At 38.8% G+C, this 70,343-nt stretch overlaps 1 protein-coding gene and 2 long non-coding RNA genes across 9 annotated transcripts; 2 read left to right on the top strand and 1 right to left on the bottom strand.

Annotated features, from left to right (window-relative positions):
• Positions 1 to 12,208: 12,208 nt before the first annotated feature.
• LOC137197996 (uncharacterized) lies at positions 12,209 to 15,465 on the top strand. The gene is made up of 4 exons (XR_010931554.1): positions 12,209 to 12,758; positions 12,863 to 13,071; positions 13,185 to 13,487; positions 13,590 to 15,465. It is a non-coding gene; the product is annotated as an uncharacterized lncRNA (long non-coding RNA).
• Positions 15,466 to 33,715: 18,250 nt separating this feature from the next.
• On the bottom strand, positions 33,716 to 57,207 carry oprd1a (opioid receptor, delta 1a). Of its 4 annotated transcripts, XM_067611559.1 has the most exons (6): positions 56,957 to 57,207; positions 53,686 to 53,702; positions 43,045 to 43,077; positions 39,887 to 39,899; positions 36,886 to 37,241; positions 33,716 to 35,793 (listed from the first exon to the last, which is right to left on the bottom strand). In XM_067611559.1, the coding sequence occupies exons 1-6, from the start codon at positions 57,205 to 57,207 to the stop codon at positions 35,264 to 35,266; spliced, it is 1,200 nt and encodes a 399-aa protein (XP_067467660.1). In that variant the 3' UTR covers positions 33,716 to 35,263. The 4 variants fall into 4 exon arrangements, with proteins under 4 accessions (XP_067467660.1, XP_067467662.1, XP_067467661.1 ...); XM_067611561.1 differs by lacking the exons at positions 39,887 to 39,899; positions 43,045 to 43,077; positions 53,686 to 53,702 and adding an exon at positions 38,292 to 38,299 and having other exon boundaries at positions 56,962 to 57,207; XM_067611560.1 differs by lacking the exons at positions 39,887 to 39,899; positions 43,045 to 43,077; positions 53,686 to 53,702.
• LOC137197995 (uncharacterized) lies at positions 38,838 to 54,692 on the top strand. Of its 4 annotated transcripts, none has more exons than XR_010931552.1 (5): positions 38,838 to 38,954; positions 39,033 to 39,093; positions 39,924 to 40,072; positions 49,851 to 51,567; positions 54,306 to 54,692. It is a non-coding gene; the product is annotated as an uncharacterized lncRNA (long non-coding RNA). The 4 variants fall into 4 exon arrangements; XR_010931553.1 differs by lacking the exon at positions 54,306 to 54,692 and adding an exon at positions 52,660 to 53,035 and having other exon boundaries at positions 49,851 to 51,534; XR_010931551.1 differs by lacking the exon at positions 54,306 to 54,692 and adding an exon at positions 52,660 to 53,035.
• Positions 57,208 to 70,343: the final 13,136 nt, after the last annotated feature.

Here is a 70,343-nt window from a genome sequence, read left to right as displayed (position 1 = left end):
GAAAAGATAATGTTCAGCCATTGCTCTTGAGTCCAGCATTTGAAGGACTTTATGTATATTGCACCCTATAGGATTTGTTGATGTGATGTTCCTCCATTCAGCGTCCACTCACCACAACTACTGGGGTAACTAGATGATAAGGGCTTAAAAGCTTACTATGTATAACTCACTCCTACAATGTGTGAAGTACTCTTCTGACTCCTGGTTACTCTGAGTGGGAGCTATATGTAGCCACTATAATATACTGTAGATATACATTTGGTCACATTATATCTCAGCTTTCCAAAGTCACTGTTTAATGTTTTGTTGTCAGTATGAACTCAAAAATGTACAATAATTCATACATTTATCAAAATATGTAATTCAATTATTTGAGAAAAGTATATACTGTAGCAGCATGTGTAGCTGTTCCTCTGTAGGCAGAGGAGGTTGCTCCTCCTCTATTTTTTGAGAGGCAAGAGGGAGATCAAAATACAAAAAATAATATTTGGTTAAAATAAACCATTACCTAATCTCAGTATTATTTATGAAATATTTTTCTCTCTTTGGAAAAAATCCATTATTGAAATTCTGGTTAAAATGCTTCAACAGCGACACCTGTGGGGCAGGAGGAGAAAGGGAAATGTGTCTGAAGTGATGGTGGGGGCATGAATGTATAAAGCATGGATGGTATAAAGAGAACTGGATACAGCATCAGAGGCAGGGCCCTGTTCATTCCTATGAACGTTGCTCAGTGGCGCATGAAGCCAAAAAAGTTCAACAACTTCCGCATGGCTTCCGCACCTGTGTGGCCCATAGCGCGAGCGCAGTAGTGACTTTCGCCGGCCGAGTCGGCTACTTCCGGTTAAGCCCTCCGGCTAACTTGAATGGGGATGAAACAATTCAATCATGCGGCTCTTCGAGGCTTTTGAAATGTGATCAGAACAAATGGATCAAATTCTGATAGTGAGACAAGTCATTTCGCGGGGGGTGTGACGCTCAAAAAAATGTATCCGCTGATTTACAGACGTCTTTTTCACAATGTAAGTCTATGGGAAACTTTTTGGGCCAGTGTGCATCACGTGACGTTGTAATTACACGGTTTGGCCGCTATGTCAAATTTGCTTCAAAGTCTGAATAACCAGCAGCCCTAAAGTTCTGTTAACCAACAAATAAAATGACCAACAGCCACAAATGGACATTATGGATACTTCATCTCCATGAAAGAAAGAAGACGTCAGATAACGTGAGTCAGATACAGCTTCTCTCTCTCTGTCTCTTTGGTCGTTAATTTCATCTCTGATGGTTAAATGTCTCTGTGGCTGTTGTGTGAATTTATCTCCTTAACAAGAATGCAACAGAGATCATATAATGTGCTGTAGGTAGTTTGCTTGTTGAAGTTACAGTGAACTGTCTGAAGTCACTCATGCATTTGAAATTAATCCCGTTTTTAATTGAGTGGTTGTTCAGTCAGCTGTTGATGTTGTGTGATTAGTGAATGAGTGTGGAGGAGGTCTGGCTGCTTGTTGTGACATTTTCTTCAGTTTGTTTTTAAAGCTGAGTCGTATATTGAGTAATAAGCTTAGTAACCAGAATAACAAGTGTTAACATGTCAGCTTTGTAGACTATATTTAGTATGTCGTGCATATAGATAAGAGTGTGTAAGTCATGTATGTGATACATGCATTAATACTTTCTGATGTGAACTGACACTTTTACATCTGTGAATGTTTTTAGTGTTCAATCTTTCTAGTATTCAGCACTGATTTGAACCTCAGAGTATCAAATTACAACCTTTGTGGTACTTTATATATTTCTGTATACTAAGAAAATACATAGGAAACACGTGTAAATCATGTGATATGTTGTCTGTTTTTGATGAGAACATAAATCTGTTGTTACAATAGAACAATAGTATAATTTTGAATTTCACTTTGTTGGTAAAATGACACATTCTGAACCACTGCACAGCTAAAATGAGCACTTCTTTGTTTAGAAACAATACGTTTATGCAGCCTTTTCACCACTCAGGGGTTTTTGTTTTTGAAAACAAATTGTTTTATAAAATTGCCCCCCACCCCTACAATTTCCTTAGGTGGGGGACAATGATATATTAAGATGTGGTTTGTTGTAAGATTCCATGTTGTTTTTCCTCCTGTCCTCCCCAATTTTTTGAGTCACCAGCTGCCATTGCTGTATATTTTCTGAATGGTAATTTACACATATTTCTATAAAAGTCAAATCAAGACTAGGTCTACACCCATGCTAACAGCTCAGTGAGGCTGAACTTAACATGGGTGAAAGAAGTATTCAAATCTTTTACTTAAGTAAACGTATCAATTCCACAATGTAAAATAGTCCATTACAAGAGATAATCAGCATTTTGCTTGAGTAAAAGTACAGAGGTGTTCAGCAAAAATATTCTTAAAATTTCAAAAAAGTAATACTAGTCAGATGGCTCCAGTCAGTGTTTTTGTACCTCGTCAAGGTGGAGTTAATTTGAGCTACTTTATGTGTTATATTTTATAAACTTACCATTGGATTTCTGGGTAAAATCTTGATCTGCAAAGTAACTATTAACTACAGCTGTGAAACAGTGTTGTGAAAATTAGAATGTTTCCCTCTGAAATATGTATTCTTAACTCAAGTAAAGTACAAGTAACTCAAAATTGAAATTCTGAGCTGATGGTGGTGGCAGTTGAACATGCAGAGTAGCCTATCAACCAAGTAATCTACAATGAATCCCTTGGGGAACAAAGTCTGGACAACATTTCATGGCAGTCTGTCCTCAAAACTTAGGGGATCATCAAAGTCAATACGATACATCCTCTAGGAGGCATGAGTGAAAATTATATGGTTATCCTTTCAATATTTGTCAAGATAATGTATTCTAGACCACAGTGGTGACTGACAGACATTATCTGAGAGCCTCACTGCTTTTATTATGACTAAGAATTCAGATCTGCATTTTGCACCACATTCATGCATAAGGTCCTTTATAATATGTAGATATCATTTGACTGACTTGTGGTGAAACAGAGTGAGTCACATGTGTCATGAATAATGGCGCATTAATATTGACGTTTTCCCCCTGTGATGTCATATTTCTATCTCACTCTTTGATTGTGGTTCATTCTCTTTTTAATTCTGCTCACAGTTAAGTTTTACCATCACATTAAACTCAAAATAATTGTGGGGATTAAGCCAATCATTAAAAATATCCTCTCATTTTAATAAAAGAAGAAGCTACTCAAGGCTCAAAATCAGACCTGTCAATGCTGGAAGTTTTGATATTTTCTATGCAACCAATCTGAAACCATATCTTTTATCACACATGGTGCTCTGTGTCTCCATTTAGAGGTTTCCATTTGCCTCAGCTTTCATCTGCCTGCTGGAAACTTGCATCCATCCTGCATCAGGCTGAATCAGAGCCCTTTGCACTAAGAGCCCTTGTGAAAAATGATTGTGTCACAAAAGGAATGGGAGCTGCACACAGAAAGAGGGAAGCAATGGGGGTCAGAAAGAGAGAATATAGCATAGGAAAGCTAGAAATGAAGTAGTGAAAAGGAGGCTGAGGCATCGACAACTTGAGTGTTTATATAGACCCTCTCTCCATAAGAGCTGGGCTACTTCCAAACTAAATGGATCTCCAATGACAACCAATCAGCTCAGAACACTTTGTTGCCCCGCAGCACAAACTGAATACATTTCACAGAAGTGCAAAAAGTGATTCATTTCATCTGCTTCATTCCAGCCAAGCTTTCCACAACCCAGCCCCAGATTTTATGCTCATATTTTTTGGATTACGTTTCTTTTCAAAAATCTTTACCCATGAGCCCTTTTGTGTGCTAACCGCCTGCTTTTTAGCATCGTTGATGGGCCCCCCTTGTCCCCGCTTTAAGACATCAGGGGAGCTCAAGGGAGGAGCTGAGCTCTGCTCCAACAGGCGTGATGATAACTGTGGTGTAATTAGAGGAATGCCACTGCATGCCTGGAAATCTAGACTAATTAGCAAAGCTTTGCTGAGTTCTCAATTCGCAAGGGCCCCACATGAAGCAAACAAAAAATATGCTAAACTCACTGAGCGGTAAACAGATGTATAAATATTGTTGATTCATTTGTATCTGTAAACAGATACTGCAACATTATTCTACATCAAAGTGCCACAGCAGCTGGGAATGCAATATAACAAAGTAATGTGATGTGGTCTAATTTAAAGTGCTGTAATGTCAAAACATAAGCAGTTACAGTAACTACTGTAACTTGCTGTATTGCTGGTTGCTAAGCTACTATGATATAGGGCCTATGCTGCTTTAACACAATGACAAAAGAATGGGAAGGACAAGAAAACCTCCTGTTATTGCGACTTGGGAATGTCCATGCATTATTTCAAAATGGTGACAGCTAGTCACACCATTAAGCCTAAATCAGCTAATTTTACCCTCTGACATTCGCTGTGTTAAGAACTTGTTGCGGTTATTAACAAGTGAACCATGATACAAACTGTGTATAGTTAACTCCATTTAAATTAGCTGAATCAATGGCATTAGTGTTGGTTGTTATTGGATTTTATTCAGATTTAACTGTTGGATGGTGGTTTGTTGATGCTAATGCTAATCGCTTTCCTTTAAGGTCTGTTTTTGTCACCACAAACTCCTGAGAGAAACATCTTTAGCAGCTAAATGCTCAACTATGTTCACTAGCTAGTCGCTAACTTTGTCTGTCAGCTGTATGGTGCTGAGTAGGTAGTGTACAGTGTAGCGTACAGTGGAGCTTTTTCTTGAAAACAGGGAATTTGGAAATGACAAAGATGAGAGCTGTGAGAGTGAACCAAAACAGTAAAGCTGTGGGTCGTAAAACCAAAAGAGCGAGCTGAAAGATGCTAAAACGCTCTGTAAAACTGCAGAGTTGAGCGATAATTCTCTTTGGGCTCATCACTATGAACAACATATTTCACATATACAAGTAGTCATTTGATCCGTTGTGAATATAAAATATTCATTACAGCTGCTTTAATCATATCGCTCACTGTTGGTTTCATCTGATATTAAGATCTTTTGTGCCTTAAAAGACACTACTGTTTGCCCTGCTGGCTGTCTTGCTGGGCTTTGTTGGTTGAAGCTTATAGCAAATTTAAAAAGCTTTTGATCTACATTGTTTGTATTGTATCATCAGTTTCTTTGATAAGTGGTGTGTATGCTCAGCTACCAGCTCCATCAGAGTGAGCTACACCCTGATGCGAACATGATCACCTGGTCAGAACTCATTTGGCTTTAATGACCAGTTTGCTGTGTGATTTGGCCTTTTTAGCTTTGTTATCAGTGAGGTGCCCAGACACAGGTTTCCAAACTGTCATATTAGAGAAAATACATAAAAATGATAAATAGAAGTTATTGTGTATTTCTAAAGATGAAACAGGACAATTTCCTCAGGCAAAAAGATGCTGGCATGGCTTTTAAAACAGTGTCTCACAATGGCCAGATTACAAACAGCCACTATTCTTCTTTTCACAACTTGATCCCTGCTGGTCACGCTCTAATGGGGTGCATTGTGAATTTTATAGTCTGTGATCATGTCCTGACACTTTGAGTGGCCTTCAACAAAGATCTAAGCAGCAGCCATGATAAGAGCTGCTGATATGCTTTAAGTGCAAGGGAAAGAAGCTTTGGTGCTTCCTTTCTAGGACACATAAAGTATAACCCTTTCATGAGAAGAAAGGAGATATTCCCATTTCATAATTCCTTCTTACAGCATTAAACCGACAATACATGGACCAACTGATGTTGCATGATAACATAGTCTAGTGAAGTCATATTCTCTTGGTAGTGTTGGGTCAGCCTTACTAGCAGTCTGGTTGTACAGAAGGAAATTAATGCTAGTGTATGTCCAATGTCAGTATGTTGGTCCACCACTTTGGTTCAGACTGAAGTACCTCAACAATCAGGATTGCCTTGTTTTTACTTGTTTTTCTTACCAAATACTGCATAACCTTTCCATTGGCCTCAGCTGTGCTTTGTGTTTTGTGCTAATTAGCAAATGTTACCATGCTAGCACACCAAGCTAATATGGTTAACATGATGAACATGATATCCACCGAACATCAGCATGTTAGCACTGATTTTATTAGCACAGTGACATTTGCATTTAACTAGTAAAGCCTTGTAGTCTTGTTTTCCAAACATCCAATGAATTCTGCCTCGCATCTTTCTTTCACTCATTGCTGTTTTCTAATGAGGTCAAAGAAAAGTGTTAAGAAAGGATATAATTTTCAATTAATTAAAAGAAAAAAATCCTTCAGCAGCCTCATACACTTCACCTGGAATTGCTAAAAGGTTTTAGCCTTATTGTTAGCACAGGGTAAAGTGGAAGTAGAGCTTCAGTTACTGCCAACACTCTTTGTATAAGTGAGAGATGTAATCTAAAAAATTCCTAGCATTGGAAGAATGCTTCTTTTACCTTGGATGGAAACATAAGTGTTTTTTTTTCTTGGTTTCTTGAAAATGAACATTACTATCTTGCACAGTTCATTTTCACAGTGTATTCCATGGTACACCTGTAATTGAACCAAAGAAGTCAGAAATGCAAGATCACCGCATTTATCTTTCAAAATGGGAAATGTCACTCTACCAACTAGTTATTTTAAAAGTGGATTTCTTATCATTTTCTTCTGCATCTCCCTGCATTTATAAGAAATTGACGATAGTCTGGAAATTTAAAATGAAATACCTTTGTAATTAGCCCAAAATCTCTCAGTTTCTTATGTAATTTCTTTATGACTGCATTGTATATTTCTGCCAGGAAAATGTATGAAACATTATGCATGACTGGAATGAATATATCTAATGGCAAGTCAGAAGTAGGAGATAAACGGTAAGTCAGAATGATGAGATAGAAAAATCTAAATTATGAGATGGTAAATCAAAAGTTTGACTTAATAAGTCAAACATATGATATATTATTATGAGAAAATTATTTTGTAATGTAATCGAATTGACTCACTATGTCAAAAGTTTGACAAAGTATCTCATAACTTTGACTTAGTAGCTCACTGTTTTGGTTTAGCATCTAATAATTTTGATTCAGTGGCTTATCATTTTAATTTAGTATCTTATAATTATGACCTACAGTAATATGTCATTATTCTGATTTAGCGTCTTATAATTTTGATTAACTATCTCATAATTTTACTTAGTATCCCACAAATTTGAATTAGTGCATCAAAATTTTACTGCCAAGAAAAGGGCTTCTATGTGTTATGATAGTTTAAGTATTTCCTCAAAATTAGATTTAGAGTTTTCTGAAACTGATGTAAGATTAACATATTCTTCAAATGGATTTCATAATTGTTAACAGAAATCTTTAACATTTAATTGACTAATGAGAGGACCTGCTTGTTTCTGGGAAATTATGCAGCAATTGACAAGCAAAATTTAGTGATTACTTTTAATGGGCGAAAGGGGAATAATTTTCAGTAACGAGATGATGAAGGTAATAACACAGAAATTTCACTGGTATGACTTCCTGAAGGCATAAAAACTCACTTCCACATTACTGGATAATATTTGAGTCAGAGGCTAAACAATGAACAATGATGAGAAGTATAGAAACCATGTAGAAAACACATGTCAAGTGTAACCAATGTGATGTTTATGATAGCTGATCCACATTTGACATTAATTTGCCATATAAGCATATTGTTTGAATTATACAGTATGTGAAAATACGTACCAAAGCTTAAGGTTAGAGGCTACAATGTTTGCTACATTGCATTTATAAAGAATTTAACTGAAATCATCTGCTGGATATGTCTTCATTGGCTGCATCCTGAGAGTGTTCTTTGCTCTATCTTCTCCATTAGTTCTCAGCTAAAATGAGAACACTGAGTGTTTTACATAAAATTGCAGCAAGAAAAAAATCAGCATTTAGGAGCACTCAGGCATTGAGAAGAAGAGGCATGCAGAGTTACCAATTACCTTTTAGAAAATTAACTTCCAAGAAAAACGCCCATGCCTTGCTACACAGTGATTAATGTAATTTTACTCAACTCCTAAATATGAAAGCCTACAAAGCACCTCATTTATGTTAGTTTGTGTAACTCTGTGCAGAGGCTTAGAAGCTGCTTCTTTAATGCTTTTAGTTCGAGTCTATTTTCTTTATTTTTACTCAGCATGTAATGAGATAAATTCACAGCTGGTGTCTCTTAAGTACTGTGTGCGTGATCACGTAAGTAAAACTAAAGACCAGTGTGCAGAGTGTTTGGTTATTTGAAGGAGTGGGTTTTCTATTATTTTAGTATCTACAGTTTACAGCACTGTCATATAAACTAATTTAAACTCACTGAATTATTGTGTAAAGACCTCCAGCCATGTAAATGTTATATACAGAGTTGGATAAGCCTTAAAGCCTCCTAAATCTGCGTTTCATTAAACATGTTTAAAAAATGTTCAATGAAATGGACTTAAAGTAATTTTCAAAAGTGGTCTGGGGCTGTTTGCATTGGTTTTGGTGAGGCCCCTTGGTTCCAATGAACAGGACTCTTAATGCTACAGCATACAAGTATGATTCCAACATTATGGCGACAGTTTAGAGTTTATCCCTTTACTGTTTCAACATGATAGCACCAATCCATCTCTGGTTTTCTAAGTACTTGACTGACTGAACTCCAACACTGACTGCGAGCCAGACCTTATCGCCCAACCTCACTGATGCTCTTGTAGCTAAACGGGAGCGAATCCCTGCAGCCAGAAGCAGACTGAACATGAAGAGTGGAGGCTGTAATACGTACAGATTATTAGTTAAAAACCATAAAATTAGACATTTTTAACAGAAATTTTATCATGTTCACCCTGAATCAAAATTTCAGGGCAATGAAAAATTAAATACAATTTGAAATAATGAAAAAAAGGTAGAACTAGAAAGATGTAGAAATTAAGACTCACAAATGAAGACTCACAACATAAAAAACATCCATTGACTTGATAAATAATTGTATAATTACACAAACTTTTCAAATAAGAAATAAAATGACTAAAAGTCTACGTAATAATTTACTTAAAAGTCCAGAGAGAAGGAGAGGGTTTTAAAGTTCAAGAAAAAAAACAAAAAAACTCAACAGAAAATAACGCAAATAATAATTAGACTAAATACTAACTTCTGCCATGCGACACAGACACAATTGAGTTTTAAAGGAGATTAAAATAAATAAAACTAAACAAAGGCATGTCTAAGCAGATTGCATTGTAGAATCTTCAACTACTGTTTAAAGATGTCCACAGATCTGTTTAGGAGCCACAACCTTAGTTTTAGGTCTGGACTTTAATTCTTGGATGGTAAAAAATACAACCTTTCCGTCATGAGACAGCATGCAGTGCGTGCAGTGTGCAAGAGCTTTTCACCTTTTCATATTTTCCTGCTGGTTCTTTTTTATGTACCTGTCAGCCAAGACTACATGTGGTGCAAAAAGGGCTTTTGTTCTGAAATGTTCTTGTGCAGTGTAGTGCTGCCAAAGTTTTCAGTTATGTACTGTATGTTCCTATTTCGATCAGGAGAAACTCATTTAAAAGGGAGTTTAGACAGTTATTAATAAAACGTGAACATATTTAATACAGGGTTTCAATATCGGAGGAGCTGTTGAGTAATATGAAATCATGATTAGACCTCACTGTGAAATAATTATTCTTCATAGTGTAGTCACAGCATGAATATCCCCCCTGATGGGGTTTAGACACAGCTTCTGAACATCTGAAGATCACGAGGCTTCAGCTGAAGATGTGAATGGGATGTGAGCTTATTGGACACAGGGCAAGATTACTGGGCAAGGTGGGCAACAGCAATGGGGTCCCAAAAGCCTCACATTTATTGGTTTGTGGTCATTTGTTGGTGCAAACTGGTTTGAGATTTTGCATCACTTAAGTATAATATCAACTGAAATGATAAGGGCCTGAAGGTGCTTTCAGACAGTGAGAGGCTGCTGCCGTGGCTGCAGGCTACCGCCGATCCTACACCAGTACGGTATACCACAGGCTCATCACATAGTTGTAGTGGGCTGCAGCTTAAAATAGAGGAAATGGATACCAATCCTAAACATTGTTTATCAGCCCAGAGTGGATAATCATTTTGAAGATGTTGCTACAATACTGTTTCTCTTCATTAAAGGACACGTTCACAATTTTTCAAGTCTGTCCTAGAACAGTCAGGTGCACAAATGAACATTGAAACATGTTTTTCTTGCCATAATCATCCCTCCTGTTCATACTGACCTTTAGAAGATCCCTTCATAATGCTCTTACAATTTAAGTGATGGTTGGCAAAATCCACAGTCCTCCTTCTATGCAAAAATGTATTTAAGAATGTATCAAGTAGATATCTTTCAACATTACAGTCTTTTTAGAGCTAAAGTCCCTCTTTTTGTTACTATACTTCCACCACAGCTCAACAGAGAAACACTGTGTGAGGAAACACAAAGAGGGAATTTGATGCTAAAAAGACTGTAAACCTTGCTATGACTAATGGATATCTGCCACAAAATGCATTTAAAGGCATTTTTGCATTAAATGACACTGTGGACACACTGTGGATTTTGCCCACAGTACATTTGAAGGGGATCTTTTAATAGCCAGTATGAACAGGAGGAATGATAACAGCGAAGAAAACCTCTTTCACTGTTCATTTGGACACCTGACTGTTGTTTTAAAACAGACTTGAAAAATTGTGAACGTATCCTTCAATGTTGAAGTCGAACCATCATCAACTCAGACATGACAGCTGCCCTCGCTGTCTTTGCCACTGCACTGCTGCTGACCTCTGCGGCAAAGCTGCTGCAACTCTGATGCAATAATTCTTACCTAATGCTGTTGGCCTGTCTTGTAAAGGGGCACTTTGCCAAAATAGGCTTTTAAAACCTTTTTCAGTTGATATTGAGCTCACATGGTACACTTTCTTAAATACATTTTGTCACAAAATAATTTGATTCAGGTCAGACCTGGATAAGCCAATTAGTCTTCCAGCTAGGAGTACTGCTTGGGAAAATAATGTGAGTCTGGTGTACACAGTACATGATGGGCATTTGAAGGTATACAGTAAGAGTTCCATACCTTATTTAAGTCCCTAGTGGATTAATCCAGCCATGATTGGACAGACCTGAAGCAGCCACACTCTGGGCCTGACTTTGATGAAAACTGGAGGTGGAGAGATGCAGGTGAGTAGTGTCAATCAGACTCTGAAATGACAGCTGACAGCAGTAGAAAAGGCAATAGTATTACATTCTGATAGCAAAAAGATGATAGCATAACAGGTTGTAGCTAAACCAGATTGCCTGAAGTAAAAAATGATAGAAGATAAAAAGACCTATGTCAGAATGTTTTTCATTGACTATAACTCTGCATTTAATACTATTGTACCATCTAAACTGGTGTTAAAGCTTAGAGACCTTGGTCTTTGTAATTCCATATGTAAGTGGTTATAGAGTATGACTCTCTGATAGGCAGACTTCAGATAGTGAGAATAGATATCTACCATAGTTCTCAACACAGAAGCACTGCAGGGTTGTTGCCATAGTCCCTTACTCTACAGTCTGTTCACACATAACTGTGTTGCTAACGATCATAATAACAGCATTGTGAAATTCGCAGATGACACCAGAATGATTGGACTGATAAATGACAACAATGAGGATGCCTATGGGAAAGAAGTGAGGGACCTATCCATATGGTGTGAAGACACCAGCCATCATTCTCCATAAATGAGTCGATCTATTACGGCTTATAAAAATATATTTAGCTACTTTTTTGACAGGTCTATCATATATCAATTTGTTCATTGAAATGTGAAAAACAATGTTGGACCACTGAACCTTTTGCCACCTCAGATGGTACCAATATATTTGGTCTGGCCCTTGGACTCTTTGTGTGATCCAACTATAACATCAGCTAACCTCAAAAAAAATGTTTTTCCTATGATTTATTTTCAGAATGAGTGATTTGTGAGAAAATGATAGATTGTTGGTGAAGTAGGTGGATGCAGGCATTAAGTGCAGCTGGAGCTGGTCATGGCTGAAAATGGTACTCAAAATTGAGGTTAAAGGACAAGAGCAAATGTTCCCTTTATTGGATGTTTTCAGGAAAATAAAAAAGATCATGCAAGGTGCATTCTCTGCCGCAAAGAAATAAACTATGTAAACAAGGGCAGCTATGCTATGCTGGTACATTGCAAAACCGGCAACCGGTATTTACAGGCAATGTAAGGAAATACATAATTTCATAGTCTCTCTTTTTGTCAGGTGCCAGATTCTGAATATCCCTGCCTCCAGTCTTCAGAGGGCTTTGTGCACATTGGTGGCTGGCTGTCAGCATATGATGCCAGCATGGCAATATACACGATGCTGCCAGCATACAAGATCCTCTATTTTGGCTATTTAAGCACAGAATACCAGCTTTATAGAGAGCCTCTGGGAATCATGTATACACAGTACAATGTTATTCAGATGACAAGAGCCAGAATCAGGTCCATACTTGAGGACCTAAACCGAAAAGGTGAAGATGATCACTAGTTATACAGAACTGAGTCATGTACATCATGGTTACCAATGATGAGCAATATTTGCCTTATTGATACGTACTTATATTACTGATTCTCTTTTCACAGGCATGACACAGCAAGGCAAAGACAGGAAGAAAAGGGTCTGTTGAAAGATGTGGCATGAGGGGACTATAACGCTACTACAGCTCAACATTTACATGGGTGTATTGGCTATCCTGAAGCAATATGTCATGGTTTTCCAAGTGGGTGTTTTCGGGTATTTTAGGCATTAACTGCAACTGTTGACTGCACTTATGTATCCAATGGTGTTTCTTCCATTTAAAAACAGTTTGTTTTACATACACAGGGTAGCCAGATGTTGGTGCAACTCCAAGACAAGCAGCTTGAGCTGTTCCTGGCTTTCCTGGCTTGCTTCCTAAAAGGGGATCATATCACTCAGTGTCACCCAGGGCTCTGAGAGAGATGGTCCTGGAGGATGACATGCTGCTGCCTGCCAGGGAGATGTGTGTGGGACTGGAAGCAGACACATTCAGGGTCAGGGATCCCAATCACACTGTTAGTACCCTGCAATTTAATAACATTTGATACTTGACCTTTTTTTCTCATTGTTTTGAGAAAACATGAAATAAATGTCAATTCTGTGGTGTTCTATATTTATGCTGCTGAAGCCATTCATGGAAAAGATGAGAAAAGCCTACATCCACCACTACTGCTTGCTATATGCAGAGGAAGCTCCCCTTGGCCAGCCAGACACTGAGGGCCCTTTCTGCTCTGGACCCACTTCTGAGAGGTCACTGACAGGCAACCATCCAGCTGAAGACATTGAGTGGAATGCTGGGCCACCTCTTACCAGCTGGCAATGACATCCACCAAGGGATCATATGGTACAATGTTGATCTGTGCCTGGCCAGGTTCAAGGACGTAGAGAGCATGGTGGAGTGGTGGGGCCATGTCTTTGAGACATGAGAGAGGTAAGTACCCAGTCCTCGAGTCATCTTTCAGCCTGATGAATGAGATCATCCACCCCAGGTGTGGAAACATGCACATCTCACCATTCAATGTCATCCAAATAGTCAAATACACCCTCCAGTCCAGTGAGAAAACGGCTGTCCAGCTCTTCAAAAGGGAGGATGTCAGGTACAGGGAGGAGGACCGCACCTCTCCATACCTGACAAGAACATCCAGTCAGCAGAAACCACTGACGGCAAGCAACGGCAGCAGAACAAGTATGGCTGCCAATCATCTGGTTGTGCTCAGGAGAGCAAAACGCAGACAGCTGAAGAGGAAAAGAGGGCAAGGCTGAGGCATATGGCAAAACAGCAAAAGTGGGCCCTTGAGACACTGGTCCAGGCCAAGAAGAAAAAACTACACACAGACCCCTCTAGCCCTGTCTCCCCCACCAGTCCTAAAGCATAGGAAACTCTTTCATATTCACATGTGTGTGTTTAAGTAATCATTTTGAAAATAATTGTAATTAGTTGTGTACCTCTTGGGGCTGCCCTTTGTTAATTTTCTTTGTAAATGTGAGCATATTATACATAGAGGTACATTTGCACTTACTAAAAGAATACTCTGTACTATATTTTGCTCAATCTTGTAATTCTGTTAGCTTGTGACCAACACCAGAGTAATGCTAAAAGTCATCAAAAATGAGCATTTAGGAGCTTATTTTTCAAAGAAAAATCTCTGCAGGAGCATACCCCTGGATTAGTTCAATTAGTACCTGCAGGTATGCAACCTCCAACCAGCTGTGGCTTAATCATGTCTGCTGGCAAGTGACTTCCTCTGTTCTTTGTCTCACAGGATTATCCATCACCGCTCTTCAGTATGCTTTGGGAATATGTATGTATGTTTTAGCCGTGGCTCGTGGAGCTGTATTGATTTGGCAGGGTTGTTAATTTGTCATTTACATCCTGCAGTTCCTCAAATTCAGCATATGCAGGGGATTCTGATTTGATCCTTGGAACGAATACATTTCCTGTCATGGTAATATGAGTCGGTAGGCTAATTCCTTTATAAGCCTAACAGCTGTGGTTAATGAAAACACAAAACAGATATTTCAGTGCCTTAGAGGAAACAAAGGAAATGTGCTTTATTTTAAAATGAGACAACTACCAGCTGACAAAATGATTACTGGCCTTGAAATTAGACTATTGCTTATTATAGTTTTTACATGTATATAATATTCTCACCATTCTATTCTTTCAACTTTACTGTAAGGGCTGCCCTGCATTGATTTTTTGATCATGAATAAGTCAAGGAGCAGGTCATTATCCTTAAGCTGCCACAATGATAATGCATGGCAACTCAGATGAATTTGAACAGTCACAGGCTGATTTATACACATATGAGCAAAATTATTCAGCCAAATGTCTTTATTACGAAACTTAATTAAAGGATTAGTTTGACATTTGGGAAGAACAGTAATTTGCTCTCTTGCCGAGAGTTAGATACCACTCTCATATCTGTTCATAAATATGAAGCCAACAGCTAGCTCTGTCCAAAGATTTAAAAATCCATCTACCAGTATCTCTAAGCTCACTAATTGACGTTATATCTTAAACCAAAGTGTAAAAGAGATGCCTGGGACACACTGGATGCGTGAGCAGCATGTGTGTGTCACGGAACCTCTTGCTTTTCATTTCGACGCCCATGTTAACAGGTTAGAGCAGCCACACTGCTGCGTCAAGTCATCTAGAGATTCGAGGTCTTGTCTATTTTCTCTGCGTGATGCGCACGGTTATTAGCAGAAATAGACAGGGAAAGCGATAGAAAGATAGGGCTGCCAGTGGCAGAAGTGCCGCAGCAGACACGCTTCCTGTGTGGACACTGCAAGCGTGAGAGACGCAGCAGTTCAGTGACGCACACGCACTGCTGAGGTTTACGCATCTAGTGTGTCCCAGGCGAGAATATTCCGTTTTTCAGCAGATTAAACAGAGCTTTAGACGTGCTGGTAAATGGTTTTTGTCACCTGTAGACTGCCAAGCAAAGTAGCTAGCTGTTTCCTCTGCATTATTATGGATCCCACTGACCCTAACCCTAACCCTAACCAATCTCACACCTCATACCTAAACCTAACAAACCCAACCAACAAGTACCAGCCAGTTAGAGGGAGAGTAGGTCAGGTCTTGCCAAGAAAAGCAGTGGGATCCATAATAACGCATTTCCCCCTGTTTACAATCGCTATGCTACACTAAGCTACACAGGTGCTGTCTGTAGTTTCATATTTAACAGACAGATATGAGAGTGGAAGAGATCTTATCTAACTCACAGCAAGAAAGCAAAGAAGTGCGTTTCCCAAAATGTAAAACAATTGCTTTAATTGGTGAGCTTTAAAGGTATTTTTGTTATTTTTACACATACCCTGGCTAGCTGTTTCCCCTTGCTTTCAGTCTTTCTGCTAAGCTAAGCTAACTGTCTCCTGGCTCTAGCTTCATATTTAATGGATAGACATGAAAGTGGTGTTGATCTTCTCATCTAACACCCCAAAATGTGAAACTATTTTCAGTAATACTATATTTCAAAATAACCAGTGATAAGAGACTTCATTCTCTTGTGTCCAACTCTTTTTAATTTATTTTTTGTGTTTGTATCATTTTCATACTACCATACTAGTTTGAATGAGTGATATGCTTTGATGTTCTGTGTGGCTGCTGTACTGAATAACTTTCTTTCTCCCGTGAGAGTCCACATAAGGTAAGCCCACCAGGAGTGAAATCGACTTGATGTTGTAACACAGTATTATTGATTGCTGAGGGGGAAAAAAAAGTTGAAAAAAGAATAAACCAGATTTTTATCTAGACATGCTGTTCTACTGCATTTGTGTATAAGGAGTTACACCAACAAGACCCTCACAGGATGCTGTCACACAGTATTTCAGGAAGTTTAATGTTATTTAATTATGATATTTGCCCTGTTAGCACAATTAACTGAAGTAGCTAACATTAGCCCAAGTGTGCTGTGCGCCTTATTATTTTTTCCCACCCCCATTCTGCAAAGACCCACCCTACTCTGCCTCTGACTGGCTAGTGCTCGTTGGTTAGATTGGTTAGGTTCAGGCATGAGGAATGAGATGGCTAGGGTTAGGGTAAAAATGTCAGGGTCAGAGCCAATCAGAGGCAAAGTGGGGGCGGGTCTTAACTCGGGCCTGAGGTAGCAAAGTGTGTTTCCAGAGTGTGAAACGCAACACCCCACATTCCTTATTTGGAAGGTCCTGGCATCAAATGAAAAAGATATTGCTGACCATAAACTGCAACTCTGGGCTTCAAACCGACTCCAATGCAAACCATTGGGTTTCCTTTCCTTTTGACATTATTTGTGTGCAAATATATATATATATAAGTTGATGTTGAATTGTTACTGCTATTTTGTTTCAGTGACAGAGCATGTAGCATCATTGCAGTTATGTATTTAATCATTTATGACCCTGTTACTATCCTGCAGGATTGCTGTGTTAAAGTACATTTAATAGTACTGACAGTATTGACTGACTGATCTACTGTACCACCATTTTTTCCCATGCTGCTTTAACCCTCTTCAAGCTCTCTGGCTACACCTGACAGATGAACTTGAATTATGCTGTCAGTTTTAGACATGTTAATGGGTGAATATGCATGGCAGTAATGAATTACATTAGATACCTTGCCAGGCATCAATGTGCACAGGTACAGTATGGATGGGACAATGTGTGCAGGCAAATAAATCCATACATACTGATTGATGTCCTATTCATATTAGCAGCTCTAATGAGACCCTCTGTCATTTCTATAGGGGGTCATGATAAACCACAAGAACTCATTGCTCACCTCTGCTTACATATATTATATGTCTTTACTAATATTGCAGGCATCTGCATCTACTGCTAACAGCGACGCGCCTTTTCATTAGTGACTATAGTCTGTTCATTTGGGCTGCTGTCACATACATAATGTTTATGGCAACATTAGATCTTGCTTTGCTTTTGCAGGCTGCTCTTAAAAACATTGCATCTCCTTACACCTATTGGCTTTTATTAATGTATTCTGAACTGAAAATGCCTATAATTATCTTGGCTGCACAAATAGTTCTTTGCCGCTGTGGGTCATAAATTCAGCACAGAAGTAGAGACAGTTGACTGTGCCAGGAATCAGAGAGTGTGTGATGCTTTATATCAAGAGTGAGGTTCCCCTGATAACCACTGGTGTAGCTGCAAATGTGACAATCATCTGGGTGACTTGTATATATTGATTAAAAACTGTGTCATGCTCTTACTTATAGTGTTACTTTCTGCTATTTTACTTGAGTGTCTAAATTCTTAATGTGAATTCTACGCACTTTAAAGTGCATTATATTTTGCTAAAAATCTTGTAATGTAAAAATTGCAATAAAGCAACATTACACCTGTTAGAGATGACCATGGTTGGCCCCTATATACAACCCTATTCCTCCCCTGGTTGGTTTGCTGGAATATTACATGTCCCTCGAGTTTTTCTGTGTGGTAATCTGCTTAGAGGTTTAGAGATGTTGGTAGGTGAATTTTTGAACATGGACAGTGCCAGGCTAGCTGTTTTCCCCTGCTTCCAGTCTTTATGCTATCCTAATCACGTCATGGTTATTCTTTAGTGCACAGTGGTTTTGACCTTCTTATCCAACTCCCAGAATGTGTTTTGCTTATAATTCACTTCAGGTAGATGTTTGAGCGTCACTGTGCTGAATTATGTTTTTGTATGTTTACACAATTCATCTGCTGAAGAGGGAAAGTTTTTCACCGTGCTCACCTTGACTCTCAGTTTAAGGGGCAGGCTTACCAGCATAATTTGTGACATCACAAGTTTGGAGCCAACTGTGATACAATATGCAAGTTACTCAAGTGTGTGTGACATTGTGTGTCCAGCAGTTTAACTTTGGAAAAGTATTGTTTGGATATTCATAGATTCTGGCTTTTATAATGAATTTTTATATGCAGATCTTTAAACATGGTGTGGAGGTGTTCATTCAAGGGATTTCATGTCCGTTGATATTGTAGGGCATTATCCCAAACAAAGAATTACAGTTAATTAAGACACCACACACCAATTGCCACTCAGTAAACCTGGGTCTGTTGGGGACAGTTGCTTGCTTGTCATGTTGGCAATCCATTCTCAGTGATTACGCAAAATGATCATGATTTATTGAGTTTATATGTGAGAGATATAAAAGGTCTCCTGGGGGATTTTTGACCACTAGTAGCAGTGTAGACCCATGTTATTGTGAGTGGGTACCTGTAAAGTTTGTACCTACTTTCTTTTCATTCTTACTCCTCTCCTTTGTAAGCATTTAGTTCTAACATCTTCTTTTCAACCTGCATGAATAAACATGAGCTAAGCAGACTTCAGATTTCCAAAAGGAGCTTTTAAAAACAAAGGTAAAATATAAAAGAAGTCCTCCACATTGGCAATCAATGTAAAACAGCTCAAACATTGTGAGTTGATTTATTCATTCTGCAAGATCCTATAGCTGCTGCAGTCTGAACAAGATTGAGGAGATTTGTTACAAGAAAGGCTATGGTAATCCAGATGAGATCATTAAAAAGAATGAATAACTTCATCCAAATCCTCAGATGACAAAACCCCCTTTTGACACAGGTGACCATGCTTTGAGTATGGTTACAAGGAATAAGTTAATGATGAAAATTCTTATTATTCTTTAATAATGATCACATTGATTATCCATCTGCTGTAAAAGTGTCTCACCCCCCATTTACAGTTTTTGCTCTCACACATTTTCTGGCCGCACAGCATTTTCACAAGTCCAAAAAGTTTAACCTAGAAAATCTCTCACAAAAGCAATCACTCAATTCATAATAATGTTACCTCTTCTCAAAATTAAATATTATCTTGAAATGAGACAGATAGCATGAAATGAATACACTAGATGAGTGAGAGTATGATTGTCCAACCTTAGCTTAGCAACTGTAACTACGCATGCCAAGTCTGTCAAGCTTTTGAGTGCTCACTATGTTGAAGTGTTGTGCATGGGGCACCGCTAAGTGCAATATTTGATATTCAAAGAGAGGATGGTGGTGTAATTTTTTTCATCTTTCCATAACCAAAAATAAAAGAACAAATATGTAGCCTGAGAATGGGTAATGATCTATGTGTTGAACCTAAAACCTTAAACAGAGGCAGACTGTGCATTTGTGGTTGTGCTCGTAAAGTCTGCTCTCAGCTCACCCTGGTTGAGGGGCCAACTTTGAATGGTGTGTTAACAAACACCAACTGACAAATTCTGCATAGTATACCTTTAACAACTGCATTGGAAACTATCTGGTTTGATAAAAAACTTTGAGGGAGAAGTTAAGCACGACTCCCTTATGCATTTTGGCAAGAAACATCCAATCACTGAGCTTTAAATTCTATTGCTGTATATGTGCCACCAATGGCAGGTTGAAGCTTAAGATTCAGTGTTTAGAAAATTGACAATACAATCTGCAGCTTAAATCATTAAACTTTTTAAGAGTGGGTCAATTATGGACAAATTCAATGACTATGGCACAAACATTTTGAATTCACTACCATTCTGATTTGCACCTCTGACTGGCTTTGTCTCCATGGCAACAGTGGTTGAGGTTCCTAGGTAATGTAGTATTTAGACCTGTATTGCCAGGCCAAAATGACAACCAAACATGATTTCTAGAAACAAAATTGAAAACATTGACAGACATGATCGTTCCATTATCTGTGAGAGTCCCGCGTTACTATGTAGTAAGTAACATTTAGGATATCATTCAAAGAAAAATTTGAAATGTGATAAAAACCCTCCCGCAAATCAGCAGCTCCTCCTACTTCACACCTCTATACTAGACGCAGATCATAACATGTTGACATTGCTTGAATTGTTTGTATATAGTATAGCCAGGTATCATCGGCAGCTTTGAATTCAGTTTAGGGATTATGTTGCTGAGAAGGAGCATGTACTCCCTAACCAAGCCATTGTATAGTGCTTCCTAAAACAGCTCCAGATCAGGTACAATGGCAGGAAGACTCAGAAAAAATGCCCCTCAAAACTCCACACAGAAAGGCCCCAGTCAGATGTAAATTCAGGTCTGTCCTGCGATGAGGTGACTGAGCCAGCTCTTATAATCCTTCATAATTACAGCAATTTAGAGGTGACTTTATAATAATTGAGGACGTAAAGCTGTAAAGGTTAGAGCAGTGAAAGTTTTATAATTTATAAAATACTGGCAATTTAGATAAATGTGATGGGAATATCTAAAGGACAGGTACTTTATATGGCTGCCTTTTAAAATTATGATAAAATAGTAATTTAGAATATATAGTTAATAGTATAATAGTAAAAATAGTTTATAATAGTTATATTTTTCAATTATTCCAGGGGTCTCTGGCATGTGGGGAGATGAAGTCTGATGCTCTCTTTTTCTTGGAGAATTAATAGCAGCAAAGGATAAATCCCACTTGTAGATAAATGTGAAATGGAAAAAGCAGTCTCCCTGGGCATGTGCAGACATAATTGGCAGTAGCAGAAGCACTGACACATGTGCCATCAACTGGCCTATAATGGTTACTAATAGGGATGCACCAATCTGGTTGAGGCTGGATCTGAATGCTGATTTTTTTTAATCAGTCACGCAATCAATCTATCCACCAACTGAAATTATACATCCTACCTCTCCGCTATTTACAGTACATCATGTGGAAGTGCACAGCAAGCTTAGATGGTAAAATTCAAATGTACTGTAGCACTAAAATATTGCTGCATATTATAGCTGCCCTATGTGTAAATGAACAGGAACTGTACATGACTGTGGTGTTTTCTCACCTTTTGTCATTGGAAGTGTGTCAACAGAGTGTCTGTATCATCAGAGAGAAGCTGTCAGTGCCAAATGAAATGCTGCTATCTAACATGTCGTGTTGACTACTGTAAATTGGTCCGTGTTTTTTTATAGTGTGTGTTTGTGTGGGTGAGTGTGTGTCTTGCTTTTGTGAGACAGATTAACTGGCTTAATAATTCAACGTACGTTACAGTTTGGTCTCAAAACAGCCAGCATGTAACCAGCAGTGAAGTGGTGTGGTGGTACTGTGCCTTCTAACTAAAACTACCCAAATGTAGCAAAAAAAAAAAATTCAAATTAGGTCGGCTTTGACCAGCTACAGAAGTAAAATGCTACTTAATGCATCTGTAATAATAATACAATAAAATGTTGCAGTTGCACTTTTATTTGCACTTTACTTGCAATATCTGATTTTTTGCTTATGTGGGGGCAGTGGAAACAAGTTGTAAACACAACATTGACATATCACCTTTTTAAGTTGATATGATGAACTTTTTAGCCAACACTTCCTTCTGTGCACATCCAGCAGTTATGGTGCAAAATTATTCATCATTTTGAGTTTTGTTTCTGGCCACCTGGCGAACACAAGTCCAATATTCACTCTCTTTTAGCTCTGTTTTTCATTTCTATCAAGTCCTGAGGGAAATATCTGGCTCTTTAGTTTCTAACTGTGCCACAGTGTTTGCCAGCTAGTTGCTAACTGTGTCTGTTTGCCCAGAAAGCTGCTTGTGATTTAATTATATTTAATTTAATTTAATTTAATTGAACACATTACTGCTGGGGTATTGCTACATTTCTTGACATATTACCACCGCCAACTATTGATCAGTGTAATAGGCGATACCATTGCAAGTACAAGTGTATGAATAAAAACAAACAAACAAAAATAACAGGGTCTCACTTTTAAAAGGCATTGCTCCACAGAACTACTAGTGGTCAAAAACTCCAAAGGGTACCATTAAACACTAAATTATATGAAATGTTGTATCACAAGTGTAAACTGTAGTTGGATTATAAAAAGTCTGTTAAAATTTTAGCTAAATTTCAATGTTTCTTATTAACCAGGTAAATTATACTGTATAAGTAAGGCTATTTACTGAACTAGGAGCACCAACAAGAGTACTCTGTTATTCAAGGTTAATGAATCAAACTTCTAATTGTGCACAAAATCAAGTTAAGTGGATGACAATGAACAGGATCATTTTAGTTCATGAACATTATGTTGTCCTGGATTAGCCAAGACACATTTGCAGAGCACATTTGAAGAACGGCTCCCTGCTGTTTTGTCCATTTTATTAATACATTTTTAACATCATGGGGCCATTGCACAGTTGTTACTAATGTAACATCTTTATCAGTTTTGGTCATCAAAAGTGCAAACATTTCAAAATGTCAAGCACATTAAAAAAAACAAGATGACACAGTTGTCTAGACATAATGACTAAAGTTCAGCAGAAAGTAGCTAACAGATAGCATGAATGTAACCTCAAATTCATAAAAATCTTGAAGGACAATCTATCTGAGAGATCAAATGGAGGAATGTGCGCAATCAACCGATTAAAGGTTTACTCTCTTTTTCCTGAGCTGGTCAACCCTGCAGTGTGTATATTCAACATAATATCCAGCTTCCTCTCATTAGCTACATGACCAAGCACCATGACTTAATGAGGGGGGAGGTTAATGGAGCCTTTTTTTAATGGACCAGGTGGTCATTAATAAGATTATGAGATGTAAATGTCACTGAGAGAGACACCACTTCCTCCTTTTCAGTGTGTCTTCCATTTTTAACCTTCTTCAGCACCTTTTCTGATGGAAATGCAGTGGCAGAAATGGACAATGGCATTTGAGACAAAATGCTGCTCGCCATTTGACATTCCTTTTCATTTTGCTTCTAATGATTTAATTTGTGATATGAATGTTGAGCCGGTGCCAGCTACTCTGACTCATTAGCAAGAGTGTCCCAATCATCAGGGTGAATCTTTGAACTGTGAGATGAGTGGAGTCAGGGCTCAACAATGGGTTAGTTATTTCATGTTCTCTGGTCTCTGTGGGAAGCTGCAGACACGCTAAATGGCGTAATTTCAAAACTGTCCCTCAGCTGATGGGTGTCAATTACAAATCAGGGGTGCAAACTGGTCACTTTTCTGCGAAATTTGCCATTTTGAATCCAAAATAGGTCATTTGTGTGATTCATGTAGATCCAATGAGTTTTTTTGGGGGGGAGGAGGGATTTTAATAGCATGCCTACGTGTCACAGACTAGCACAGAATATCTAAACACAGGGCATCACTCAACATTAGCTCATAGTTCCGAGTGACAGATCAAGCATCAGAATTTCACATGACGGAATAACAACGGTAAGATTTATATTATTGTTGTTGAATGTTCAATCAGTGAAAACAAGTTAACATAAAAAAGTAAGAGGCTCCATCCTGATGGTACAACCGCGTACTACAGCAAATCTACAGAAACATTTCTGACAGTTACATATGTCCCTCGTCTTCTGCATTATCAGTTAATATATTTTTCATTGGTTAAATTATTAACTGCAATTAACCAATAATCGATGAATCATTGACATCCTTACTTTATATCATCTGTTTTCTATTCTATTTTTTGTACTAGTAAGCCCAGTTTGCAACATAGCCAAGCCTATGTGAAATTTCTTAACCTAAACATGGGTGGGTGTTCTTCTATTAGAACAGAACCTATTAATACCGACAATATATTTCTGTATTATAACCCTTATTTTTTTTATCATGAAATTATGCAAATCAGGCAAACTCATAAAATAAGCGTGCGTTGTCTTCCCTTAATCTTATGTGTATAATAATGATTAATTAATAAGAAAACTAAAAACAATGTAATGAAAACTTATGTAGATGGTTTATTATTTGAAAGAGTAAAAACTGAGACAAGCTTTGCAAAAAAGAAAAAGTATCAGATTGAAAATGGCATTGAAATGACAAAAAAAGGAAACTGACAATAGAAAAGCTGTTCAAAAGCATCTTCTTCCATTAAAACACTATTAGTCGAGTATTTAAACTTGATGACTTCATTAGAGGACATGGTTATTTGTGGTGCTGATATCTCATAATTTTACATATTGTGTTAATTGTGTTCTTTATTTAGCAGGCGTCAAGTAATGTAACCTTTAATGTGTTTTACAAATTGAAGATGGGGAATATGACTTGGCTGCAGCTTGAAAAAAATTTCAGTCAAAAGAATTTTATTGCTTTAAATCCTCTCTCTCTCACTCTCTCTATCTACCAAAATATTACATAAGCCGTTTGATTTGTCAGTTGCTGTGCATGTTGTGTTTTTATTTTGTTTGATGAACTTTATTGTATAGTGGAGGCAATGCACTTTAATACAACTTTGGGCCTGGCTCTGAACTCGCTTGACTGTGTGACCTGAACTGATATCCCCCTAACATTAGTTTTGTAGCAGTAAGATTACATTAATTCTAGGGTGAGTTTTTCCATATATCGGCATGATAAAATCGACTGTAAATCCACATTTTAAAGCTGATATTTAAAGAAAATTTCTTCCTGGGGGGACATCCCCCTAGACTCCCTAGGGGGTTTGCACCTTTGTCACCTTTTCATCCCTAATAAGTTTGCACTCCTGACAAATGTATGAATAAGAGGTTTATGTTTCTGATAGTGAGGCGCAATGTTCAAGGCTTTAGAGGCATCCAGTGTTGTAGAACATTTACATACTGAACTGTTGAACATGCATTTTATCTTTTACTGAAAAGAGCTGCTGTATTTCTGCATTTTTCTCTATATGAGATATATATATATATATTGTAAGTATTGTAGAGTGTTTTTACATTTTTTTTGCATGTATGTATTCAAATGTAAAATTGCTACTGGAGGTATAAGTGGAACTTGTAGAGCAGTGGTAAGTAAATGGCGGCTCATATGTGTAATCTGGTCCTCCAGCAAAAATATTTTTGGCTGCTGGATGAAAGCCGAAGTTTTTTCTTTCATAATGTACATCAAAACTTTTACAAACATTTTCAAAATACAAGGTTCATGTAAATCCCAATGAATGTAACCTTGTTACATCTAGTACTGCTCCAGCACTAGGAGAAATATTACAGTGCATGCTGCTGAAATTGTGAATTATTGCATATCATAGCTGTCCAGTGGTAACCATGCATCTTCATATTTTGTGAATTTAATGTTTTCAGGTAACTGAAGGATTAAATGCTCAGCAAAAGGGTTCTGAAAATTCTCATATGTCTTAAAGCACCTGTAATGCCTTGTTGCATTTGTGACATTGAGGTAATTATAATCTATTGCAATGCAAACTAATACTTGCACACAGTACAGATCACCCTCAATTCAAAAATGTTTGTTTTTGTATAGTAATTTTGTTACAAGTGAATTATAATTGAAGCTTTGTCTATGTGCTGCGATAGAAAATAGATGGTAATCATATAAACCGTTGCCACATTCGTCTATACAGAGATAGGCTACATGTAATGGTTAGCTCACAGCCAGAATTAGTCATTTGAATCAATGATCCCTGAAAATGGCTGTCTCTGCCACTGACTCAGTTGAGTTGAGCTACCTCAAGTGTGAAGAGACGAAAACACACATTGCTGCAATCAGCGTGCTGAGGTTTTGTCCCTTCTAATGGAGAGGCGGATAGGCAGTGGTTGGCCAACTGGCAGGCAGGGCAGTGGTGAGCCTCTCTTTTGTCTCATCATCCATAGGGCTACTCATGCGGTCCATGAAAGCTGCCTCTATCAGCACTGACAGCCACACACAGGCCAGAGTAAAACCCTGTATGAGTCTGATAAGGTGGGCAGCTAAATGTAAGCTGTTGGGTAAGCCCCGTCATTATGTCCACATGCAGTCTACTGTAAATGATGAGGCCTATCTGCTTTTGATTTCAATCCCTCACAGAGGTTAGCTCCATGGATTAAAGCAATCTTCAATCCCGCAGTCACGTTCTGCTGGCAGAGGCCAGTGCTGGCTGTGGACTATAGCGGGGCTTTCTGTAGTCATGACAACTTCAGTTGAGCCTATGACAAGGCTGAAACATGGATAATGATGTGCAGCAATTTTAAAGTTTAGATACGGTTTATAGCAGTACTTGACAGCATTTTTCTGAAGCACCCTATACTGGTACCTATATTGGATATGAATCCAGCATAGGTTTACACTGGGACATCTTTCTGCTGTTGAGTTGTAGCCCCTTTTCCATAATCCAAATGTGTGTTTGTCCATCTGAAATTGAGTTGTATGGGTTTTAACTATAGCATTCATATCTGCTATGTAAATTGCATGCCCTGTGTTCTCTTTTTAGAAATGAATCAGTACACAAAAGAGACAAATTTGTATTTCATATTCTTTGGTTTCATGACGGTGCACCATGCCTGCCAGAGTGCAGTTATTTCTAAGTCTGCCTAGACAGAGATGGCCAAATCATTTTATTATTTGCTGTACAGGGAGCCGAAGTGAAACCAGAACATTCAAACCTCACTTAAAACAATATTGTATACATATTGTTTCTGTTTTCAACAGCCTTTGACAAACAACATTTCCCAGACCATTGTCATCATCATCGACCATGGTCCTAGACCATCAAGGGGTAAATATCACCAGCTTGAAAAAAAGGCAGGCAGGTTAAGCAGCTGCGGCTAGTTCAGACATGGTTGTAATAATAGCAGGACAGCGAAGGCTGAATGGTGTAGAGGTTTTAGACAACTGTGCTTATAAAAAAAGATTGGAAAATGACGTGCAAAAGTGGTGGATATGGAAGAAACCAAGATATGATGGTATTAAGTATGCACTGTCATGCAGGTACATTTTCATGTTTACTGTTGTTTTCTGTACACTAAAATATAAATCATGATTTAAAACATTTCAAACTAAAAGCTAGTGCTTTACTGCATACTCATTTACCTTTTTTCAGAAAGACAGATTAAGGAAATGTTAAATGGGAGATTGCATTGCGTTAGAGAAGCAAGTGGCTGGCCCAGAGGTGACATCAAGATTTCTGCTCTCTATTTGACTGAAGCAATAACCCCTCAACATTTTTGGCATTGACAAACTGCGATGACATAACAAAGTGACACAGATACTGAACAACTCATATTAGCTTTCTAGCTAATATCCTAGCTAATGTTTCCTTCTTAACTACATGTAGAAATGTCGCACCTTAGTTTGCTAAATGAGCTACTAAACCAACATCTGCCTGGGAAAAAAGTGCTCTGCTAACACTTTGCAGACTAGATAGAATAGCTAACTAGCTAGTCAGCTTTAGCACTTCGAACTGCTTAGAACATACCTGCAAGTGCGAAAAGTAGTAATTTTAGATAATAAATGGGGTGGTTCTTATTCTTTAATACCACTACTCACAGGCAACCCGTAGCTTGTTAGCAATATTTCGCAGTGCAAGTTTGATTACAGTGTCTTGGTGCCCCTGCTACCTCAGCTGTCAATCAAACACATACACTATCCTGCCGGCAAAGGAGTATTTCTGATAGATCTCTAAAAAGCCTTTGTTCTTCCATTTAAAAATTAAATTCTTCTGTGCCTTTATTTCCATCTCCTTTGTGATTGGTTTAGCGTTAATAATAGAAATCAATAAAGATAATGTTTTGGACTCATCTCATATTCAAAATATAATAAGGTACAGGTTAAAATACATAAAGACTAAAAGTGGATTACATGCACCCTGTGGTTTACAACTAAGTCTTCTTTTATCAGCTCCAAGTATCACCAAAGTGAACTGAGAGAAATTCAGCCAGACTCCAATACAATTAACACAAAAGTTCACACCAAAACAGGGTGAGTGTACAACAAATGTTCCAGGTTTAATAAGTATGGATTTTTTTGTTGCAATTATGTGGTGTTGACAAGTAGTGACTGGTGTGTTGCTTGAGCTGACATGGCTCTCTGTAGGAGGTGTTCGGAGCAATCTGGAGAGTTCAATCAACCCCATGGACTGAGAAATGCTGGTTTAGCATCCAGGGTACATGGAATAAAAGTTTGAAGAAAAAGTTATTCGTTTGACAGAGTGAGACCAAATCTTTAACCCCAGGATTTTGCAAATCCATCACAGGGGCAGCTAGTTCAGATGCAAGGGGAGTTATAATGAAAAAGTGTGAGCAGGCCTGTAACCTTGGGAGTGAAGTTGAGATTAATGGGCCTTGTCAGTGGTTGTGATAAACAGTATGATGAGGAGGAGGATAAAAAAAACTTTTAAAGAAAAAACACCCACCTTCACCAACCTCGGTGTGTATCCACCAACTCTTCCTGCTTTTATCTCAGTGCAGATTTCCTTGTCCTTTTTATTTGCTGCTGCTGTTATGTTGTATTTTGCTAATTTCTACATCCAGTTACATCATGTTTAAATTCATATGAAAAAGGCTGCAATACATGGGGCAGGAGCTGAGAAATAACTTTCACAGACGCTGCTTTAATCCGTTTGTATTTGTTTGCCTGTATTCTTATTCTCCACACATACACTGGACATGTATTATTCATTACTTGTTTCTCCTCTCTAATCCTTTAACAGTATTATGTTTTTGCTAATACTGCTCTCTTTCTTCTCTGTCATTCTTTTCAACTTCTTCTCTGCTATTCTCTACATAGTGAAAAGAGCATAATGCTATCCATACAGAGCGTTCTCGATCACTTGTTTACAGGTTCTCTAGTTATACTCACTGAAGATCACAGGTGCATACCTGTAGCAAATGAATGTCTCTGAAAGGCATTTAGACTCAAGGACCCTCTCTTCAGCCTTTTCCATCAGCCAGTTCTCTTCACATTCGTGAACCTGCTTTAAAACAACAACGTCTCTGTGTGCCGTCTCATGGTTATTTGGCTCGGCTTGAGCTACTTTATGAAAGAAAAAGCACTCAGTACCCAATAGACTTTTGGAGAATTGTGATGTATGTGTTTTGTACTTTAGTGGAGTCTGGCTGGAGAGGAGTGCAATTAACATGAAAGTGATAGAAAGCAAACCATTCAAAAAGAAGAGAGTAGCTGCACATTTAAAGTCAAACATTATGCTGCCTGAGTTACAACCAGGTCTCCTAAAATTACATTTAGATACTTTGATTTTGTTTTAATAAAGACATCTTGAGGGAAACATAGTTGCTGCCTGGATTATTGTATATTTGGTGGCTATGTTTTTTTCAAGTGAAGGAAGTAAATGCAGGGTAGTTGGACAGATTGACTTTAACACTGATGACTGGTATTCATGTCCTGAATTCTACATGTGGTTAGATTTAGGCAACACAAGCACTTTAGTGAAGGTTAGGGAAAGATTGCAATTATGGTTACATTTTAGTAAAGTAAACATGTGCTTTCTTGGGCTTGTAGTGACTATTGATTCTAGTGATGGCAATCTGTGTCTGTCAGTCAGGTGGTCCACCACTTTGGTCCAGACTAAAATACTTCAACAACTATTGAATAGATTGCCATGATTTTTTTCTTTTTTTGATTTTAATTCTTTTTATAGTTTGATGAAAATTTAAGTGTTTTGGGTGTCTAAATATAATCATAAAAAATGTTAATCATGATTTTATTTTAGATTTTTCAGGGAAAAGAAATTAAAAATGTTGTGAATGTTTTGCAGATACATTCAGTATGAACATTTTGCAACTTGGCAGATATGTTCATTGAAATATTTCCTACTTATGTTGAAAAGAACGTTATTCAAGTCGTCTTGCATTTCTCTTGAAATTCATTTGCGGTTGCAAATTAATTTCTAGGAGAAGAGCTGGTCACAATGATCTTGGGAGTTATTTTGACTGGAGCGGCAGGAGGACAGTATCTCGCATATTATAATACATGTATTGAACTACTGTTGAATATCACATCAGGGATGTGAGCCTTCCCCTCGGCTGTTTAAGTGGCCAGGCCTTGGCTAATCTGCAGGGAGGCTTCTCTGTTGTTGTGGATATAACAATCAGGATAATTGATAAGTGGCTGCTAGTGAAGGAAACCTCCTTAATTAAATTGAAACTCTTCAGCTCTTTCACTGGAGCGCTCTGTGGTCGTGGTGCTGCCGGTCTCCATAGCGACTGTAAGATGCTGGTCTGAATTTCCAGAGGAGATGCAGAGTTGGATGTTTAATTTTCTGATAGCGGTGGATAGCACACTCTGGGACTCAGAGCAGCCTTGGGCCATCTCTTGTGTGTTTATTTGAGCGCCAGTGTAAATGCACTTTGTGGTCTGATTGCATGATGCACTATTCTGAAACACTTTCCACTTAAATTGAATCATGCAAGATTGATTATTCCATTATGAGACCAATAATTTTCAAGAAAATATTAGGTTATCCAATTTCCTTTTGTTTCTGGGAAACCAAAATGGAGGCTTTTGAGAAAAGAGCAAATGTAATCGTCTCTCAGCTTCATTTTTTTTCTTTATTTTTGCCAACAATCTGAGTTAGGCTTGAAACACAGCTGCTGCATTAAAAGGTTCCATACAACAGATGCACCAGAAGAAGCTAAGAAGTAATATGTTAGCACTGCAGGAGAACTAGTATAGTGTCAATATGATCAGCACAACTGCCTTAAACACTGTACTTCAATCAGTGGTTATACAACAAATTAGCATCTTACACAAATGTACAGTTATTTATATTCACATAAGCTTCAGTTTACAGTGTTAAGCAGTTGTATATCAAAAAGAAAAATGACAAAATAGTTAACAATACTGGTAAATTACAAAGATACAAAAAGAAACATATGAGAGTTGAACGCAGGAAGAGGATTAAAGGAGCAATCAGTAATATAGATGTAGTGTCGTAACATCGATTAACAATCAATAGGAACTCGGTTTAGCAAATGTGGCTTCTCCTTCTCCTCCACACTCCCCAGCTCTCTCTGCTAGACAGCGTGTTATCTTTTTCACACATGTAATTTAATCTGGCAAGCTACAGTTAATGAATAGATCATGACAAACCAAATTTGAAAATATTTTGCTACTGCTACTGTTGCCAGACAACCTTTGCATGTGGAAACACAAACCTCTCCAGCTATTTCAGTTGGGAATTGCAGCATGGCAGAATAACATGCCCACCAGTTTGAGGTTGGATAGTGTTGAGGGTGGGGGTTTGGGTTAAATGTGTTTTAAATGTGAAAGCTGGAAATGTTAAAACAGGACAGGAAGCTGTTTTGGTTGAGGTGTGTTGTTTAAGGTACCGGTGAGACGTGAAAGTCCAATTGGAGGAACATATTAGTAAATTCTTATCAGACACCAACACACTGTGCAACAATTTATAATACTCAAAATTTTACAACTCTGTAAAATCATCATGGCAACAACTATTTTATCTTTTTTTGTGACAATCATGAGCGAGACAGTAGAAATATGCCGTTCACGTTACATAATAATCCACCAGGAACGTGCATTTGCATGTATGTCGCTGGCCAACGCAGAGCCTTGCCAGGTGACGTCATGTTGCATTGCAGCAAAAGTTGAGCCAGATTGAACTTTTTTTGTTGGAGCCCTGTGGCGGCGTAGTTCCATCTAGGCAACAAACGACTTAAATGTTAATAAAGTAATCATGTCATACTGCAGATCACTGTTGAGTTATTCAATAGTAAACCAAAACCACAATCCTTAACCTTAACTGAGTGCCTACACATAATGATAAAAGAAATTATGTCTCGGTTGCTACGAGAAGTTAATGTAGGGAAAACACATGAAATACGTTGTCAGTGAACATTTTGCAAATAAATAAGCACTGAACACCTCTGCAGGTGTTGCCTTTTAGTCTTTCTTGAAGTGTCTCTTTGTATAAAAGCTACTTTCAGTTTTTCTACTCCTGTGAAATGTTTATAAAATGTTTTGTCAGTAATATGCAGCCAACAGAATGGTCTGATGAAGGTTTCCGTGACCGAGGCAATGTTGGTGTCTGACTACACTAATTAAAGCTCATTACAGTGACAGTGTCAGTGATTGTTTGATGGAGTGCCACCTGTTGGGTTTATCATTTTCGTCCAATGTGTGAAATCTGTGGTGAAGAGCTGCCTGGGGGAAAAGTGTGTTTCAAAGGATAATTTTGGGAAAGATTTTGACGTGGTAGCTTGTTCTGCTGCTTATTGAGGGTATGAGGATGCTGGCTCATAAACCTTGAAATCTCCACAGCCATTAAGCGAACACTGGCTGACCGATATTGATCTATAACACATAGAAACCCCCCTCTCTTTTGTTGTCAGTTTGTCAATTAGAACGAGGTGGCAAAATATTACTGATTGTTCCTTTAAACTCAGTCATGCATAGAAAATTACAACATTGACAACTAACTGTTTGTAACTATCCATGAAATACAAAAAAAGGGGTTGTCCCCAAAATTTGATTCTAAAGAATACCAAAGTATTATCAATATACCTAATTCTGCTTTTACACTAGGATGAGTAATGACACAAAGAAACATTTATTAATTAGTTTGAGTAAGGATGCTTGCCAACTCAACAATCCCCATGTGATAACAAAATGAAAACATGCACACACACACCCATACACCTTAAATTTGATCATACCCTGAATGCACATGATCTACTATAGTAGTTTGTTTTTTTAATTTATAAATTCATAAGAGTTAATGAGCTTTTGTTGATTTGTGAAAACATAACTTGCACTTTCTTGTCAAAAAAAAAAAAAAATACACATATTATATTTGTGTCATTCTGCCCTTGTATAACTTGATTTTGCAGACATAATGGTTGCTGAGAGACATCCTGCACACCTGACAGATGCAGCACTTGATCGAAGCTAAGCAGAGAGTGGCTTTATACAGTACGCTTTAAATCACAGCTGTCATTGTGTGAATATATGCAGGAACGTATCACACTGCAAAACAGTCTATCTCGCTTGGAACGCAGAAGAGTCAATATTTACTGTTACTAACTCTAAAGTCAATCCACAAGCAAATTCCTGAATCTGTAAACAGAGCAGAAATCCATTTCTGAGCACTCGAATGTTGTCTTTCATTTCCTTCCCTTTTTTATTTTCACTTTGAGCCACATCGAAAGCATTGTGGTGAAATATTAAGATCCAAAGTGTCAAGAAAGCATACAGAATCACAGGCACGCCTCAAAGTTATTTTAACTGTGGCTGAAGCCAAATTAGTTAAAACACAAAAGCTTTATATTATCTACAAATTCACATTTATGGATTTTTTTTCCCTTTCATTTTTCATCTCTTCTGATTCATATTCAGTTTGGATGTCTTTTTACCTGCTCCACATTATCCATGTTTGTCAGAATGCTAACTGTACATTTCAAATACATGTTTGCATGTCAACATGTATTTAACCTTTGAAATATTTCCAAAAGAGAGCAAATTCTGATAACTGCATTATTACCTCTGACATACCTCATCTGGTATGCAAAGTTGAAATGGTCATTAACTTCACAGCAACCCTTGATTGATGTCTCCAATCTGATTGGTGTCAAGATCTGTTGGACTAAATAAATTAGCCAGAATAAATTACTATTCAGGTTAATGCCATACAGTATTTCTTAAATGTGCTACAGATTTTTGATGTGACAGACGACAGGCTTTTTACTCATTTAAAATGCAGATCAATAAACTCCTTGAAGCAGTTTGTTGACATCAGGCCAGGTGTCTCTATCTCCACTGTGATGGAGCTATTCTCAGTCCAAGTTGTAGGTTGTTCCTTGACTTTATATTTGTTTTAAACAACAAACCAATAAGGTGAGGGAAGTGTTGTGACTGCCAAGAGTGTTCCTCAGTGGCAGGTTTATTATTCTTTAGTGATTCTGCTCAGAGTGTTTCTGTGGGCCTGACACCACCCATGAAAGTCAAGTAGTTGAGCAGAAAAAAGGTCCATTGAAATTCAAGCTTCAGTGGTTTGATGCTGCTCAGAATTTTTCACCTGAGCACAAAACCCGCTGAACTAGGCTTGATTATGATTTAATGTCCTGTATAACAGACTTTTTCAAATCCATAAAACATTGAGCCCTAAATTTCTCTTTCAGCACAGTTGATGGTGGCAGAATTCTACATCAGCCTACAGGGGAAAAAAAACAGAACAGCAACCTTTTGTTTGCTGTAAAAACAAAAGCTTGGCCGCTTAATCGCAGAGAACAGCAAACATGATTTCCCTACTTGTCCATGTAGAGAGTGATTGACCTTGTGCAACAAAATATGCTGTAATTCATCATCCAGCTGTTGGTGGGTATCAGTCACGTGGTTCTGCTCTGTAAGACTCATTTGTTTTATGTTGATGTTAAAGATACAGAGAGTTTCCTCACTGATGTTGATTATTTCGCTGTCAAAATACTCCTTTATCACCAAAATCTCATTTGCTTTTGTTGACTGTACAGACAGGCGCTTCTTAGAAGAAATGACAAAGTCAGAAAAGGCCATTGTTTCACGCTTTTGTCTGTTGTTGTGCAATGTTTCAGCCTTTAGCCTGTTTCATTACAATGCTGTCTGGTGTATTGTGCCAAAGCGATGCATTCTTTGCTTGACAAGACAGAAACCTGCAGTTGTTTCTTTGTCCTTTCTGCATCAACAAAAAGTCCTGTACTCTGGTCCTTTGGGCAGTCAAATGAGCTAGGGATTTTTCTGTTTTGTAATCTTGCTTAACATTTGGTACACTCTTTGGGCTATCATTATCTATCTACTGTCACTGCCTTTGTAAGGCGTCACATTTCCTGTGAAAAAAAGAGATTCCACTTTGTTATCAAAACTTCAATAGAAAAGTGAGATCAGAATGAAACTTGTTTGCCATTATCTTTAGCTATTCCTTTGAATGTCCAGTATGTCAGCCAAATTGTAAGGAATGAGCGGCATGACTCTCATCTTTGAGACTAGCTTTTCTTGCAAAGATCTCTTAAAACTCTGTTGTGGAGATTTGGGTGACCTCCGATTGCAAATCTTGTTGGATCCTTCTCGAGCGAGAGCTGTGTGGGACCCAGTCCATGCCTAGTCATGCTGGCTTCTTCCCTGCTTCTGATGGAGCACAAACAGACACTGGCTCCCTGGTGGTGTTACGGCCTCTGGTCAGACTGTTCTGCTCCACACGGGTCCGGCACGGAAGGCAGAAATCCCTGAAGCATCGCTTAAAATTCTCATCCAAAAATGCGTACAGGACAGGGTTGAGGCTGCTGTTAGTGTAGCCCAAGGCGATGCACAGGTGCCAGCTGGCTATCACGAAGGGGTTCCTGGTGTTGATCTCCACCATGGTCTTCACAATGATGAAGATGTGAATGGGGGTCCAGCAGATGATAAAGGCCGCTACTACCACCAGGACCATTCGAGTGATGCGCCGCATGTTACGGTCTTTCTCCTTGGAGCCTGAGAGCAGGCGAACACTCCTCAGACGCAGGATCATGAGGCCATAACATATGGTGATGACCATCACAGGAACCACAAAAGCAAAGATGAAGACGCAGATCTTAGTCACTGTGTCCCAGTACCAGTCAGGGTCAGGGAACTTCAGCATGCACATGGTTTTACCTGGAAAAGGGGCAGAATGGGATCAGACAGTATTAGGGTTGTAATATCAAGCAGGTTGACAGATACTGGTTTGTGGATTTATCATAAAGCTACGGAGAAACATCTGTATTCCAAATGCATGCTTCAAAACCAAAATACTATTGCAATTGCTGCTGTGCAAAGTAAGGACTATCAAAAATATATTCTAAATGAGTACAGACTTTTGTCGGTAGCCTGTGTTTTTCCGACCTTATTGCCAAAAAATAAAAACACAAAACCCCAGATTACTCTCAGTTATGTTTTTCGACTTCTTTCTACAAAATCTTGGCATGACAACGGTGCTATGACTAAGGCTAGGGAAAGATTGTGGTTATGGCGTATAAACTATGGTTGAAGTATGGTTAAGGTTAGGCAACTAAAGCACTTAGTTAAGGTTGGAGAAAGACTGTTTTTTGCTAAAACAAAATGCAATTCTGTTCACTGTTCTACTCTGTCAAAGATTCATTAGAAAGATATTTTCCCTCTTCAAGGACTACTTTGAAGACACTCATTAATCTAAATATTCTAGGCTCAACATTCAACAACAACTTAACGCAGAGACATAAGAAAGACATCTGTGAGTGTTTGTGACTCTAAATGAATAGGAAAAATAGTACAGTTCCTAAAAAAAGGAACTACCCTGAACTATTTATAAAAATCAAATATTTCCCTTGGTTTCAATGGAGGGTCTTCAGATTCAGTGGTCTAAATTTTTCGAAGGCTTTTCTACTCACTTTGAGAATCCACAATGGCTCATTCGGGGTCATGGGTGGGACTGTATACATAATCAACATTATTCTTGCTTTTCCTTTGTGTGCCATGTTAGCTCTGATGAAGGTCTTAAGGACCAGAGGCTTGGCCTAATAAATGCAAATTAAGCAGATCAAAGCTGTTGAGGGTCTTTTCTACTGTGAATTGCCTCTGTTCTCCAGCACTTTGGCAAGGATCCACATAGATCCAACTCTGTATGGGTCACCCAGTTCCAGGAAACAGTTAATGTTTGTACTAGACATGAAGACTTTAAATAATAGTGTAAGATAAAACAGTGGTAGAGGACACTAACTACTATCTCACCATTATCTGTCACTTTGGTCACAGCCATGATCATAATGGGAACCCCAATCGCTGAGGACAGTACCCAGATGAGCACGTTGATCAACTTAGCCTTCACCGGTGTCCGAAACTCAAGTGCTCTGACCGGATGGCACACAGCGATGTAGCGGTCCACGCTCATCATGGTGAGGGTGAAGATGCTCGTGAACATGTTGTAGTAGTCGATGGCAATAATAAGCTTGCACAGGACTTCTCCAAATGGCCAGGTATTCATGAGGTATTTAGCGCTCTGGAAGGGCAGTGTGCTGGTGGCCAAGGCATCGGCAAGAGCCAAGTTAAAGATGTAGATGTTTGTGGCCGTCTTCATCTTGGTATATCTGGTTGTGGTCACAAAGCAGAGAAGAAGTGTTTGTAATAAGCAGCAGCAGTAATGAGAGCAGCTGGGTATGTGAGTCTCTGTTATGGTAATATGGGGATTTCACAATGCAATGTGTTTTTATGGCTTAGATGAGAAGTTAATTCCCTCATATTATATATGTAGAGCCATGAATGTCTAATGCTTATTCTCCATAGCTTGGGTTTTTCTTTTCTAAATGAGTGATTTGAGATAATGCATACAATTGGCTTGTTGGCTTCTGATCAAGCAACCTACTTACAGGGATTGCACCAGAGAGTTGTGAAAAAGAAAATACTTCTGCTTTCAAATTGAGGTTCATATATATTTATATGCTGGAGCCTGATTTTAGGGTGGGACTGTGCATTTTTTTGTGCGTGTGAAATGAGGATATTTTTTCTCACATATTTGAGGGAAAAAAATAATGGTCATCAGCACTTTACTCATTAAATTTGGCACAATATTGGCTTATTGAGGTCAGAAATTCTCTTGTGGGGCACAAGGCTTATTTACACATATGCTTCTCTCATGAGAAACCTTGCAAGATGTATTGATATATAAATCTTTATCGGCTCTAATGTTCAAGGAAATAGCAGGATTTTCTATGCATGTAAATTGGATTGTATTTAGTACAATTCAATTTATAGGCATAGCAGATTGCCCAAAAGCAAAAAGCATAAGATAACAGAAAAGTACAGAAGTTCATTAAGATATATTGTATAATAAATACTTTATATTACAATGTTGTTTGAATATATTATGCTGATACTTATATATTTTATTCTACTTTGTATTTTTGAATGATAAAGAATAGGTTGAGAGAAATGAAGGACAGAATTGATTGCAATACACAACGGCCTATATATTTAATGTCTTAATAGGAAAAGGGAGAAAAGGAGAAATAACGTTCATATTAGTAATGCAATCTTTATTGTTTTGGTCAATTAGAATACACACAACCCCATTGTCTAAATGGAAATGTGTATTGATTTTTCTCCTGGTCATTTTTCATGCCGGCTGTACAGACAATAACCTGGGGGTCTGTGACAAGGGGGACACAATTTGCAGCAAGGTAGCCAAACCTAGCACATGAACACAAATATGAAGCTGTTAGAATCACTTGTAACCATTAAAATTAAGAGATAATGAAGAACATGGATTTGTTTTGGCATTAGCACTGGCATTAAGCCTGCTTATGACGGACTGACTTTTGTATTAATGCAGTAGCTACATCTTATCAGTAGAACAGTTTTAGGGCTAGGCACTTACACATAATAAATGAATAAATAAATGTCTTTAACTGCAAAAACCTGGACAGTCATAGAAGTAAACTCCCCAACAAACTACACTGAAGAGTGATCAGTAGAAAGATGCAGGAGTTTGACACTGAAATAGAGAATATATGGGTAAATCCATTTACTGGCAACTCTGATGACAGTAAGTCTGAACATCAGCTACAGCTGACGTTACGGTTTCCACTCTTGGTTATGTAACCCACATGGATTATAGGGCTGCAAAACCCATATATGTGATTTAGAGATGTAATTACACGTTGTTTCCACAAGGGGACGCATATACATTGTGCGCCTGTTATGTTGAGGGAGCTACATGACCTCTTTGTTTTACCGCAGCAACACTCCCAAACACAGTAGAGGTGTGTGAGCATGTAAACAACTGAAAAAACGAGCATTTCATGGTATGAAACACCGCAAAATAGTCATAAAAGTCAGATTAATGTCCATGTAACAATGCTAATAAGTTGCTCTTTTAATAGAGGTCCAACTGTGAGCGAGAGGGAACAACTTCTGTCAAGTTATTGATGTTGAGAAACTCCGGTGAGTTGCCATGTCGTCTCCTAGTCTGTTGTTGTTAACCACTGTGAAGGGAAGCTGCATTAAACTTACTGTTGAGTCAAGATACTTTTCATAAAACCCAACCAGTGATTGTGGAAATGTGGTCTAATGTTTATTACATGCTTTGGTGCAAGTGTATCATTGTACTTATAGTCTGAAAAGATCGCTAGCTGCTAATCGCTAATCGCTAGCTGCTAACGGCTAAGCTAATCGCTAAGCTAATCGTTAGCTCTGGCTAATGCAGCTACCGACATTGTGTCAGAACTTTAAAAGACCATTGCACTGTTTTCTAATATTGAAATCGTTATGTTTTAATGGGAATTGTGCACTTTAATGTTTTGAAATGCCATTAAATGGTAATTTAACCGATTTTGGTTGCTGGATGTACATGTTAAGTGAATCATAAAGGATAATTTAGTTCAAGTTACTAGTAAGTTTAAATGGTGCATAAAAACGTAAAATACAGCAAATAATTTAGGTAAATGTTAAAATATTAATTGTTTTGACATAAGAAATTCATAATAAGCAGTCTGTTACTTTAAGAATACAAATGTTGATGTGACAGAGGGAAAATTCATTGTATATAATTTATTGTTAAAGAAATTGTTAAAAGAAATTCATGGTAAATTGTTCATGTTAAAATTACCAGTGGTTAAAATATGGTCATTGTAGTACAAGTATATCCTTAATTGTTGATTATATGATGTTTGATATTCTGAGGGAGAAAAGAACTTAATGAGATCTCATCTTAGACACATAAAGAGAACTGAATAACTTATTATCCTGCACTATCTGTATGTCTATCTGTGTAGGTTGTTTTTTTGTGACCAGATAGAATCAAAGATGGCGAGTCCAACCCGTGACCCTGTGGTCGGATGGAGAAACAATGTTGGCCAGACCGTAGGAACTGCCCACAGAGGACATCTGATTTAAAGTGATACCCATTTTCATTGGGTTACAGGTAAGACACACACTAATTATTCTACTCGGGTAGTAGTGATAGTAGTGACATTAGATGTTTGGAACAGATACAACACAAAACAACTTTGAACTGAACTCTTGAGCTATTTAATCATAAGGAGTCCCTACGGATTAAAGGGACATTCAGTGATCTAAAGAACATTTCATTGGATTTTTTCCACCTCCATAACGGACCATTTCCGTTTATTTTCTTATTTGATTTATTTTATTTTTAATTTTCAATTTTTTAAAACTTAAAGTCTTGTGTATTATTGTGTATGAGTCGAGGCAATAAATTGTCACTGTTCAACCATACATTAATTCATTCCTTGAATTATTCAAGACAACTGCTCATCGGACCTAGTTAGATGTTAATGTCTTACTACTACTATTGGTTAGCACTGAGGACACTAGAGTTATGTTTACTTTGATCCTAATACGAACCACATCACTCCTGTGCTTTTCATCCAGTACTGTAAAAAAGGTCTATTATTCTTGTAGAACATGGTATGTTTTTAAACCATGAGGACTTTGGTGTGACTTAATTTCAGCAAAGACAAACATTTTCTTTATTTGCAGTAGGGAAAAGAGTTGCATTCAATTGGGAGGGTAGCTGTTTTGCTGTACGTATCCAGTCAATGCTTTGATTCCATTCTGGACTTACTGTGTCATGGCAGCATTTTGGAGCCAAATTTCACACCACATTCAATCAATATGAATAGAATTGCCACAACCAATTGACTCACTTAATTACTTTTAGTTGAAACCAGTGTTTGGCAGTAACGCGTTACTTAATCATGTGTTACAGTAATGTAATTACTTTTTTCAGTAAGCAAGTAAAGGGATTGCAGTTATGAAATTTAGTAATTACATCACAGTTACAAATCCCAATAAAACTCTTGTTGCTTCAACAACTTGTTTGCCATCTCACTGGTAGTTTAATGGAGGGTTGATATCATGTTGGTCCGGTGAATGTGTGGGGATGCGGTTCACTGCCACCAAAACAGAAGAAATGCCCCAAAGTTTATATGTTGTGTCGTCTTAGCTGGCTCGCTAACATTAACCACTGGTAAGGCTACAGGAGTCAGCTAGTTTAGTTCAGAGTTGGAGGCTGTGAGAACAACGCCACTTCACTGAAAAGGACAGGACTTCATGCAGTCACTGCGCCTAATGTTAGGCTAGCTAATGAAGGTCAGTTAATATCTCCAAAATGTAGGCTGGCAGTTTGCTGACCACAATGTCTTGTTCCCTTTTAATGTGTTACACACAGAACATTAAATGTGAGTGTGTGGAGGCTATGAAGTTGTTCAAAGGGCTCCTTTATGGAGCTGGATTGAGTAACGAAAGTAAAGAAATGATTACTGTCACTATTTTGAGCCATTATTAAAGAACTGAATAATATGTTATGTGTAAATGATTCCATTCTTCAAGTAACTTGTCCAACACTGTTAAGCCACACACATTTTGGCCATAAACCAACAGCAAACGTCTTCGTTGACACATCTTCTGTACCACCATGTCAAAATTAAAATTGCAGTGCAAAAAGCCTGTGGCTTCCATAACTCTAAGTTATTTATGTTCTGCTCTTACATTAATATGCTTGATTTGCTTTTATTAGGGGAGCTAGTAATTGAAAGGCAGCTAGTGAGCTAGTTAGCTCACAAAATAATTTAATTTTGCCACTTTCCGATATGACTTTGCTGTAACGTGTTGTTGTCTTTCTAGAAAACTGACTCTCTGCTCTTCATGCCATTCTTGTGCGATTGAGTCCCTCTGTTTTCCAGTCGTCTCACAACTTTGTCTGACTTTATGTTTGTAGATCAGGTCATGTATTCTGAACTGGAAGTCAGGTTGTCAAGAGTTAAGTTGATGATGTCATCAGACACTTTTGGGAGTTTCATTGATAATAAATAAGAGACTGAACTCTGTGGGAAATTTTGTCTGAAATAATCAGTCACTTGGATGTGAATGTAGGCTTCAACTGAATCTGAAAATATAATTACAATGACTGCTGTCACATCAGTTTTTCCATTACTCACTGTCAGCTCCAGCAATAGTCTCTAAATGATCATCATTGCAGTCTGTGTCTTTTCTGTTCAGCTAAAGGAGAAACTGGGACATACGGATACTTTTAAACTGAGCTGTACAATATATAAATAACATTTATGAATAATAGCGTGTGGAGAGTGGGCCTTTTCATATCCCATAGCAGGAGAAGCACAGGTGTAAATAATTACACAATTAATGGCTGCATTCCATTCAGGTGTGAAAGTTTCAGGGAGCTGCTACAGAGTTGTGAAGTGAGAGGAGCAAGCCTAGGGTGGTACGAGCCTGTGTACATAAAAACTTCAAGGTGAATGAACCCTCACTATAGCTCCCAATGGGCATCTTGGCAAGAAACATTCAGTAGCCAAGCTTAAAATTCGGTTATGTGTGCTGCTAATGGCAGGTGGACGCTAAAGGCTACACTGTTGAGAAAACTGAAAATAAAATCTTCAGTTTAAATCATTTTACTTTCAGATACTGGGTCAGTTTTGCATACAATGATGCCATGTTTCATTCACAAATTCAACAACAAAGCAATTTGAATTCACTACCACTCTGATTCAGATTCTCCTCCATAGCAACGGCAGCTGAGGCTCATGGGTACTGTGGAATTTGACCTTTCCGCCATGCCAAACTGATGAATCGAACATGATTTCTCAAAACAAAATTTAAATAATTAAAACTGGGGGTCATAACAAATGTATAGGATAATTAAATTATCTTGAAGAATCCTGTTTTTCTGTGTTGAGTAATGTAAAAGAAAAATTTAAAATGAGGAACACGTCCAGAACCAGCGGCTCCTCTTCATGACTCAGTTGTACACGCTGGCTCACTGACTTACATCAGCTGTGTCTGAAATCCATCCCTCATTCACTCATTCCCTACTCCATACATAATAGACAGTCAGTAGTTCACTCAATAGTGAGCAGTAAATTGAGATTTTTGACCCACCTATCATGGCTGTTTTGCGTCAGCACTGTCAGCTACACAGTTCGACAATGGTAATTTCCGCGCCTTCGCATTGCAGGATTGTTAGCAGTCCATGCCATGGACACTGTTAGTATGACTTTTATCTGACCCTATGTATTTCACTGATTTTGGATGTTAGACATGGGACCTAAATATTCCATAATTTGCATGTCATTTGAGGTAATATGATATAGTCCTTCTTGGGGGGGACCTTTAAATACAAATAATGGGTTTAGGCCATCGTGTAATAAACGTCTACAAAATAAGAACTTCGTCAGCTCTTCCTTTGAACGACATCATCACACATCCTTCCTTTCAAACACTGTTTTTTTCATTTCATTGTGGATTTTTTTAGGGATAGATACATTTACTCAGAATATGGGCACTCATATTAAACGCACTAAACTATAGTAAGTAGGCAGTGATTTGGGACACAGCCTTGGACATTTAAATGGAACTGAGCCATAATTAATGTTATTGGATACACGTGTGCTTATCCTGCTATTAAAAGTCAAAATCTTGTAGATCTAAGGCCAATCCCTTCAATGTGAATTTGCAATACACCTCCATGGTACCTCGACTCTATGAAATGAATTCAGCTCTATCTTAAGTTCATTTTTTTCAGTCAAGACAAAAGGAACAATGAAACAGTGAAGTCAGCAGCAGATGGCTGGTTTTGAACATTCCCTTCTATGTTTGATCATCCTAATCCGATGTCTGTATTAGGTACCACTTACAGCAAAGGAGCGTAGTGAGCTTTTGAAAGTTATGTAAGGGCCGTCTGTGAATCAAGCACATTATCAATATAATGCTTTGAACCCTTGGAAAACAGATAAAACCACATCTTGCTTAGAGGAGAGATGGGCTTTGAAGTAAAACGGCATTAGTCATAATAAAAGGATGATCACCAGTTAGAGTTTTGGATCACAGCCATTTTATGAGACCTGATCTCAGAACTCCATCAAAACCTGGTCTCTGTTTAGTTTTGCATCTCAATCTGTTTGAAGCCTTTGATCCAGTGGCTAAAGCCTGGCTTTTGACATGGGGAGAGGATTATGTTTATTGTCAGTCACTTTCATATTTGAACTGTGATTCAAAAGAAATCGCTTTCCCCTCTCCTAATCCAAGTTGACAGGATATGTCCACACACAGTATATCCCTGTATGTAGCAAAACAGCACTTTTTTCCTCCCTTGAGTAAACAAGTGCTAGGGTGAGTGGACCTAGATGTTGAGCCACCCAGTTTGGTATATTATGACCATGTGGAGCTTGGAAATGAAATGGTGTAAATGATGTAAGTCTGTAAATTAGGCTCTGTTTGTACACACAGGTGCTACAATTCAAAGGTAAAAGCGAATGAGAAAGAAAAAGGTTGATATAGTTTTCTTGGCCCCCAAGATATTATGTCACATTCACAGTGGCACACTGGAGCTTGGTAGGATTAAGAGGATATCAAAAAAGCTGGTAGTGTGGCATAAAGTAGGCAGAACTGGCATGAGGCAAGACTCTTTCATGGTATTAGTGCAGGGGTCTGTGCTGTAAAGTGTGCAGTCAACGCAGCAGGTACAAAGCACATGATAAGACATTATGGGCATCACTAGAAACTGAATTTGAATCATTTATATTTGAATTTCAATTGCTCAACTTGAATAATTGCATTGGTAAACTGAATCTGAATAGCATAATTTGAAATTGAATTTATGAGTTTGGGACTGAAATCCACCAAACTTGAAACTGAATGTAATATGAGATTGAATTCAGTGGCTCGGAAACTGTATTTGATCCTCACTGAAAATTCAACTCTTTATATACTTCTACATTCAGTTCTCGCAATTCAAATTCAGTTCTTCCAATTCAATTTGGATATCAGAATGTCTCAGGCTACTGAGACACACATCTGGTTGTCGAGGAAGAGCAATCTAGTGAGGATTCACAAAACTCCTTTTTAATCCATCAGCACCTATGTTTTTGACCATTTCCTTCCTGACTCCAATAACACAAAGATGTCAAAGGTATACAGCACGTCAATTTCTCTGTTGTTGGCTACAAGAACCAACACTAAAGTCTTCATGTACTCCCCACATCTGAGGAAATGAAGACCCAGTGGATTAACTTTATTTTTTGATGGAAATGTCTCCACAACAATTGGAAAACTCTTATATTTATATTTATATATATATGGCCTGAGGTCTGGAAGAGCCGCGCCCTTGTGCTGCTTGTGTCTTCCCTGCTCAGTACACCACTGGCTCTGCTACAGAGGCCTTCTCACATCCTGTCACCGCTTATCCTCCTTTGGTCACCTCCACTGGCTCCTCTGTCAGATCTCGGCCTGGGAACTCCCGGTTTCGCCTCCCCAGGGAAAAAAATTGGAGCACCAAGGTACATCCCCGTTCAGATCTGCAACCACCACTGCCACAATCCCCTTCTCTGCCTCACCCCTCAACGCTGAGGGGACACGAAAGCTCCATGGTAAGGAACATCCGAGCCAAAGGCGTCCACATGTACTGTTTTCCTGGAGCCTGCGTTTGGGACATCCATGATAAACTACCTTCTGTCCTAGAATGTCATCTGGACTGCTCTAAACTGGTTATTCACATGGGATCAAATGACGTCAGCCAAAAACAGTTGGAAAACCTCCATGCGGACTTTCAACTGCTCATCTCTGCCCTTAAAGACACTGGGAAACGCATCCTCATATATGGTCCAATCCCATCTCTTGTGCGGAGCTGTGGCCGGTTTTCCCATTAACTGTCACTGCACACCTGGCTGAGAGGAGAATCTAGTGCAGCACGAATGAACCGGGACTTTGTTGATGATTTCGATCTGTTCTGGAACCGCAGCCAATTGTGCAGACCCGACAGACTCCATCTAAACATACACAGGCAAGCTGCTCTCTGCAAACTTTGACCATGCATTGATTAACCTACAAAACGCCTGTCAGACTGTCTGAGACAGTCCATGCCACCATGAGGTAATCCACACATATAATCAAAATAATGTTTACTGCCACTGTAAATCTACTGGTAGGGTCCTTGTTACAAGTGAACTCTCTACAACATCTGGCCAAATTTATCCCCTACCACTCATGGGACATTGACTGTCAGACTCACATTCAGCTGCTCTACCTGTAAATCACATCCCAAACTGCCTAACACTCAGACACCATAATTCTGTCTCCAAAGTATCCTATTCAGTAAATTATGACAATCTTATTACCATTACATGCACTATTATTCCATCCTCACCTTCCCCTCCCTCCAAATTTGGTCTGCTGAATATGAGATCACTGTCTAACAAATCATTTATCTGTCAAGATTTTATTATGTCCTAAAATTTAAACTGTTTTTCATCACTGAGTCATGGCTTACCCCTGATGACCCCTCCTCTCTCATTGAAGCTAATCCTTCAGGCTACTCTCATTTTCATCAACCTAGGGCACATGCACGAGGTGGTGGGGTTGCTGAGCACAGAGGAACTTGTCTCACTTTTTAATAGTACTTTTTCAGACACTCTTGACTCTGTTGCACTGGTCAGAACTAAAATACGAAAGCCTTTGGCCTCACTGTGGCTTAATAACAGTAATATTAGAAAAATAAAAAGAGAATGCGGAGGGGCAGAGCAGTGGTGGAAGCGAGATAAATTGCAGATCTCATTTCAAATTCTGAAGGATCTCTTGGATAAATGCCAACTGGCTGTCAAAAATGCTAGGGCTCAATATTTTTCTAATCTTATTGACAAAATCTGTCGGTACTTTTTAGGGTGTTACAGTCTGTCACCTCCTCCACTCCCACCTCCTGTTTTGAAGCGTCTGTCTCTAAATGTGAGGACTTCCTAAACTTCTTTAAAGACAAAGTACTTGATATCAGAGCTAGTATTATTCCATCTGTAAATAGCCTATCCATCTCCTCTGAGAACACTGCAGTTCTGAATTCCCATAACTCCATCGCTTTACCAGAACTTCCTCATATTATCTCTTCTATGAAGACCTCCACCTGTTCCCTCGACATTATATACCAAATGGTGACTCCACTGGCTCCAAAAAGAAGTCTGATTGTATGGAAGTCTATGAGAAAATGACCCTGCTTTTCACTTGATTCATTACCTTAGTAAACAATTTCCTAATGAGTTTATGGTCTCAATTGCTAGTTTCAAGTCTTATTCAATACAGCATGATGTTCATTTTGTAGATTGTGGTCTCATTTAGAGTAAAATAGACGATAAAGCAGGGTATGCTTTAGGGCATGGCTACATTGTGATTGACAAGTCATGGCATCGCTGTTGGTTAGGTAACGTAACCATGGCGTAACCCCGATTCACAGAGCATAGGCTTAGCCGTAGCTGTCGCTGTTTCAGTGTTTCAGTTCATGAAAGTTAACTGTAATATTTTGGTTGCCTAAAAAGTCTTGTTCAGCATTTGGTTGTACCATAAGATCTTCTAAGGGGTTGGATGTTCAGTTTTTCCGGGAAGTAGGTTTTGTTTAATGACTTTAAGTCTGTTTTTCGATAGCAAGCATTAGCATTATCACAATTAATCATAGACTGTAAATGCACCATGCTAACCAAGCTAGCAGCAAGCATTAGGGTTAGTTCCACTCTCTCGTCCAAATGTGGTCACTTCTGGCTCCCAAGATCCAAGATGACGACGGTCAAAATGTCAAACTTGAGGCTTCAAAATGGGAGTCCACAAACCAATGGGTGATGTCATGGTGGCTACGTCCATTTTTTTTTTTTTTACACTCTATGGTTTGTAGCCTAATATATTACTACTTATGATAAAGTTTCAACAATTAGCTGTTGCAGCCATTAGTAGCTGTACTTATAATGTAATATTGTTATGTATTTGTATATTACAGCTGTCCAGGCTACTGTGTCCTGCAAAGACTTTAGTGTTGACACATCCATTGTTCCCTATGCAGCTCTTCAGGCCTTTCTAACATCTACACCAATAAAGAGACCTCGTCAGGTCCTTGAGGAAGAGGAGGAGGAGGGGCAGGGTGGGATATTACCTATGACACTGCAGACTTAGTCACAGCTTTGATAGGGTCAACAGACATTTTGTGAGTTACTCAAATATCTCTACAAGTGTGTGTATATATATTAGTTACCAGTTTATTTGCTGAAACAAATGCAGTCTAATTCAGTGTGTGAACCTTCTCTGTAATGTTATCTCAGGCTCAGTAGCAGTCCTTGTTTCTAGACTATTCCACTGTTTAATCCTATGGTCCTACATAAAGAGCATGGTAGGTGCATTACTGAGAATAGTCACAGAAACACAGAATAGACAATGTAAAAAAAACATAGAAGTAAAAGTATTTTCATTGCTCAAAATAATTCACATGAAATAGATCACGTCTACTACAATTACTATAAATACTTATATATAAACATACTAAAAAAACTTTCCAAACGTCACATCACTTTTGTCAGGCTACATCAACACTGGGAGTGATCCTTATAGAAAATGAATTAAAAAAGACAAATATTTTAATGTCAATATGTACTATAACAAGCTTGATTCAAGAATAACACAATTACAATGGGTGGGTCTCTTTATTGGTCACCCCCCACGACCCCCCAAAAGACCCCCATATTTCACACCCTGCCTGTATGAAGATTGAGTGTGTGTGTAAGCACATGCATGTCTCTCTCATGCTGCTGCAGCGTTTCACCCATCTGTGAGAGACAAAACAAAAATACAATCCATTAATTGAATAACAAAATGCTGTGCAAAAAATGTGAGGCTTATTTACAAAGGAAACCTGTTAACGAAAGTTAGCTTGTTAACAGTTAGCTAATGTTAGCTAGCCCGTAAATCTCATCCAATATTTTCATGGCACATGATATGGAACACGTTATGACATTCTAATGTTAGCATGACTGGATAGAGCAAGTTAAAAGTAGTAACCTACATTATTTGTACAAAACTAATGTAACTCACCCTCCATTGTGGAAAACTCATGATGAAGCGTGCACTGCTACATTCTGCAAAACCATGTCCATCCGGATAAAATACCAAGTTTTTAGGGAGTCCCATAAAGTGCAGCTAAGAGACTGAGAGGGAGTTCTGTAAATCTGCACTCAGTTGCTCTTCCTCAACGAAGGGATATGTGTCTCAGTAAATTGAATTTGAATTGTGAGAACTGAATGTGGTATATAGACATTTGAATTTTCAGTGAGGATCAAATACAGTTTCAGAGCAACTGAATTCAATTTCATAATATTACATTCAGTTTCAAGTTTATTGGAATTCAGTTCCAAACTAATAAATTCACTTTCAAGTAATGCTATTCAGATTCAGTTTTTCAATGCAATTATTCAAGTTAAACCTTACAAATTTAAATTTTCTTATTTAAATTGTTTTTTAATTTAGTAATTTTTTTAGTAAATTTAAATAGTTTTAAATGAAATTATTCAAGTTGAGCAATTTAAATTCAAATATAAATGATTCAATTTAAAAAAAAAAAGCAGTGGCAGGTTTTATGTATAAAAACAGCAACTTTTTCATTTCCATGATTTGTCATTGCAATCCCATAGCTGGTCCTGAGGTTATGCTATGGTTAATTGTTTGGCGTATAATTCAGATGAAGGGAAAAGCTCTTAAACAACCATTTTCCTTTCTATAAGCTTGGAGAAGCAATTATGTGTCAAGAAATCTAAATTTAACACCCTTTTTCATCTCACAATGAAGCACGTTTTCCTTTGGCACAGTCGCACTCTGACGGTTTAATCGCCCCCTTCCCTTTTTTTAATTTTGTTTCCTTACAGTGCGGACTCCCTGCTACGAGGCTGTCATGGCTGTTCAATCCCTTCCTCCTCACACATGTCTTTTGGTGCCACATCAGAAGGAGAAGAAAAGCCTCAAAGCAGCAGATGACGAAGGGCTCCCGGGCCTTACACAAACAGTCTAAAGAAACAGTGATATACAGCCTCCGCTGACAGTGGCAAATATTGACCATCCTGACCTCAGATCTATGTAGGTCATGTGAACGATTCCTTCCTGTTCACCTAGATGGAGTGTCAGTGTTGCTACTGGTTTATCATTCAGCTTGTAATTAATCAAATGCCACAAGCTCGGCACTATTTAAATCCTACCTAACCAGCCAAGGTTGTAGGAATATTTGATACTTCAGCCAGCTGATACACAGATCTATAGAGTCCTGAAACTGACAAAAGGCAGTATGATTTAAAAAAATAACTGAATACATCAATAATAGTTGTTAAGTAAATAATAGTAATAAAGTAAATAAAGTTATCAGAGGTAAGCCTGTGTCAGGCAAGTCAGTCCCCTCCATTGTAAAATGCTTTTATTTGTTCAGATTTCAGAATATCCATCATGGGATTTTTACCTCCACCCCCAACAGAGGTGAAAATCACCACAGACCTCACTGTGGACAATTTTCATAGGGAGTCTTTCTTCAGTAGAAAATACTCCTATGGACATTGTAGACAGTTTATCCTATGGATTATCCATTCACCTCCATTGTACTGGATTCTGGAAAGAGATGTTGCTGTTGAATGTTTTTGATGCTTTCTAATTCTCAGTGTGCACAGAAGAAATTTCATTGTATTGTGGTAGAGACAGGAATCAGGAAAGGAAGACTCAGGACCTTCTTGTTGTGAACAACAGTGCTAACCGCTGCACCACCGTGCCATCCTCCATACAGATCTACCTTCCTCTCTAGAGAATTAGCATTTGTGTTTAAATCAGTTTTGATCCTTTATCTCTACACTAGTTGGAGTTCCACTGTCTAGTGCAAGCAAATGATTTTGCTGATACACAAGTCAAGGTCGACTCTCCTGTGTTTGCAGGGCTGAAAGCCATACACACACTGACACACATACACTGATATAAATGCTGCTGGGTGAGATGGAAGACAAGCAGTGAGACACAGTGGCCATGTTGACTCAGCTCAGGAAATAAACAGACTGACAGACTGGCACCTCACACACACACAGTCATGCTCCAACTGGCAACATGATACGATATTTTCAGCCAAATTTCCATCCCCTGTCATTTTTTTCCCTGAAGCTGTGTTGACTCGTGCTTTTGTCTTTACCGAAATATTACTTTTTTAATCCATTTCTACTGATTTCTTAGTAGAAATGGAGTAATAATCCACAAGAAACAGCCTGGTAAAGAATCTGCTTTCACATACAATAATCTAGCCTTCCACTAGCCACACATCAAACTGATTTCAAATGGAGGCCACTTAATAATAAATTGGATGAGCACTGAGCCAGTTCTTATCTAACAGGTTTGGTATCAGGAATAGGAGCATAGGGGAGGTAGAGGAGAGGATCACTGGAAGATAGGAGGAGCCTCGTGCTGCTGACCTATCCTGCGTAACAGAGTGGACCATCTCCAGAGGTGTCAGTGTCAGCCTCTCCATCAGCAGTCAGTCCAAGGCCTCTCAACGCCACAGCGGTCCAGTGCCCAATCCATACTGGTGTGAGCATCCATGCAGACTCTGCTCTAAATAGGGTTTGTGTGCACTTGAGTGTCTCTATCTAGGAATATAAGTGGAGGAAAGTATCTGCATTTAATGACTTTGGCTATATACTATAATATATACAGTATAGCAAAAGTCAGGCATCAGGAACCCAAATTTCAACACACACAATACCAGTCAAAAGTTTGGATACACCTTCATATTCCCTTGAATGAGAGAGTATGTCCAAATTTTTGACTGGTATAGTGTGTGTATATATATATATATATATATACATATATATATATATATATATATATATGCGCGCCTGATGTGGCAGGCAAACAAGTCAACATGTCACAATATCTGATAAAACAATTTGTTGATAAAACAATTATTCGACTGGCAGAAAATAAATCAATTTTGGCAATCCTTTTTTCAAGTCGTTTTTCAAGAAATATTTTAAGTGGTAGTGAGAGTAGGTATTTTAGAAGTACTTATTTTTGTTCAATTAAATTTTTTCAATTCAATGGGCTTTATTAGCATGAATGTTTTGAGAACAATGTTGCCAAAGCATCAAAATACATTTTGTCCAAATATTTGGACAGTACAAAATAATAACAATATGAACATTGACACAACATTAAGATTGATATAATGCATTAATTATTATATATATATATATATACACATATATATATACACATATAATATATCCTATGCATGTATTTGTGTGTGTGTGTGTGTGTGTGTGTGTGTGTGTGTGTGTGTGTGTGTGTGTGTGTGTGTGTGTGTGTGTGTGTGTGTGTGTGTGTGTGTGTGTGTATATCAGTCATTCACTGTCCCTCAGGTTGTTGCATGTTGATACATATTGGGCAGCAAGATATTTTTAATTTAATTTACAGAGTTGAGCTTGTTTAAATAAATGTTCCTTATTTCTTGTAAGTTTCACATTGTAGAAGGAAGCGCATCTCTGTCTCAACATCACCTGTTGAACAGTGACCAAATATTCTGTTTTCTTTTGGTTGCCATGATTTTTTGTGTCTTCCTTTGCAGTCACTGAGCCTGTACTTGGTTAGGGTCTGTCTCTGCTTTCTATCTCTGACAGGAGAGAGATATTCTGCTAATTCATAATCTCTTTTTAGGGCCACTACGTCCAGCTGTTGCTGTAGTTCTTGTTCGGTAGGAGTCAGTAGAACAAGGTCATCAGCATAAAACAGAGACTTCACCTCTCTATCTAGGAGAAGAGGCCAGGAACAGCATATTGATCCAACTGAACAGCAAGTTAATTTATATACACAATAAATAAAGTTGGACTTAAATTGCAACCCTGATGAACACCTCTTCTCTGGGTTAAGAATTTGGTTTGTGTCTCCCAACAGCACACCTATTTTCCAAATACAGTACATTGATTTAACCAGATCATACATGTTGCCATAATGTAGAAGTCTGTAATAGAGCCCTTCATGCAAAACAGAGTTGAAAGCTTTCTTGAAATCAATAAAACAAGTGAATATTTTATGTTTGGTGTACATGTTTGTTAATTAAAGTGTGAAGGATGTATACATGGTCGGTGGTGTGGTGTTTTGGGAGGAAGCCAAGTTGATTCTTACTTAAGATGGAGTGTTCATCAAGGAAATCTATTATTTTATTTAAAATACTGCAGGATAATTTACCTAAACAACTGCTGACACAGATGCCATGGTCGTTACTGGGGTCTGATTTACCCCCACTCTTATGAATGGGGGAAATGAGCCCTTTGCATTGTAATACGGTATTGAACAACTTCAACACAGCCCCCTGCATCTGTGGGGTGCTGCATTTGAGCATTTCATTTTTAATGCTGTCTGGAGCACAAGGTTTACTTGGCCAGAGAGATTTTGTCTGTGTCAATTCCTCCCAAGTAATTGGGAAACAAAGGGGGTTTTGGTTGTCTTTAATTGTTTCTTCTAATGTTGGGAGTTTTTCTCCACCCCTACCATTTCTTGTGGGGACATATTGATTTTGGTGATGTACAGTGATGTACATGATATGTCATTCATCACATCAGGTGAGGCCATGATGAATTTGTCTCTACTGTCTGGGGCCCATCTATAAATAGGATTTAATTTATACAGTTTACTGGGTTCCGTTTTCGTGTCACTCATTTGACCTGAGAGTTTAAAGAACACATTTATTTGGTTGTGGTCTGAAAGGGGGGATTGCTGTCTGATAGTGAATGCACTGATAGTGGAGGGGTCCATGTCAGTGATTGCATAGTCTACTACACTAGACCCAAGAGTTGAGGAGAATGTGAATCTCTCTAAAAAGTCCTCTCTCTCTCCTCCCCCTGCCTGTGGTGTGAAACCATGTGATGACAGCATGCTAGTTAGCTTAATATGGTTGTTGATGTGGAGTGTATGTAGGAGTGTATGCTTTGTTGCTTGCCAAGCTTAAGTAGCTGTGGAAGATTGTTTTGTTTGTAGTTTAGTGGGTTGAGCAGCATGGATTGTGTTCAGGGTGGGAAATTAGCACCAGCCACCAGCCAAATGCTGGAAGTGGCCGGTGAATGTGAACATTTTAAAAAGTTAATTTCCCACCCTGGTTGTGTTGAGTTGTGTGGGTGCAGGTAAACAGGAGGGTGGTTCTGGGACGCTGGAACATACTGTTGAGCCAGCTCAGTGTCGTGGACCCAACTGAATGAAACACCAGTTATTTAGACGTTGCCCACCTGATGACTACATAGACATGACTGCACTCTTACGCTCACACACAACTTCATAGTAGTACTATGTTCTTTTTTCTTTAACAGGACAGGTCAAGGGACATGACAAGCAAGCTAACATGCAGGCTGCTGGCCTCCCATTGGGAGCAATTTGAGGTTCAGTATCTTTCCCAAGGAACTGCCCACCCTGTGATTAGCAGATGACCTGCGCTACCTCCTGAGCCACAGCCGCCCAATTAAGTTGCCTATCAGGCCAGTGGAACCAGAACATGCAGTTTAGCCTAAGCAGGTACAATGTAGATATTAGGCTGGTTCAAGCTGCAGAGTATCTTCTCTTTGCTTAGGTGAGGGTAGTATTTAAAGGTAGCTTAAAGGTACTTCAGGTCAGGATTAGAGAATTGTGTCACAACATCATTAAACAGGGTTAGGAATGGCAAATGTCACTACAATAAACCACTAAAGTCTTAAAACTAACTTAAAGTGTGTGCTATGTGTTTGTGTCTTTCTTTGCCTCAGACGTGGTCATCATTGCAACAATGAGTGCAGATCAAACCCATCATCTTTTTTGTCTTCATTTTTTAAAGTATTATGATTAAATCCACAGTATGCATCATAGAACGTTTAAGAAACTAAAGGAATAAAAATGAATATCATGTGGAGCTCAGTGTTTGTCCAACTTTTCACTTTTCTTTATAACATCACTATATCTGTGTCTAAGTTTGGGTGTCTTTTCTATTCTTGCTTCCTTCAGAGTTTACAATTGTTCCACAGGAGATAATACATTCTGACCGGGATGCTTAATGTGCTCACCTTCCCTATGGCTCCATCTCTTGGGGTGTCTTGCATCAGTGATGAGTCTTCTCACTCACAGAAACAGAAATGCCAGCGAGTCGCTGCACACAATTTGATTCACTGCTTTTTCCAAGCTCTCATCCATCTGCTCTTTGTCTCCCTCTTACCTCCCTCACTCCCTCTTTCTTTTTTGTCCTACATGCCTTGTGTTGCCCATGGTTTTCACTCTGACTCCTGAATGGAAATAATGGGCACAGTCATAAATATTCATGAATATTTGTTGGTTTAATATCCAAAGATTGCCACTTGCAGAAAATGGCTTGCTTTTCCTATATTAAACATCTTTTTCTCTCTTTCCGTACTCCCTCCGATGCTGTCTTTTTCTCCTCACTGTATAAATTAAAACAATCCGAACAACCATGTTTTTATCTTATTCTGTACGTTTTAGTCTGTCATGTCATGTTTGTGGACAGAGAAATGACCATTACCTGGCTTTGTTTGCCACAACCGCATTTGACCGTATTATCCTTCTATGCTGAAATAAGGGCATCTTAAATTAATTCTACCTTGTTTAATTCTTAGAGTAATTAATGTTTCTGCTGATACTGGAGGAACACATACGGAGAATGTCTAAGATTAGAGGTAATTAATGTGATGAGTAAGGACAAGCAGACACCCAGGCTGCAGAAGATATAAACTGTTTTATTCCTGACAAGCATACAGGTTAGGGCAGGGAGGCGTCTCACAAAATGACAGGGTGCTTGTATCTAATAGCAAAGTGAGTGCAGGCTTTATTACATTGCTTTTAGAGCTGAGGGGGAAAGACAAACGGTGACCTCGGACCAACAATTATAATGCAGACATCCCCTAATGGAAGAAAAAAACACTATTGAAATTGCACAGCTATTTAAGCCTTTGAAGACCACATTTTAAGAGTGTGAAACCACTGTCTATCAAGATATTCTGGAAAGCTTTAATGTAAAAACAAAAAAATATTAAATAAAAACAATGGGTTTATCCACCATTTCATTGAGGCCAACTCAGAACATATATTTTAATAAAGAGAGTAAATAAAGACCAAACTACATGTCTTTCTTAATATACTCTGCAAGATTTCCTCTCTGCTAGATCTTGCAATATCATCAAACCAGGTGAATATGAGTATGAGCTGATGGTCCACAGATGTGGTAATGGAGACTCTGCTTGAACAGACCTCTCTGCCTGAGGCACAGCTGAGTCAGACTGAATTGAGAAACTGCTTCTGAGATGAGAGGTTCAACTGCCCTTCCTCCTCCATGGGCATAAAACTTGCACATGCTGTTGCTCCATGCAGAGATAATGAAAGAACAACCATGTGCTTTATGAAGAAACAGACCTAATTCACCCACAAATGCAGGGACACATATCCCTCCTGTCAACATACACACATGTAGAGACTGAGATTAATGTGTACACAACCCCCAACCCCCCCCCCCCCACCCCCCACCCCACCCTCCAAAAAAAGTTGTCCAATGCAGGTGGTTTAATAAATGCTGATTCATATGTAAAATTTTGCATTAACACACCATGTCAATTCTAAAAAACGTGTTGGAATCATTATTCATTCTTACATGTCTCTATACATCATAAAAATCTTATTTTTGAGCACAGTGTTATAGAAAACCTCAAACGATTTTCAAATAGAAACCTTTGTTTTGAGTGTGTATTTTCTACTTTTATGAAAGGAGGCAAAAAAGAGCAAACATTCAGACGTTATATCATAATGCTCCCAAAATTACCCTGAAAGTATCATGATTGTCACTGAAACTCAACTCAATACTCGACTTCAGATATTGGTTATGGGTTTTTTTAAGGTTTAAAGACATTAAATTTTGTCTCTCATTATCATTAAACCAGTGGCATACTCAATAAAATGACTGTGATTAAATAAAAAAAGCAGTGTTTACCTGACCACCCCGTACATGACAAGGATGTTGCCCAGAAGTCCCACCACGCAAATGACGGAGTAGAGAGCCGTGATGGATATGGCTATGATTATACCGCCGGTGCTCCTCACGGAACTCTGCTTCTCGGTGTAGTTCTGCATCCTGTCACCCATCAAGCCACTCTCTTCGTCCGGGAAGGTGACATTAAAGGGGATGACGGAGTAAAGGTCGGACAGGGAGAGCTGAGCTCCGGAGACCGTGTACGGCTCCATGCTGCGGCGCTGTTCACTCTGTCCGTGGTGCTGAAAACTTGCTCACACAATAATGTGAAGGAACTTAATTGTCTGGAGTGGCTAAAACTGGTCCGGTTGGAGGCGAGGAATGGAACTAATGGTGTGAAAGACTTCCCAAAGAAAAATGTAGCAGAGAGCCTCTGCGTAAAAGAGTTGAGGATGCTTCTCAGTTTTGCTATCCAGATGGAGGAGAAGGTGGCCCCTCAGCAGCTGTGAGCTGTGACTGTGTGCTCTAACTGTGTGTACAGCTCTTATACTCTCCAAGATCCCCCACCTCTCTTATACCCGGTCGTCGACGTCAGGGCTGCGCATGTATACTATCATGGGTGTGAAGAGGGTATGGCAAGGTGCATGATGCCGCGCCATACCTGAACCTACAGTGAGTCTCTTTAAAAACGAGAGCAAAGGTAAAGACACAACGTTGAATAATAATATTGTGGAAATAGTAAGGCAGTTTATACAAGATGCAACAACTGTGCACATTGACAATTGATTAAATTGATGATTGCTTACAAGGCTAATCAATCTATCTGCCAAAAACAAACAAGCCCCAAATCAATAAAGCTTCCATCTAAGTAGCTAGTAATTTAGATGTGTGACGGGAAAAAGGTTTCACAGTGTGTTGACTGCCGTCAGATGAAAGATAAAATCAGTAGTCCGTCCTCACGCCAAACACTCAGCAATCAGAAAATGTAATTTTCAATGTCATTTTAAAAATGTCACAGCAAAAACTGATAGTACAATAAAATGATATACACTAAAATAAGGCCAGTTGAAAAAATCTAACTAAGAGCAGGATTCATTTAGAGCTTTCTATCATATCACATGATTGTTGCCATGGAATTGTAGATGTTCACTTTAAGGACTAGTTTTCCAACAGTCTCTGTGTTTTTGAGTTTAGTGACAAAATGACAAGCTCACACTATATGAGCTAACTACTAACATGCTAGCAAGATGGGAAAATGCTAGAAAGCCATGCAGGAATATACTAGTGCTAGTCAGGCACAATAGCCCTCCTAGCTTCTTTCTATTTTCTCTGTACTGTTGGTTTGCCACCCCCTGACATTTTGTTATCAGGATTGTACATTGTTTTGATATTTTTTGGAGTTGCTGAAGAGGGGAAAATAGATCTCCAAGCTAGCTAGTTTGCAAACTGTAATGGTCAACAGCACAAATCAAGTGTCACCAAAGTTAAACTCAATGCAAGTGGAACGAAGGATTCCACATATTGCAGTGATTCCACTGACATGATTGAATTTGTCGAGAGATGTATCCATTTTAAATGTTGGCTGTGCCTTTAGAGCGTCGATGTCTGCAATTCCATGACAACAGGACTTATGATCTTGTGTTATGATCAAAAGCTTCAAAATAGGAATACTATATGGACCTTGTGGTAAGATTGTTTTCTCAACTCAAGAAGGAACTATGTGTATTAGTTTAGAAAGTTTATTAAGTTCATCATAAACTCATTATTAGTCATCCCCCATACAACATGTTTTCCTTGGGTTCATTTAACACACAAACAATCAATACATTATTTAAATAAAAATGACCAATAGAAAATGTTATACAAGCAGGCACAGAGACTCTTTTTTACTTCAATGTTACATTCAGGTTAGTGTCACATTGAGAAGAAAGGTGCCTTTGTGGTCTACTGTGTTGTTTAGCTACTGTGCATCATTACACCCAGAGTGACTTATCACATCTTGTCTGAACTGTCTGTCTATAGGATTGATCAAGGCGTGCCAGAAGTTCAGGTAAACAGCCTGAACTTCTGGCATGCTGAACAAAGACACATGGACAGAGGCGAATCGATCCCCGATGGTTTCCACTTGCTCATCAATGATTATCTGATGGCACCGATGTCCCCTGTGGGAAATGAAGTGAATTCAGATGGGTCATTAGGTGTGTCAGATCCATCTGATCCATCTCATCCCCCTCTTTTGATCATCCTCGTATCCTCTGGTGGTCACCTTCACTGTCTCATCATGTGCCGGAGTGTAATGTGCATAAGTTACTCCTGCTCTCCTGACTCCTCTCCAACAATCAATGTGTAATTGAACTAGCTGTTTCTCCAGCAAGCCTCTCTGGCATTTAATTAGTGTTGAGTTTTGCGCTCTGTAATAAACTTTTCATTTGCTTTACGCTTGGTGTACTTCCCTGATTGCACCACCTTTTAGGGACACCTCAATTCTTAATTACCTTCAAGAGAAAATGTCTCACAGACACAGATCAATGGCATTGTTGGGCATTTTACCTGCTCCAGATACCTGCATTTCTTATGATATGTTACACAATATGGTCTCCACCCTTGACAAATAATGGATGGGACACTTAGGGGCAGGAAGTATCTGAATTCTCATCCCCACTCTTAATGATAGCAAATAGTCTCTGGAAAGTGGACTTGTGACTGAATAACCATCAGCTCAAATCCCCTGGCTGGATGGTAAAAACTGGGATTGGAAATTTGGAGGGAGGACAGACACTGATCATTTCCTGTGCAACTGTATTGTTGATAGAACCTTAAGCAAGGCACATAACTCTCAATTAATGGTTTGTTAAATCCCTACCCTGAACTGTGAGTGTTCAGTCACAGCTTAGCAACCGTAACTAAGCACAGCAGGCCTGTCAAGCATTGGATTTCTGCACATGCTGAAGTGGTGCATATGATGCTGTAGTAAGAGTGATAATTAGTTAGTTATGATGTCCAGATAGCTTCCTACCTATGGTTGTAAATGACGGTTAAGGCAGAAGAGCACATCATTCATTAACTAGGATGACTAGGATTAGTTTATGGGGTGACAGGTTACATAAGAAAACCCAGTTAACAACTAGTACATCCACTGTGGTTGTGCTAACTGTGTGGAAGCTAGTAGACACTATCACAGTTAAGGCTAATGTTAGCAGGTCTGTTCTTTGTTGGTTTACACTCCAAGCAATCCTAGCCTATGCTACCCAAGACAGTGTTATATTTGCAAAACGCATCAATTAGTCCTCATCCTAAAAGCATTTTTTTCTCTTGTAACGTTAAAAGCAAAAATGTACTGTTTCAGCCCAGTATCATGCCAAAGCATGTAATACACCCGCTGATCCACTAGAGGATGCCGTGTCAGTGTGACATTTTGCCTCATCTAGGTGTGAAGAGTACACACCTACTTGATGCCAACAACTCAATCTAGCGGTCGTAGTAATTATGACCCAGAGAAGTGACACAGTTCAGATGATGGTTATGTAAGGTGACCAATTTCCTTATTAGGAAGAGGTGGGTTGGGTGCATGGCTAGATAGTTAGATGGTAGAAAAAATGGGAAAAAGTGGACGTAGCTGCAGAAGACCGCTGTTCGCCTCCTGCTTCCAACCACTAGTGTCATGTTTTCAACCATGAGTCGGGACAGTATTGTAAACACCGTAACTATGATTGTTGTGATATTTATTGTTGCCATGATGATGAAGGATGCTGACTTTTTGTCTATGTCGTGCATCTTTTGCCTCACTCTTTTAGCATGATATTATGTATGTAGCCATCAAGACCCCTTTAATATGACTCCTGTTTTAAACCGAGTCAGCTGGAAACATTCAAACATTAGCTGGAGATGATGTTTTCAACCAACTCATATTAGCTTAATTAGGTGGATAGCTATAGCTAGTAAAATCTACCAGAGACAGTTATCATCTCAGCTGGCACAATCAGCGGTCACCATGTAGAAATGAGAAGCCGGCCTTACATCTGTCTGTAATCCGGGACCCATTTTTTTATAATTACTCAGAATTTTGAGTGGTGAACATGACACTGTTTTAACTGAAAACTGCATATGTGCCATGCAACAACAAAAGGCCTGAGATGTGGCTACAATAACGAAGGGGGGCTGGTCTTAGCAAATGGTTGCTCCAGTATCTGCTCAGTGGTTAAAATTAGAAAACTGCGGTTAACTGGGCTACTTCTGAAGTTCTGCATTATTATGTGCAGCAGGGGGCTGCTGAAAAAGAAATATATTTAAAAAATTAAAAATTAATGCACGCCAAAACTGAGTCCATTTAAAAGTTCAGTGTACCACTGTTTTCTTATTGCCTCTGAAAGAGAGAGACATCCTGCCACACAGAACCTTGTACAGCGAAAGGCAGGTACACTGCAAAAAAACAAAACATTTCAACTTACATACACCTCTATGTTATGCCGGCTCAAGTAGCTTGCAGCCATCCGTTATTCTTCACCCCCAAATCCTTGTCTTGTTTAGCTTTGTCAAAATATGTGAAGCATCCACCTGAAGGTTGGTCACAGCTTATGAGAACAAGTTTTGGCAGAGAACTTACAAGTATGTGCTTTGCAAACCTCAGGCACATACTCAGTCATACAACTTCTAAACTACATTAGTGATGAATATATGCTACTGTAGCATGTGACAGTATTTCTGTAATATTGGGATTATACTAAAAGTGTCATTGGTTCACTTTTAAAGCTAGTACTTTTTTTGTGAGACGACGCTGTCTTATCAGACTGAAACACAAAGAGTGGCTTCAACAGATAGAGAGAGAGAGAGAGAAAAAACCCATCCCTGTTATTTGCGATCAAATGCTAGTGTGTCATATATTGTGACTGGCAGCAAAGTACAAAGTGCCCAGAAATGATTCATCAAAAGCAAGCACCAAACTACAAACAGCAGACAGTGACTCTTCCATTCAGAGAAAGGCAGACTCACCAAAGATGGTTTGGGTGAAGCTGTTAAAAATGTTGTTGGAACATAGCAGTGACAAGGATAGCAGTTTCAGCTGAGCTGGGATTGCCACAGACCCAGGTGTGCAGTGAATCCTTAATTCCATCTTCCAGCTCCAAAATGCTGTTCTCCTTTCCTTGAAGGCTTGTGTTCAGTATGTTGAGCTTGTTGAAAATGTCCACAAGGTAGGCAAATCTTGTCCTGAAAATGCTTGGCAAGGTTAGGGACTTCATTGTTGAGGTAGGCCATGACCTCTTCTCTCAGCTCCCACACTCTCTGCAGAACTCTTCCCCTGGACAGCCACCTCACCTCACAGTGAAAGAGCAGGTGCTCATGCTTTGAGCCCATTTCCCTGCTTAGCTCTGTGAAGAGCCTCAAATGTAATGTTCGCTTTTTAATTAGATTCACTATTCTCACAACCATATCAAAAACCTCTCCTAGGTCATGCTGTAATGCTTTGCTGGCCAAAGCTTCCCTCTGGATGATACAATGTGTCAGCTTAACATTTGGGACCACTCTATGAACATGAGCCACAAAATCAGACCTCCACCCAGTCATGCTCCTGGTGCAAATTCCTCAGTGCAAATTCCAATACAGTTAATCCATTCTATTTTGAGGTCTTTCAAATTTGTGTCCACCACACAGCTGGTCACAGAACAGGGACTCCTCCTTGATAGTCCCACCACTGATGTCTTTGGCAAAGACCATTAACTGGGGAATCTCCGCAACATCAAAAGACTCATCTAGCTGCAGAGAAAATATTTTGCGTTCTAATATTTCCTCTGTAACTGACTTTTGAATGTCTGCTGCCATGTCCTTGATTCTGGTTGCAACAGTGTTATTTGATGGTGGGACAATGGGACAAATGTTAGTTGCTTCCTCATCCAAGAGAGCGAGACACACATCTTTTAAACATGGTTTTATCAACTTCTCCCCAATGGAATGGGGCCTCTCTGCCTTGGCAATGTGGAGGCTGACTTGGTATGATGCCTTCACTACTGCTCTGTTCCCTTTGAATGCCTGGTAGATGAGAGAGAGGATATTATCATTAAAAATCACCACAACATTAGTCACACCACACAAAGACACACGCACACACACACGGAATTTATGACATTTGTCCGGCATGGAAACTGACACACATACACACTTAAATAATACAGACATAACACACACATTACTGACTCTTCCAATGTCAAAACAATGTTGAATAAATGCACTTTGCTGCGTAATCCATGTTAGGGACAAGCCCATGAGTCGGGACAGAATGTTGCGTGGGACCACGTGGTGTGGCGTTGGCTGTTGCCATGACATAGAGCCAGTTTGGTAAATGAGCAAATACGGAGAGAGAGAGAAAGTCATTACAGCCTTCAGCATTACAGCATTCTTTTGACTTGCCCCGATGCTGAGAATGCTTTGGAGATTCAATCCAATTTGTTCAATTTTAAGCTCTCATTAACTGAGCATCTCCCAACATTTTGGGTCATGACCCTAAGTTTGGGAAAACCAGACATTTGAATTAGTGTTTTGGAAGGCACTGACAAAGAACGTTTAGTTTGGAGGATTTGCTGTTAGATTGCCATGACATTTACTCATAGATTTCAAACCTGATTATATTTGAAAAACATTATGGTCTTTCCTCCAAAATCCTCATCTCATTTATAAAACGTAAAAGAGCCTTCTTCATCTTTCTATTAAAACATGTTCTGCCAAATTTCTAAAAAGTACAAATGGATAAACAAAGAAACTCAAAATATGTTTACTGTTTGATTTTAAAGTGCATATTAACTTCATTTCGTACCTGTACTTTTTAGTACAGGATTGAGGCACAGGTACAGGTTTAGGTCAGAGTTTGAAAGACTATATACGTGCCACTGCAGTGCAAAATACCCACTTTTAAACTTTTGTAAAGCACGTTTTAAAATATTTCTCTCCAGGTCTCTGAATCTCATAGCATTTCTTTCAGAGATTATTAAGCATGGCTGCTTTATTAAACATTTCATATTGACGGAGAAAGAAAAGTGGGAAACTTTTGGATGTCAGATGTTTAGGCATTTCAGCCAACCAGGATAGTTCAGAAGGGGCTGTGTTAGAGTTTCTCTTCAGATCCTTTTCAATTCTGCCTACGGCATGGCTGGGTCATTTTTTTGTTTGTTTCTTATGAAACTTTTAAAAGATTAAAAAAAAAAAAAAAATCAATTATGACCTCTTGAATCAACCAAAGTACAAAACTGCCCAGAGCCCAGCTTTAACTTCAGAGATCAAGTTGGCTGCTCAGTCAACAGGAACACATTATAAAAACTTCCCATCAGGCATCATTTTCATTGACAAAAAAGACTTCAGTATGCTGTTTGCAGTCTTGTAATGCTGCCAGGAGGAAAGCATTGAATTTAAGATCAATTACTGACCATTTTTCATCTTTGCTGCAGTAAGGCCAAGGCGTTGTTCTTTAACTGCTGATGTGTGTTTACAGTTTAGAGCTTGCTAACATAGAGTTGGGAGATGACAGAGCAGGCAGCTCAGTCTGCCACAGGATGGGAGAGTTTAAGAACAGGCAATTAACTTTTCTCTGAAGCCCCTGACTGCATGTATACCTTTATAAAGGCAATATGTGTAAGTGTATTGATGGGGAGAAAGGTCCTCATGTGATACAGTGTATATCTTCTTAGGCTATATTTTCCTTGAGTTTTCTTTGTAATGAACCATGAACTTTGATCCTTTTTCTAGTATTGGACTCATGCCCATGTTGAAATGGGGTGATGTTGTGCTTCGTGTCAACTCCAGTGCTGTTCAACTGAAAATTGGGAGCTCTCTGGAAGCCTCTTCATCTGCGGTGTAGCAGATGGAGGGGTGAGGAGGGAAATGTCAAGACACATTAGCTCCAGCCTTGTTTCCCTTCACACTCTTGTAAAAAGACGTTAGCGGAGCTAAATCCGTTATGGGACTGGGTTTCTGTCATAACATATGGTCAATACTGCTGGTCCCCCATTTTACGCCAGGACTTTCCTGTTGAGCAATTATGCTTTAAGACAAAAGCAATGATGCAGTTTATGTAATATTACTATTCAGCAGTCATTTCACCAGCATGCTTCAAAATATTTCTCAGTATGCAATGATATGAAGCTGTTAGGCTGAGGAAACTACTGTACAGCCCACCGAGAGAAGCTCTTGTCGCACCTCTGCTGCAGTGGTGGAGGTGTTCTGCTTCTCCAGGGTTCAGTAAGTCAAAATCTATTTTTATTGTTGTTGCTTGACTACTTTCTGGGTTTAAAAAACTTTTTGCAGCAACTTACCTCACCTGACTTTATCTCCTTTCATCTGCCATCACATTTTTGTACATGGCTCTCAGTTTGTTTCTCTGTGCTATTTCTGTGTCATGCATTATCTATTACTTGAAGTGTGTGTGAAGGAAAATCAGAGATTTCTTCAAAAACACATTATACAGGTTAGAAAATAATTGCTGAAAACGTGAAAAGACTGGGAACTATGTAGTACTGAATTGTGGAGTTAGGCCGTTATACTTTTTTTCACCATTTCTGTGCTCAGGATTTTTTGGGCAGGCCTGAAATGGTGGATTTGTGATATAATGCAGCCATACTAGAATGACCCCTCTCCTAACACTATATAAGAACTAGAGCATCTTAGCATCAGCTGGGTGTGTACTAGGGGTGTGCCCAAATACAAATACATTATTTGACAAAGCACAAATAGTGTGTTTTTTATGAATATTTGTTTCATACAAATATTTTTAAAATTATTTGTTTTCGGGAAAAAAAAAAAAAAACATGAAATACCAGCATGCAGGTTACATTGCTATCACAGTCTCTGTCCTCTGCTCCGCTGTTCTGTCTATCAGCAGGTCTCAACAAGGGGAGTCACATCCACCTGCTACTTGATGCACATTTCCTTATTTGGACATCACTCCTGGAGTTGGGGCTATTACCCAGATACAAATACAAATAATTTTGCTACCTCAACAAATACAGATACAAATACAAACACTGGGCCCTCTGCACATCCCTAGTGTGTAGTCTGTTGTTTGCTTTCATTACAAGCTTAGCATTAGCATCTAGGGGGGTGTATGCCACAGTCACAACAGTAGATGTAAACTCTCTGGGCAGATAGAAAAGTCTACAGTTAACTATGAGATATTCTAGGTTAGCAAAGCAGTGCCTGGCATTGTCCATGCACAAAGCGTTGTAAACATAAATGCACAGTCCCCCACAAACCTCTACTCTTACCGGAGTCATTAGCTGTTCTGCTGTATCTGCCCTGAGGATGTAGTACCCTGGTAGCTCAATGGCGCTAGCGGGGACGCTGCTGCTAAGCCATGTTTCTGTAAAAATCGTGACGTTACAGTTCATCCATGTTGTTCAGTTGTGGCATGGTTTCAGCACCTTCAGTGGATACACCCCAGCATTTCAGAACTCAGAATACTGCTTGTTTTTCCATGATTTTGAAACCTAATTTTATAGGTTTTTCTGTGGTGTGAAAAACTCAGAGCACATATTTATTATTGCTTTACATGGACTTTAATGTAAGTGGCTAATCTGAGAATTGATGGCTGTTAGAGGAACACTGGGAGTGTTATGATTGGCAGAGGAAATTGTAACCATCTCTTTGCACAATCATTAAGCAGCATTTACCAGTGGGCTGCAGCTGACACAGTGGCTGCACGGCTGTTCCCTCTGTACTAATATCAAAGCATCCCTCTGGTTTTGCCCTCTCAGTTAGATCAGCAAACGGTCTTTTGGCACTGCCGCTTTATTAATGATTGCAGTGCCAAGCCCACATCTGTTCTCAAAATTGTTTGGCATTAAAAATGATGCTGGAAAAGCAAAGCTCATCAAATAAGCCTGTTGTGATTTTTCAGATTGTTCTCCATTGGGTTCATAAGTTTTAAGTAACTGTCACAGCGGTGGTGAAGTGGGCCACCTTCACTTATGTTAGTATAGTAAGTGTGTTTTGTGTGTGTATAAGCCATGAGATGGGGCAGATTGCAAATCTGTAAGGTAAGGAGAAATTGGAGAAGGAAAACAACAATATTGTTCTTTTTCAATCAGCTATCTCCTCTTGTGCCGACTCTCCACTGCTGAAGTTTGCGGTTGTCTGTGAAAGAGATAAGTGTGAGGTAGTGTAGAGGATAAAATGTAATATAAATCTAAAACTCCAAGTACACGTAATGCCCTGTTTATATTGTCTTTGTATCAACATGTTGACTGCAATACAGCTAAGTGTAATTGATGTTGTAGTACTTGTGGAGAGGCTGTAATGGTTACAGACATGCTGTGAATTTATCACTCAGCCCTGCTGCACACAAACACCAGAACTCTTATTTGTCACCCTGGTTGAACCTATATCATTTCACCTGGAATTCTAATCAACAGTTTTTGGCTTTGTACCCTTCTCAAAATGAAGACTTTTAAAGAGAATTTTACAAGACAGAGCAAAAGCAATGCCGAGAAGGACTGGAAATTTGGTAAAACAATGTTTTTCACCACTCAGTCTGCTGTATGGTTGACTGGAGTGAAGGTCTGGGTAGTCATGTCTGGGTAGAGAGCAGACCTACCTGTATTTCATTTTTTATTGCAGCATGTTGGCTTATAGCATGAGTATAGAAATCAGTCAGCAGCAACACTGAAACATTTGTGCTGCTCCAAGTGATGTAATTGTGCACAATTACGCTTTGAGGTGTGTTTGTTGTTTCAGATACAAGACGAGAACAGTGGAGCACATCTCTGTTGTTGATACACCTGAGGGCAAGGTAAAGCTTTGATTTATGTGTGGTATAATATTACTTAGTTTGTTGAGGAGATGGAGGAAAATACAAAGCCCAGAGAGAAGCCTATGTGTGGGATGGGAATTGATTTGGTTAAATAAGCATCAATGCTAAGCAGGTTGCTCTCTAATCAGGAATAGAGCCAATTAGGCAGGTGTCGTGGTTGGGTTGGTCTATGAGAGAGAACATTATCAACCCTAATAGCTTTTCTTAAAAAGTCCTCTCTAAGTGCCCAAGAGCAATTATGGTCTTTAAATATGTTTGGTTCTGCATTTGGCTTTGTTTTCATCGAGATAAATACCTGAGAGGGAGAGACAGTGAATGAAAAAGAAAGAGAGAGGGTGAGAGAGACTCTCTGAACGCTTAAGAAAGTGCAGCTGAGATACAGAAAAACTCCACTGTGGTCACATCAGTAGTCGTCTACTCACTGTATTTATCCCCTGGAGGAAATCTGGTTACAGCACACATGCTGTTTCAAACTGATGCTGGCTGGAGAAATGTGCACTGCTGAATTCTCCCATTAGATTATTGTCCATTTTAAAAACACCACCTTCCAGCCTCTGGAGGCCAGCTGTTACTTAAGCTGGTTAATAGCAAGACTAAAGCTGCATCTATATTTGATGCAGGGGGCTAATGGCAGTCCCACCATAGATACCTATGGCTTATGTTGTGATTCATAGTACATCATTGATCACCCAGCAGTGTTAGTGACCAGACAAATCATGCTTTAATTATATTCCCCCAGTAATTGTATTTATATTTATAAATTGACTTTGTGATACTGAGTTGGCTTTACACATACATAACTGCTGATGTTCAATCACTGTGCCTTCTTTTAATGTGATAGAAAGTTGTGATCACTATGATTTGCAGTGGAGACGGTTTTGTTAGTTGTGTGAAAAGCAGAAGACTACTGAGCCTGTCTTCAATTTACTTTATGTTGTCTTCATCATAAACTCTGGAAGAAAACACAAGCAGCCAAAGCTGTCCAATACATTCCCCATGTACAGTAGTGTCACCATACCCACCATATCCCTGATGTGTAATTACATTTTTGAGGAGACCCATGTCAGCCATGCTGTAGCCTATGGATACATACATACAGCTCTAGAAAACTCTGTGAGGCAAGGGTTAGGCAAAGCAGTGCTTTGAACTAAAAGCTAAAGCAGACTGTATGTAAAGATGGACGTAGCGAGGTCACGTGTTGGTTTACATTGGAGTCGGTTTGAAGTCCACAGCTGCAGCTTATGGTTGGTGCCATCTTTTCTGTTTGGAGCCAGGACCTTCCAAATAAGGAGTGTGGGGTGTTGCCTTTCATGCTATGGAAACACACCCTCTACGTCAGGCAGCAGCGAAAGCTAGCTTACTGGGAGTACCGAGCGGTATACACTTGGGCTAACGTTAGCTACTTTCGCTTAATTCAGCTAATAGAGCAGGTATTATAATAAAGTAACATTAAACTTACCAAAATATTGCAACAAAAATACAGCAAATGTTGCGTATGTTGACCAAGACAATAATGACTTCTTGAAAAAAATGATTGACTTGGTGTTTCTAGATAGAAAAATATGCTTTTTGAATGCTTTTCGAGTCAGTTGGAGCCAGCGTCCAGTGGCCGTCAGTGAACTAGCACATTAAGGTACTTCAGCATTGGCTTCAGCTTCAGTTGCTGCTTGTGTGCAACATGCTCACAGTGACAATATTAACATGCTGATGTTTAACAGGTATAAACATTAGCATGTTTGACCTAATGATGGCACTAGATGGAAAGTCAGAAAATCTTTGCTTCAGTTCATCAAGTTATTATAGTTCATAATCAGGGGGGCATGAATTTCTAAACCCAGTTTCATTGCAATCCATCCAATAGTTGTCAAGATATTTTACTTTGAATTAAAAATACCAACCTTTTGGTGGCGCTAGAGGAAAAGTCACAGGAATTCCAAAGTCCGTAGAATTTATTTGTTGGGGACCATGAATATATGTACAAAATTTCATGGCAATCCATTTAATCCATTGGAACAAGGTGGTGGACCAGTCTACTTATATAAAAAAATTTACAAAAATCCCCCGGCACTCTGTCAGTACTCACAGTGAATTCTTCCTTCAAAATTTTGTTTTTCCAGGAAGTACTGACCATGTGGGAGCTTTTTGTTTACTTTTTAGTAACTTTCTTTTTTCTCTATTTCTGTTTCATACTTACTAGATGAAAACTCAGCCCCATTTCTTACTGGGACTATTATTCTTTTAAATGTGAGTGAACAGAGGGTCATCTAAGCCTTGGCAGTATATCCAGCCCTCAGGCCACAGACTTGGCATGTGTGGATGCAGTCTGTCTCACCCCCCACCTATGGTACACCAGAAGACAAGGAGGCCGTCTTGGAACCGACTTAAAGTGCTGCAGGTGGCAGGGATAACCCAGGGCAAATCTGACTGTCTAGCTGGCATCTATTTCAACCAAAGCATTATTCATGTCTTAGCTGCCCAATCCAGAGCCTTCTGAAGGGAGAAAAAGCTAAAGAGGGGGTTATAGCCAAAGACCCCTTCAACAGAAACTAGTATTGATTCAACAAAGCAGAAAAATCACAAAGTGCTGCACCATTTTTAGCAGCAATAAAGTTCTGCTCT

This window comes from Thunnus thynnus, chromosome 15 (assembly GCF_963924715.1).
Source record: "Thunnus thynnus chromosome 15, fThuThy2.1, whole genome shotgun sequence".
Taxonomy (NCBI): domain Eukaryota; kingdom Metazoa; phylum Chordata; class Actinopteri; order Scombriformes; family Scombridae; genus Thunnus; species Thunnus thynnus.
This window is presented reverse-complemented; position numbering and strand designations above follow the sequence as displayed.

Excerpts from the sequence above, each read along its gene's own strand:
- oprd1a (XM_067611559.1), bottom strand. The coding sequence starts at position 57,207 with ATGGAGCCGTACACGGTCTCCGGAGCTCAGCTCTCCCTGTCCGACCTT. Across the intron at positions 35,794-36,885 it reads GACCAAAGTGACAGATAATG|GTAAAACCATGTGCATGCTG; the intron begins GTGAGATAGTAG and ends CCCCTTTTCCAG.